The sequence below is a fragment of the Cornus florida genome, unplaced genomic scaffold, assembly GCF_030987335.1.
Source record: "Cornus florida cultivar Cherokee Brave unplaced genomic scaffold, ASM3098733v1 CherokeeBrave_3.0.0_Hap2_Chr05, whole genome shotgun sequence".
NCBI lineage: Eukaryota > Viridiplantae > Streptophyta > Magnoliopsida > Cornales > Cornaceae > Cornus > Cornus florida.
The window spans coordinates 76,117,719-76,189,807 of NW_026775575.1; the positions used below are offsets into that span (position 1 = coordinate 76,117,719).

Here is a 72,089-nt window from a genome sequence, read left to right on the forward strand (position 1 = left end):
TCGATCCAGTTGGACGAGACTGGTGGTTTCTTAACAAAAGCTCGTTATTTTGCTCTGCCACAAGTAAACATGATATCAGCTCTGAATATTTTTCAAATCTACGCTCTCAATATTGTTGTTGAAAGAGTACATTCGAGGCGTGAAATGTGGTGAATGTTTTTTCCAACAAAAGTTCATCAGTGATGGTATCACCACACAATGTCAATGTAGAGTTGATTTTAAATAAGGCAGAGTTATATTTAGCCATAGTTTTAAAATCTTGCAACTGCAGTTGCTGCCAATCAGTCCGAGCCTTTGGGAGGATAACTATTTTTTGATGATCCTATCTTTCTTTCAAAAAAATTCACAAACACGGTGAATCTCTTTCAGTGAAGTATTCAATTTTTAACTCCTTACTAATATAGTGCAGAAGGAAAATCATGGCATTCGATTTATCTTGTAATGATGCATCATTCTCTTCTTTAATTGTGTTTCCGAGGCCCATGGCATCTAGATGGATCTGAGCATCCACGAATTCCAGTTTTGTCAAGTTTGACATTTTCATAATAACTAGATGTGACAACAATATAAAAATACAATTTAGCATAGTATATAAGTAAATAAAATGGCATTAAGTGAAACAATAACATAATATGAATTATTTAAATAACAAAGGTGGTAAAATCAGTCATAAATCATTAAATAATAAAGGTGGTAGAACCGACCATAGTGTAAGCACATATATCATTTAAGTGAACAAATTTATTTTATGAACAATAATCAATAATTAAAATTTTCTTACCCTTTGGAGTTAGAAATACAATTGTTTTCGATAAAGCGAACAAACCCAACAATCTATCAAAACTAATATCACAAAAGAGAAGAGATATATAGTTGAGATAGAAAAAGGAAGAGAGAGCTTCTCCTTCAAATCTGAGATGGATAGAGCTCGTGCTGATAACATGTAATAAATATATGTGTGTGTATATATATATATAGAGGTAAGATTAAGTGAGAGAAAATAAGATAGCTTTCATTATATGAAGAATGTATAACAGAAAGAGAAAGATGCCTTTTTTAATCTTCACACACTCGTTACATACATATGATGCCTATAATAAGATAGCTTTCCTTATATGAAGAAAGTATAACAGAAAGAGAAAGATGCCTTTTTTAATCTTCACACACCCGTTACATACATATGATGCCTATTTATAGGCATACAATTCGTGGGCAGCAAGCAGCCTTCTATACAAGCTTGCTATCATTTCCAATGTGCTTCCTATACAGGCTTGCTGCAATTTCCAATGTGCATTATTTTAATCACATGTGGACCCCACACAAAAACACGCACATACATAACAACATTTATATATTTTCATCCCACTTATATGTATATGATTATCTATTTATTTTTTATTTTCTATTTTTGCTTGTATATTTCGTAATTTCTCTTGGCAATTGGAATATATAGAACCGTCTTTCATCTCTATTACACGAACATTGCATTTGTTCACTGTGATGGCAAAGGAAAGAGTCCTGCACTTCGTCCAAAGGTAAAGATTTCGGTGATGAGAGTGGACCATCACAGATGAATCCCATCGGGTAATTCAATCTCCACCCTTAATAAAGTACATGAATTTCGGGTGATGAGAGTGGACCATCAATCCCGTTGGGTAATCCAATCTCCACCCTTGACAGAGTGCATGACTGTATCCAGCGGCGGAAGGTATCTTTATTCTTTACTGTGCTCCTGCATGTATTTTTCTGATCTTAGATTCATTTCAATGGCTTTTGGTCATTGCTTTTTATGAATGTATTTAATGGGTTTTTTTTTTTTTTTTTTTGAAAATTAAAGCAAATTGTATAAATATAAAGTGAAAAATACAAAGAAGGCCTTTGGCCAAAGACAACCTTTCACAGGAAATACAAGCCCAAAGGCAACCCAGCCCTCAACCAGAGCAACCTAGAGCAGAGGCCCAGCCTAAGAACAAAAAGATCTACAAGTAGCAATGAAATCGATACTTGGAGAACTGAAACCAATTCCGGTAAGCGAAGCCTGCGGTAATGGAGGAGAGACCCTCCACCTCTTAGTCTGGTGGACGGGGAAGAGGTCTACAACAAGAAGGAGAAAGATTCCAGCTGCTCAGAATCGATCTAGAAGCCATGCAATCCTTTAGACAACCCAGGCGAAGCAAGGATGTGATTGAGTTACAGACCTTTGTTAGAACCCTGTTCTGAGTTGATGGATTCCCTTTGAAGATACGGTTATTCCTTTCCTCCCATGTGTGATATACTAAGGCTGACAAGGAGATTTTCCTGAGGATGTTCATTGGAGAATTTGACTTCCATCGGCTACTAATCCACAGAATCATGTCTTCCCATGTGAGAAAATAATTGTAAAATCTGCATCTAGCTTGGATAAACTTCCAAAGAGGGGCTGAGAAGTCGAAAAAGAGATGGGAATGTGATTCAATTTTAATTCCACAAAGGACACAGGTATTACCATGGTGAACCATAGCTCGAGAGTCAAGTGTGGGGAGTCTGCCTTAAACTGCTAGCCACATGTTAAATTTCATTCTTGGGATAGAAGCTATGTGCCACACCAGGTTGTACCATGGAACTAAAGGACCATGATCCATGAGGTAGGAAATTGTGTGCTTCAAGCTAAAAGAACCAGAGGGAGAAACAGTCCAAATCAACTTATCCTTTCTGAGAGGCACTGGTTGTTGGATTGAGTTTAGCTCTGGAATAGCAGAGAGGAGAGTAAGTGGGAAATTCCAGCCATTGTTGACAATGAAGTTTTCCATACTTGTATTCTCATCAATTCCTAAGAGTGATAGAATGGTTAATGGGAATCTTAAACACAAAGGCCCTCTAGCAGACCAATTGTCAAACCAAAAGGAAGTATCAATCCCATTGCCAATAAGGTGCTTGATAAAATGCCTTGCATGGTGTCTCAGCTGTAAAATTTTCCTCCAACTCCAGGAGCATGAGTGAGGAATCTTCAAGGTCCAGAAGTTCCTGCCTTTAATGAGGTGAATTCTACACCAATTAATCCATATTCTATTTGAGGTATCAGTTTGAAGCTCCCAGATGTACTTCAAGATTGCTGCTTGATTAGACAATTCCAAGTTAGGAAGACCTAAGCCTCCCTCAACCTTAGGCTTACAGACTGTTCCCCATGCAATTTTCCCTCCATTAGATTTCATTTCTGGCCCATACCAGAGGAAAGATCTGAAAATTCTATTAAGCTCATTGATGACACTCTTTGGGAGAATGAAAATACCGGACCAATATAATTGAGTAGAAACTAGAACAGATCGAACAAGCTGTAATCTTCCTGCATAAGAGAGAGATTTAGCAGTCCAGTGGGATATTCTGCATGTTATCTTCTCTATGAGTACTCTACAGTCGGTAGCCTTAAGACATGTTGTGATAAGTGGAACCCCCAAATGTCTAATGGGAAGACAACCTTTGTGAATACCCAGCAGATTGATGATGGCTTCTTTAGTATGTGGATTAACACCAGTGATGAAGATTGAACTTTTTGCCAAATTTATGGTAAGACCAGACATGGAGCAAAAGTAATCCAGTGCAGACTTTATAATGGAGATGGATTCAATGTTACCATAGCATAGCAAAAGGAGGTCATCTGCAAAAGAAAGGTGAGTAACACCTTGTTCCTTGCATTTCCAATGGTGTTTGAAAGCTGGAGCTCTTCTTATATAATTGTTTAGGATAGCTGTGAAGGCATCAATTACAATGACAAAAAGGAAAGGGGATAGAGGATCTCCTTGCCTCAACCCTCTCTTCCCTTTAAAATAGCCTTGGAATTCTCCATTCAAAGCTATTGTGAATGATGGGGATGAGATGCAAGCCATGATGAGATTAATGAATTTCTGTGGGAATTTGAGAAGGGTGAGATAGCTTGAAATGAAGTCCCAATTAACTGAATCAAAAGCCTTCTTTAGGTCGATTTTGATAGCACATCTAGGAGGACCAACATCCCTGTGGTAACCCCTAAGTAACTCATGAGCTAAAAGGATGGAGTCTGTGATTTTCCTGCCTTGAACAAAGGCAGTTTGGGTAAGGTCAATGATAAAAGGCAATGCTAGCTGAAGCTTGTTTGCAAGCAATTTTGCTATGCATTTGTAGATGATATTGCAGCATGCAATTGGTCTATAATCATTGAGAGAAGAGGGATTAGGACACTTAGGCACCAGGGATAAGTAGGTAGAATTGATTTCTGAAAGAAGTTTGCCATTTCTGAAAAATTCAGAAATGGCTTTGATGATTGATTTCCCCACAATATGCCAAGCTTTATAGAAGAAATGTCCATTGTATCCATCTGGACCAGGGGCCTTATCCTTGTTGAGTGAAAGGAAGCAAGGCTGAATATCATGGTAAGTGGGAAGAGAAACAATGATGCTAAGGAGATGGGGAGGAACTGATTTAGTGATGAAAGGGGTGAGGTTGCATATGTCAGGGGTTGAAGAAGAGGTACTGCCTAGTAAATTCTGAAAGTAAGAAATGACTTCCAATTTGATTGCAGCAGGATCATCAATCTGTTGACCAGCAGCATTGATAAGGCTGATAATCTTGTTCCTATTATTCCTTGAGATCAATGATTTGTGAAAATAAGAAGAATTACAATCTCCTAATTTCAGCCAAATCATTCTAGATTTCTGCCTTAACATATCCTCCTGTGTGTTCCAAGTCTTAGGTACTCTGATATAAGAGCTTTTTCCATTAACCTTAAAGAGGAGTCATTGGCAGCTTTATCAAGATCATACTGGCAAGAGTCAAGTTCCATTTTAACAGCATTGAGTCTTGAGGCAACCTCTGAATACTCATTCCTACAGTTGGATCTGAGGGAGTGCTTCAGCCTTTTGAGTTTTTGCACAACCTGGAACATGGAGGTGCCTTTGATGTGGGAGTTCCAAACATCAGTAACCGAGGATAAGAAAAGTGGGTGTTTGCTCCAAGCATTAAAAAAATATGAAAGGGATGCATTTCCTTTGGATGTTGAGATTAATGGTGAGAAGGATAGGACTATGGTCGGAGATACCTGGAGTTAGAAATCGACATTCTGAATTTGGATAGGACATGTTCCATTTGTAATTCACAAGGGCTCTATCAAGTTTCCTGGCTACACAGGCATCCCCAAAACTCTGGTTGCACCAAGTATATAAGATACCATTGAATTTAAGGTCTTCAAGTTCTGCCTGTTGCATACAATCTTTGAGATCAGACATAGAGGGACTCCATTTTGCAGTTCCACCAAACCTATCCTCAGTACATGTAACAGCATTGAAATCTCCCATGATGATCCAAGGCAGATGGGAGAATAAGGTTGAATGGGTGATGATGTCATTCCAAATGTGTGATCTTTCAGTAACCAAATTGGAAGCATAGACAAAGGAGCAAGAGAATGATAAATTTTCCCCCAAAATGGAGATGGAACAGTGAATAACTTGTTTGTTGATGCCAATGATGTTGAGGCCTATGGTGGTAGGGTTCCACAAAATCCATATTCTACCTAAGTGAGAGAAGTTGTAGTTATGGATAATGGACCAATTAGGAGCTATCTTATGATGAATAGCTGCCACATTCTCAAGAGACACCTTAGTCTCAACAATGGATATTAGATCCAATCTATTTTCAGAGATAAGTTTCTTTATCTCTGCTTGTTTAGAGGACTGGTTTAGTCCCCTCATATTCCAGGTAATGAATGATATCATTGAAAGAGAGAGGTTAGAGAACCTCTGAGATATCTATGGCCCTTCGCAGGGTCTGAAGATATCAAGCCTGGGCTGTAGCTTTTGGTTGCTCTAGCAGCCTTCCTGAAGCTTCTAGCAGTCATCTTGGTGAGTGATTTCATTGGGGGGGATACCATTGATGCAGGGTCTGTGAGGGAAGAGCAGTGGTAAGGGATACTGTTTGGGCTGTCAGTGACTGGGGAAGAGGTAGTGGGGTGTTGTATCCCAGGTTCACTACTGACCATGTTCTTCCTTTTGTAGTGTGGAGGTGAAGAGGGAGCCAATTGAGTAATGGGAGAGGAGCATACCTGGGATGGAACAGTGGAGGTTGGAGAGTCTGTAAATATAAGTTTCTTACTGCATAAGGGGGATGGAATATGGGATAGAGGGATGATGGGTTGTGTGATTAGTGGTGCCGAGGGAGATCTGGTTGAGTGGGATTGATTTGTAGTGGGTGAGGATGCGGATGAGGGAGAAGTGGTTAGGTTCTGATGAGGTTGGGAGAGAGCTGAGAAGGAATTGCAAGCTATAGGGCAGGTTGAGTGTTGCTTCTTTGTGCCCTCAGAACAGAACTTCCTTCCATTCTTCCTTCGAATTGTTATCCATTCTGTGCTTGGTGGATTCTGGGCTGGGGGGTGGTCAACCATGGTGGGACTTGATGCTATCTTTAGTGGTCCGGTGTTATTCTTCGCATGTGGTGGGACTTCATGGTTGATGTGTTTTAATGGGCAAGAAGATTCAGTGTGATTTAGCTTTTTGCAAAGATTACAAATCTTAGGAACCACTGGTATTCAATACCAATGTCAACAGGACTTCCATCCAACATAACCTGAGTTTCAGTAAAGAGAGGTTTTGACAGATCCATGTTGACACAAATTCTAGCATACCTGAGTTTAAGTCTTCCTTCTGTTGCTTGATCTGCATAAAGAGGGATACCTACAGTGCTAGCAATGTGACTGAGCCCTTTGGCTGTCCAATATTTCTGAGGAACATTGTAGAATTTGACCCATGTGGGTGTGAGAGTGGACTTTGAGGTCTTTGAGAGATTAAATTGGTACCATTTCATAAGAGAAAATGGGTGACCAGCAATAGTCCGGGGGCCCAATGACAGCACTTTGTCAATCTCTTCCGAGGAGTGAAATCTAAAAAGGAAAGAGCCTTCGTCTCCCAAGATGGTTTCAGTGAGTCCATGTGATTTCCAGATCTTTGCTGCTGCAGAGCTAACCACTTTAAATGGTAGTCTTTTGTGAGTAGAGATTCCAACAAGGTGATATGATTCCCAAAATTTCACACCTTCAAGGGCTACTTCAGGTGGAGGGTCAACCAGGGAAGGATTGAGAGACGACGATTCAATGAATTCAAAGTTCATTTTCCTTTGGCAATGCTGGACCACCTCAGTCCATTTCTTTGACTATTGGTCAATTGGTGCCGGTGGTATTGGGCCAGTGGTATTGTTAATGTGGTGGGCTAGGGTGGATAAAGCAATTGGGTTGACTAGAGTAGGGCAGTTTGTTTGGTAGCTTAAAATAGGTTGTATAGGCTGTATAGGAGCATGGTTTATGGGAAAGCCTGCTGAGACATTGCTTGAAGTAGGTGGATTGACTACAGGTAATGGTGGTATGTTCAGGACTTCGATAATTATTTCAATATGCTATTATGAATATCTTTGCATTTCTTCTTATATGATTATTTCAATATGCAATGGAGAAATGGATCAGAGCTCTCCAGAAAAACAAAGGAGAATGGAGCCAATGTTCTATTGCGCACACACTAATCTTCCCTTTCTCACTAACAATGGCACATATACTGGTCCATTTAAATATGTTCAGAAGAATCAGAACATCAAAGTTTACTTCATCTTTATTTTCTTTTCTAACACTCCTAATTTCTTTACATTGATTAGTAACAAATGACACGTGTTGGAGCTTTGAAATTAAAATTGAAAGCTCCAAAACCAATTCCAAACATTCCAAATTAGCAAATTGAATCCCACGATCCAACCAGAAATTTCAAATATCCATCGGTCACTCAACCAACATAATTGATACCTCTCTCTCCATCGTTCACTCAACCGACACGATCGATCTGAATGAAGTTATCAAGACAATAAAATTGAAATTGAAATTGATATTCAATTAAACTTGAATTCCAAAGCTTATCCTGGATTTGGAATTGGATTGGTGGGATAGCAATATATCCCAATCCAATCCCAATTTGGCGCAACCATATAAATCATCCCTATCTGTGTCAATTGATAATGTGCAATGATGAAATTACAATATGCATATCTTGTGTTAACCTTCCAATACAAGGAGGAAACCTTCTCTGAATTGTTTTTGTGACAAGTGCTCTGCATATCTCTTTAAACTCTTTGGCTAAGAAAATTGGACTTTAAATGAAAAAATAAATTAAGCCACTACACTGAATGCTTTAATTTGTTCAAAGACAACCTTTAGCAACTCCTCCTACAGGTCAGAGGAAGCTGGCTGCGCTAATGCAGCCTCTTTCCCCCATGCATACCGTGAGGGTCACAAAACCTAAAGAGAACCGAAAAAGAGAGGCTATCACACCAAAATTTCTTAAGATATAAGTCCCACGAATAATTATCGACTTTAATAGTTAGTAGTAAACTACGGTATCTGCCTGACCTACTAGCATAACATAACTTTCTCCTGCCAAGTTTACCATGCAGTGATAATGTGGTAATGCAAGAAGGCTGAAATATATATCACATAAATGGCTGAAAAAAGAATCCGCTTCATCACAATATATCACAATATATCGTTAAATATTTGTAGACACACTGCTTAAGATAATTTATATTACAAGGATTGAGCTAAACAATCAAATCTATTAAAAGAGGTATATCAAGATTGTTGTATGAGATTCAGCAACCAAGACAATTGTTCCTAATGTACAAGAGGTATATTGCACCATTATTGGGTTGAAAAGGATAGACAATATATGGTGTATTGGTTGACCTCATACGCAAAAAGGTATCTTTATTTGTTCCTGAAAACAGAACTCTTAGTAGCAAGTTTACTTGTACCTCTTTCCCCCTTTCTCTTCATCCATTAGTTAAAATACTCAGTAGAATCATGCAAGATGTTGAACAGGGCCTGACGCATTGCCATGGATGCAAATAGAGATATAATAGCTTACCTCCACTTTGCAGAACGAAACCGTGCTCTTCATTTTGTTTTTGACATGTCATGAGGAACCCTAAAGTTCCTGGTTCCTGGTTCTTCTTTACGATTCTATTTTTGTTTGTTCAGTTAGTTACTGGCCAGTTAAATACGGAGGCTTACCTGTAAAAGAAAAATAATTTCCCCTATTAGTAACCAATTAGCAGCTTTGAAAGAGTCTAATATAGCTAACGCGGAAGATTAAACACCCATATTAGCTTACCACTTCGTCTTTACAGTTCAAAAAAAGTAATAAGTTAATAACCAATAAGAATTGCAAATGTACTTGCACATAACACTGTTTCTAGATTAGCAGAAGCTAAGTAGGATCACCTGGTTGACTGATCACAACTTTGCCCCAATAAGATTTAGATACAATCTAGGTTAAAAAGGACATTATTAATTTTACTATAGCATGTTGGATGAGGATATATACCTTGAAATTTTGGTGGGTTTACAGTTTGCCGGAGATAGCAGATATGGATGCCATTTGGAATATGGTAAAGATAACAAGTCCTAGAAAATCATTGCATATGACAACACACTTTCTTGAAACACATCAAAGTATAATCTCACTACAGGCTTCGAAACCTTATTCAACCCCGTGGTGAAAAGGTGCCCCTCTCTGGTCTAATTTTACATGCCTATGATTGGTTTCCTTCACCAAAATGTTTTATATGACAAATGTGTGCTCAAATTCCCAGATCTTGCATTTGGAATTTACATTTCAAAAGAGTTCCATTGTTACAATGAAAAAATACCTATCAAATCTTCTTCATTTGTTATAATAGGGTTTGGGTTTTGTAGCCTAGAAGCTCTTACAATTTTTCAATTTTTAGCCTCTTAGAATGAGGACAAAATCATCACCCTCTAGAACTCCTCAAGCATATTTGAACGACAAGGTGCTACCAAAATTAAGGTGATTCTTTAAGTTACTCAGAATAAGATCAATGCTTGTAACTTACTAGCTATAAAGGATGAAGATAAAACCTCTCAACTGGAGCATTTACATATGAAGGATCTGAAACACACAATCGTCTTTTCTCCTGTGTCTCGGTGTGCTTGCATAGATTTCAGGCTCCCAAATAAATATTTGATCTTATCTCAAAATTTTCAGGGCCATTTCAGCTTTAGAGGAACAAGTTTTTGAAATTGTACTTTGAAGATTCTGACATCTTACAGGAATTTTTTGGAAGGGGGGTAGAAAACTTTTTCCCTCATGGGGAAGGTGATCCACAAACTAAATATAATTACTACAAAATCATGTATTGTAGCAAGCAAATCTGAAGTCACTTCCATCTCAGATATCATTGGAGATAAGATGGCAGTGCACATTTTTCATCCCTCTTAATCAGTAAATCATCTGCAATGGGATCTTTTTGCACAAGCAGTGCTGAAATCCAAGAAAGAGGACATAGGAAAACAGCAAATGTGATCTGGCTTGATTCCCTTATCCAAGTCAAAATTGCAACTACCATGAAATCAAGGTAAACAATGGAATAGCTAATATGTTAAGTTTGCAACCAATGGAATAACTAATATGTTAAGTACCCTTATAAAGTTAAAGGATGCAAGATAAGTGATACATAATATTTTGTGCATTTTCCCCTCCGTCCCTCACTGAAACATATAAAAGGGAAAATATTTACATTCATGAGTTGTAAGGGAGAAACTAACCAATATATCAATGTTGAATAATTCAAGCACCTTGAACCCAAATTCTCACAGTTCTATCAAGGCCGGCGGAAGCAATCATATTCCTAGTGGGGTGGCAAGATACAGAAAGGACAGTATCAGAATGGCCTTCAAGTTTCTGAACCATATTTTTCCCCTGTAGATCCCATAAGTAAACACACTTATCCTCAGATCCACTGACAATGTATTTCCCACTTGTGACTGAAAACGTGGGCATTATGCAATATACTTTGTTCACATGGCCAGTATAAATTTTTAAGAACTTCCCAGTCGAGTAGTTCCAGAGCTTCTGCAACCAAACAAGAAAGAAGAAAATAAATTAAAAGCTGAATTATCTATCTGGAAAAAAAGAAAAAAAGAAAAATCTTCAATCACCCTTCTTCTTTAAGCTCAATTCCCTACTGAAAAGAAATTCAGATTTGAATCCTTTTAATTTTCAAATTCGCACTTGAATGAATTTAACACAACTATTTGGTGGTAAAATTTTATTTTCCTCAATTTTCTCAGCAAGCAAATGAAGTGTGAATCTCAAATTAAGTTACAGAAACAGTAATTCAAATGCTAATGACATCAGTGTATCTCAAAAAACGGCATATTTAAGCTAAAGAAGGAAAAAAAAGCTAAAAAAACAAGATGATTAAATGCGTTTACAGTCTAATTACCTACACATTTACCAATCCCATGTTGTTGAATTGATGCATTACAACATCAAATCAAAACATGCACGATATAGTTAACAATTCATGTGTAAATCTAATTAAAATTGCAATTGTTAATAAACGATAACACAATTAAAACTTACAAGAAAAAAAGCTAAAAAAACAAGATGATTAAATGTGTTTACAATCTAATTACCTACACAGTTACCAATCCCATGTTGTTGAATTGATGCATTACAACATCAAATCAAAACATTCACGATATAATTAACAATTCATGTGTAAATCTAATTAAAATTGCAATTGTTAATAAACGATAACACCATTAAAACTTACAAGAAAAAAAGCTAAAAAAACAAGATGATTAAATGTGTTTACAATCTAATTACCTACACAGTTACCAATCCCATGTTGTTGAATTGATGCATTACAACATCAAATCAAAACATTCACGATATAATTAACAATTCATGTGTAAATCTAATTAAAATTGCAATTGTTAATAAACGAAAACACAATTAAAACTTACAAGAGTATCGTCCAGAGTTGCAACAAGTATGAACTTTCCATTGGGCGAGAACTTGGCAAAAGACACGGCAGGAACCTTATCGTCTATGAGCGTCTTCAAGATCGCGCCTGTGTCGGCATCCCAAATTTTGCAAGACCCATCGTGACTGCCGGAGACGATAAGCGAGCCGTCGCGATTGAAGTGCACGGACGTGACGGGCATGGAATGGGCGGGAATGACATGGACGGAGCGGCCGGTCTTGACGTCCCAAACCCTAACGGTCTCATCGAAGGATCCGGAGACGATGAGGTTGGACCGGGGGTTGAAGTTGACGCAGAAGACGAAGTTGGTGTGGCCGCGGAGGGTCTTGACGCACTCGGCCGCGTGTGCGTCCCAGATGCGGAGGGTGCGGTCGTCGGAGGCGGAGCAGATGTAGTGGGAGTCGGAGGACCAGGCGAGGTCGGAGACGCCGTCGGAGTGGCCTTCGAGGCGGGAGACGAGGGAGAGGGTTTCGGTGGACCAGACGATTAGGGTTTTGTCGAGGGAAGAGGAGGCGAAGAGGGTGCCATCGTTGGAGAACTTGACGCAGGACACGGCTTGGGTGTGGGCGGTTAGGGTTTTTTGTCCGGCTTGGGTGTGGGCGGTTAGGGTTTTCAGGTGTCTGTAAGGACGGTGTGTCTGGTTGTTGTTGTTGCTTGCCATTACCAGTTCGATATCGATCCTCACCTCAACTCATCTTCATTACTTAAAAGACTTAATTTGGGAAATTTAACTTACTATATCTATTTTTTTTATTTTTTTTTATTTTTAAAGGGTCAAGTTCAAAAAAATAACTTCTTTTCTAAATAATTTTTTTGAACAAAAAATATCCCTTAACTATTAATTTGTTATAATTAAGAACAAATTCATTATAAAAGATTATTTTATCCTTTCTCGTTAAAATTTTCATTTCTTATTAAATTATTCTTTTTCTCTTATGTAAATATTAATTATACTATTTACCTTAATTTTATTTTTAATATCAATTTATCATAAAAATGAAAAACAAATAGATAAATAAATTTGTAACTATCATTTTCTAAATTGATTATCTTATTATTAAAATTTTATTATTTATAATAAAACCTATTATAATCAATTTAAATATTTTTATCATAAAAAAAATATCATTTTTTTCATACAATATATTGATAAAATTTTAATAAAATACTTTTGAAAAAAATACCTTCTTTTCATGTAATATATTCATTAAAAATTAAAAAATTAATTATTTTTTAAAAAAAATTATACTAAAATTTTTTAATTAAAAAATTAAAGGTAAATTTATGCAAATTTAATGAAAAATATCTTATCAAATTAGTATAAATGTTTTCATAATTTATTTAGATAAGAAAAATATATTAAATGTAATTCAATAAGAAAGGGCATTGTGGCCATTTAATGAAATATAATACAGTCCTTGAGAATATAGTCCAAGGGAGTTATTTACAAATTCAAATATACTTCAAGGGGTTTTTTTTGGCACTTAATCCTTTTTAAAATTAACCCACTATGACATTTTCTACCTGTTTATAACTTTAATATATATATATATATATGAGAGCGGGTTGACTAAAATTAGACGTCTATACACACTTAAAAAAAATTGTATAATTTAAATGATATGATTTAAACACTCTAATAAGCTTTTAAATCGGATTGCAAATGGCCAGTAACAATACGGTTGCTATAAGTTCTTTTCATTTTCTTTCATATTCAATAGTGTTCAACTGCTGTATTGCCAAAATAATAGAGACCTCGGGATGTAATTTTACAGTTATCTTCTTTCAAATCACCTGATTTGGGTGCGGTGGGTTTCGTCTATACCCTCGCAAACTGTAACAGACTGGCTTAGGTGAGTTTATGAACTCCGATCCAAAGCTTCAATAGGTTAAAAGATTAAAAAGGAGATGAATCCACCTCGTGAGAAGAAATGAAAAAAAATTTGGCTACTTTTCCAATTCTTAAAACTATGTCATATTAAGATTCTTTAGCGTTACTACATCCTGAAAATGCAGCAAATAGAGAGAAAATCCAATAGAAGCATTAAGATGCATAATTATACTTAGGGCTATATGACTCAGGAGAATGTGAAAAGGTTTTTACGTAGAAACGGCCAAAACGTTTATATTGTCAGTTAATGGGGGTAATATAACTCTGTATGACTTTGTTCGAGTACTGAAGGGAACAACTGCACTGAAATAAACATAACTGTAGAAGGCTAACATGGTGAAAGCGACCATTTGAAATAAAATAAAATAAATTCAGAAATCCACAGAAAGATACTTACACAGTTATACAGCTGCAGTTATAATAAAAAATGAACTGAAAAATATAATGGCCTTCAATGAAACTGAATGGAAACAAGGTAACGGCTGGTGCTAGAAAGGGTGAATAAAAGGACCCCTCCCATTGCTGCTCCATCAGTTGTATCTCTCTCTAGGCAAGCAGTACAATGAAAAACATGCTCTCGACTAAAAAACCAAACTGCGATATCTCTGCACTTGCGAAGTTTTCCGGTCATCTTCTGCTCCAAGGGTATGCATTAGATTGCACGTCAAGGTGAACATAAGCTTAACATACCACAATCTTATTTCAGCGTGACCTCCACAAAAACATCTCGTCCCTGAATTATGAATAAACATAAGATCATACAAACAAGAAATGAAAAGGTCATATAAGATTTTAATTATTACGGATCTAAATCACTACACAATTAGCAAGGAAAAAGAGAAGCTAATTTTGGGGAAAATATACCAGCAACAGAATCTCTAATCAGAGAACTGTACTCAACTCCTTTCAATATAAAAGTTGAAATTTTGGATGACTTGTCCGAAGTTTCATTTGTTATTTCATCAATAAGTAATCATAGAGACAACTTCCTCAATTAATATCACTACACAATGAAGTTTCAGTTGTACTCCTTGCTATTAGATGAACTTAAGACCGGTAACCGAAAAACCCGCCAGCTATGGACTAGATAACCATTTTATATTGTTTGCTAACTTGAATATAAGAAATAAGGCTAGGCTAGGCATCATCTTCCAGAATTTTGTAATCTGATACCACTTTGGTTTTACTTTGAAGTGGACAAACCTTCAGCATAGGCCTGGCTTGACCACAATATCAGAAATTGGCTGACTGCCCCCAAGCATTATAACAGATAAATGAATTCTAATTACAAAGAAAGAGAACATCTCATGCAGCCGAAACCAGTACAATTGAAAACATAACAGCTACATATATTACAAGCTCATTCCTATACTTCGCGTGCATATATGAGCGTGTGTGTGTGTAGAGACTATAGAGAGAAAGAGGGAGAGCAATACCAAATTCGTTTAGTGGCTGCAAATTCTTGTTCTTGCGGTGCTAGGTGTTTCTCTTAACCAGGCATAATATCCACCTCGTCTGAGCTTTCCTCATAAACTACAAAGCTGTGATCTCGGCTATCCTCGTTACCACTACCCTGATCACTACTATAGTTGCTCTCTGATGAAGAAATGAACAATGATCCATCTGACGTGTGGCTACTTAGCGGTGATGGCAAGCTGATATCACTGTTTATATCACTGCCAATCATTTGTTCAATTTCGACGAAACTGCAAAAACAGACAAGGCAGTCCCAAACAAACAGTTAAAGAAAGTAATTTCAAGTTCTGTTGGCATCAATCTTGATGAATAAAGGATAAACCAACCTTCCTTCTGCAGGAAACTCAGCCAGCAAGCAGAAGTCGGGCCTTTCCTCCAACAATTGCTTTACGGGAATATTACTGCACAATACACCAAATTACTATAGTGAACACAAACAAGACACAATCAAAAAACAGTATAAAAGAGAGAACCACTACCTTAAATTGTAACATCTATTGTACCAGTCACCTTCAGACGCTAGACCTTCCCTGTTGGATATGTCCTGTTTTGAAGACACAGAGAAACTTAAAAGGGGAAGTCCAAGATACGGACGAAAAAAAAAAAAGAAAAAAAAAATCTACTCCAATGTTTCTATTTCTATTATATTTTAACCAAAACATATACAAATGCTAGAGAAAGAAAATTCAAAAGAACATGTAATATTATACTCACAAGATGTCTAAGGAGCTTGAAATCTCCTGCAATAACTGCTGTCAAAGAGCGAGCAACTTCCAACTACACATGACGCAACAAAGGTAAGACGGAGAGGGAGACACATACAAATGGAGAGACATTGTAGTACTCACTTTTCAACTGCACATGATTTATCTAGGGTGGGAGGGAGAGGGAGACACATACAGGTGGAGAAAATTTGTGGTACTCACTTCTTTGAGATGCATACAATCCCGCAAAATCAGTACCTCCAGCAGATTCCCACCTGCACTGCCCCCAAGGTTTCTAAAGAGTTGAAAGCGACAAAAGTCACGACAAATAACCGAGGAGAAAATTTCAAATGGAAATACAGGCCGAACAATTTTATAAAGTCCATATATTTCACAGGGATACATCATACACCTACCTTAGAAAGGCACCAGTTATTGAGTAAGATGTTGAAAAGTCCATATATTTCAGTTTACGAAATCCCTGCACAGAATAAAATAACACGGAAATATTTAGCTTCAACGCTGTTTGAAATTTTGAATTAAATTTCTGTATAAAAAATTCACAACCATGATACTTGTCAGTTAAAAATCCACATTTGACAGTATGCTAAATTTTGTGTCTCTAGTGTTTCAGGATAGATCAACATGTCTAGATCTAGTTAAATTCAAATGAACATATTCTGATCAGGCCCTAAAAAATAAAGAACATAAAAAGGAAAGTGATTCTGAGAATAATTCACCAAATAAAGTCCTACCTTACTTAAAACATACCAAACCAATCAACTTTAGAGCTGATAGCCTTGACGAGAACAAAGGGGCCAACGCTTGGTGCAGTGGTAAAAGATCAGGTTTTCAAGTGGGAGAATGTAGGTTTGATTATGAGGACAACCACCTTATGTAAAAAATATCAAAATTTACATCTCTATCCAGTCAATCCCAGGATTGTGTATTATTAGGAACCACAGAGTTATGGCTTACATGGGTTTGATGAAAACAATTTTAAAAATAATTAAATTGAAACGTATGAAACACTTCTTAGAAAGCGCCTTTATACAAGATTCTATTAATGGACCATACAGGTCAAACTTGTGCACATTATAAAGGGTTGTGCAGACCAACTTCTAATTGACAATCCATCAAGATTTTAAATATGCAATTACCCATCTCCCTCTTTCATCATCACCATCATCCTTGGCTTAATCCCATATGAATGGGATCGGCCGCATGAAGTCTCTCCCTCCAATCTTTTCTATTACATGTCATTTCACCTACTATATTTAACTTTTTAAAGCCATTTTTAATAACCTCATCCCATGTTGGTTTTGGTCTCCCTCTCCATCTCCCTCTTTCTTCTTAGTAGAAAATTCTCACACTTTTATGCTTTCTCCTTTTCTTTTTCAATTTTTTTAGTATTATGCATCACACTTCTGATTTATAAATTTTGAAAGAAGAATCAACACTTTTGGCACTTATCTGAGGTGTGTTTGACACGTTTCCTACGTGTGTCAGACACCGCTATGACCCTACATAGAAGTGTGGCCTCCTAGCCCATATTCTACTCAAGCATGTATTAGGGATTATATGAAACAACAATTGAATCGTGACATTCAAATAAAAACTAGGAAAGTTTGGTTTGCCATTTTATAATAAAATTGAATGAAAAAATGGCTCATTAAGAGGGCAAAGAAGGCCCCGAATTGTGAATACTTCTGAAATTGCAAAAAATGTACCTTGACAAGCACACGGGCTTTGTAGTCATGCAACTTAAATCCTCTGAGTGCCAATGAAGTTATATGAGGACAATTGTTCACTAGATCACTACAGGTTGGCAGTTTCAGACTGTCATCTCTACCTGAAATGAGAAATACAAAGTAAGAAAAAATTTCAACAGGCATGAGAAAAGGAAAACCATGTGCAGAAAAGAACACCTGTTTTAGAAGATTCAAAAAACAAGCGCTCTATCAAGTGACAGTGCCTGCTCACTGACTCCAATGTTTGCCTCAATTCAACATGACTGTTAACGAAAAAACAAGTTCCCAGTTGAGGATACTCAGCATACAGTTCAAAAGACAACACAAACTGACAAAGGAAACAAAAAGGAAAAATCAAAATAAACAGAAAGCACATGTATACTAACATAAATTGTCTCCTTTTATTGGTAACTTCACACCTTTCAGAAGTAAAGGAACACTCTGTTCTTATGGTGCAGATAAAAGGAGGAGGACTAACTTAAAAGCAAGTCTTCCCTTCTTCAATCACATGTGCTTGCTAACAGAAGACACACTAAGAGACACACACACACAGCCTTCTTCCCTCCTTCCCTCCTCTTTCATGAACATGGTGACACAGTCATAAGGACTTTCATAGCAAGTCTTCCTCCATCATCCCTTCCTTTCTCTCTTCCTCAGTGATGCATGCTCGTTCACTGAACAGACCAAGATAACTTATAGTCCCCCCCTATTCATCTCCCTCTCCAGTTACAAATATCATTGAAAGTGGTGACTTCGAAAAAGAGACCAAGACTCATTCAAGGTATGCTGTAAGCACCGTTCAATCTGTAATTCTACAAAAACCAATAAATCACAATCTAATTCCATTAACTCTCCAAGATTGCCTCCATTAAGCATACTGATCAAAAAAGGCAAAAAACCGTCCTTTAAGCTTTACTAGCTCCAAAACTTAAGCTTATATCTTCCTAAAACAGGGGTCCTAGATAATCTTTGCTCAACTTTGATAGCTCAATGCTTATTTGTTACAGCTAAAGCACATTGATCCCACCTGTATTCAACGAACTCCTGGAACATTTCAAATTGAATCACCACCTGGCAAAAATCCATCACAAACACCAACAGTGCCCCCAAGGAATTCCAAACTAACAAGTCCCACACCCCAAGACCAAACCGCATGGCAATGCAAAAAATGTGATCCACTGTCTCTGCATCATATACAGATACTACATCAATAAGGGATGACATATTTCTAGCTTACTAAGGCCATACCATATTCAAAATACCGAGTGGGTTTTCATGTGAAGAAGGAAATGTTAAACATAGCCAGCCCAGCTATTGCAGACCAACCTATCTAAAAAACTTAAACATAGCCAGCAATTGTACATCAACCTGTCTAGAAAACTGACTGTTGGAAGCTTTTTCTTTTCCCTCAGACTTTTTTGTTTCATTAAATGCAATAAGATGACGAAAAAGGAAGTGTCACACTATTGGATATAGTGAGCGAAAAATGGAAGTGCCACTCTATTGGACCCCAAAAGAAGAATGCTATCTAAGGAAGAGATAGTGTTGTCAAAGGCATGTCTGGGTGTCTATTATTAGGAACCACAATGAGTTATGGGTTGGGAGAGGAAAAGATCCCAGCCTCTATAACAAAGATTCCAAATGAAAATACACCAATATTTGGGCTATTGCTTGATCAACATAATTACTATTTCACCAACTAAGAAAACTAACCCAAAGCTTTGATTTTATAGTCCAATCAGAACGAGGACGTTGCGAGTTTGGCACCCCGCCCATTCGGGATGGTCTGAGGAGACAGCGCCCACCCGAGGGGTGTCGGGTAGGCAAGGTGGTCCAACCGTAGCGAGGGCATTGCAAGTTCGGCACCACCCATTTGGGAATGGTCTGAGAAGACATTGTTGATTCTTTCATCTACATATTTTAAAGATGTGTATGAAGAAAAAAGGTATGAGGAGACATTGTTGGTTGTTTATGGTCATAAGAGACGTGATTAGGTGCCGAACTTCAAGAGAAAATCATATCTGATCAGATTTGCACTCCACAGCTTGCAAACATTTAGACAGAGTGCTAGCAAGACCATGTTTGAGGATGCATTGTCCAAGTTGGATGTCTCAAATATCCACACACCAACTTGAGGGGGAGTGTTAGCCAAGAATCGTGGGATTTGAGGGCGTAATTAGCACGATTTTACCACATAGTTACTGTCATAATTAGTGGGCATAATTAGTGAGATTTGACCACATAATTATTGTCAATTATTTTTCTGACTAATATAAATGCACGGGTGTAGATATGCCAGATATAAAAGGAATACAAAAGAAGTTGATATTTAGGAAGACTTTTTTAGTTTTGTGAACAATTTCTTTTATTATGGATGAATCAATATTGATGCTTTATTACACTGCCTTACCTTACATATTGGAATCATATATCATTGATATTCTTTCTCTCACCCTTCCATTTTATCCACATCCTTCTTCTATATTTCGCTTCGCAATTTAGAATCCAACGAGTTTGCACAAGTTGAATATAAGTGCACTTTGGTTGTTCCCGGATCAGTTGTTGAAGTATCAGTTGACTAACCCCTGTCAAGTGCCTGCAGATCTAAGGGGGCTTCAATCTTGACTCCTTATCCGCATCTATGGGCTAAGGGTGCCTTATTCCCAATCATGGGATGGAATCGATTAATCCTTCTACTATAGACTTATTATTATTATTATTACTATTATTATTTTGCTTTCAAAAAAGAATTAAGAAATACTTGATAACCATTTGAGATGCGAAATCAGTAATATCCGTGAACGTATCGAGCAATATAATAGAGAAGTAAAGATTGTGAGTACCAATACTGTACTTCAAGTAGGCGATGGCATCGCTCGTATTCATGGTCTTGATAAGGTAATGGCAGGTGAATTAGTAGAATTTGAAGAGGTTACAATAGGCATTGCTTTGAATTTGCAATCAAACAATGTTGGTGTTGTGATAATGGGTGACGGTTTGATGATACAAGGAAGTTCTGTAAAAGCAACCCCCTTGGAAATATAACATGAATAGTATTTCTTTCCCGTATTTCAAATACTCACTACAGTACCCAATAAATTATTGGGTGTTCTTTTAATGGTTTCAGTACCTGCGGGATTATTAACAGTACCTTTTTTAGAGAATATTACTTAATTCCAAAATCCATTTCATCGTCCAATAGCGACAATCATCTTTTTTATTGGTACTTAAACCTGGTCGAATACTTTATGAAATGGGCGGAGTTACAAAAAATACAGCCAGAAAAGCTATTTAAATGGCAAAAAAGATATGTAAAGGTTTGAAGGATATTTCTGACATCTTTACAGCCATGTATTTATATTAGTCAAAAATATAATTTACAATAATTACGTGGTCAAATCCACTAATTACCCACTAATTATGACAATAATTATGTGGTCAAACCCCATTAATTATGATATTAAATCAGTGGAGTCATGTGTGTGGGAGTACCAACTAAGAAATAATAATAATAATAATTACGTGGTCAAATGCCACTAATTAAGCCATTAAATCCCACGATTCTAGGCTAACATATTGCGGCTAACACTCCCCTTCAAGTTGGTGCGTGAATATCTGAGATGCTCAATTTGGACAATGCATCCTCAAACACGGTCTTACTAACACCCTTCGTCAAAATGCCTACAAGTTGCGGAGTGCAAATGGAGATGGATTTCTCTCGAATGAAGTACCATTCAACTAATCAAAGTGTCTCCTAAGACCATAAACAATCAACAATGTTTCCTCAGACCATAAACAAACAACCATGTATCATTTCCTTCATACACATGTTTAAAATATGTAAATGAAAGAATCACCAATGTCCCGCAAACCATAAACCATCAACAATGTCTCCTCAGACCATTCCCGAATGAGTGGTGCCGAACTCACAATGCTCTCGTTACGGTCGGACCGCCCTGCCTACCCGACACCTCTCAGGTGGGCGCTGACTCCTTCAAACCATCCCGAATGGATGGTGTCAAACTCGCAATGTCCTCATTGCGATCAGATCACCCTGCCTACCCAAAACCTCCTAGGCGGGGGCTTGACATGACACCTAATTAAGGATTGAGTATAGCTCTGGTACATTCCCGAGATGATTTGGATGTAACTTACCATGTTAGCAGATATATGCTATGTTACATGGATTCGAGTACGAGTATCGGGTACGGGTATGTATCCATGCGTCGAACGTGTCAAATCTCCAAACAAAATGACACATGGACACTACTAAATATTCATTTTATTTAATTATTTTATTTTAATTTCAAGAATAAAGTAACATTTTTATGTAACAAAGTGTTCAATATAGGCAACAAATCATTTTAAAGTAATAATATGATAAAATTGAATGATTGGATATGTTTTTTAAGTAAATGTCCAACCAAAAGTGTCGAACACATATTTCATACCTATGTCCGAGCAATATGTGTCCGACACGGGTACTTCATTACTTTTGAAGAGTGGATGTCACGAATTATGGGATGTGACTTACCATATTAGCCAATATACGATAACCTTAAATAATGGAGTTTGACTTTATTTACGCATACGTCTAGGCATAGAATCTGCAGTGATTTTATTTAATTCCTTTCTTGTAATATTAACATGTGCTCGTTTTATATATAATTACTAGAGCTATGAATGAGTAATTCATCTCATTCAAGCCTTTACATATTTCTCTTGTATTTCTTCTATTTCCTTCTCTCTAGCATCCCAAAATCAATTCCCAATATAATACTTCTTTTCTCACCACTTTTCACCCTAGAATTAGAGACTAATGTTGACAATCTTTATGTACCGAAGACTTTGAAGTCCATTGTCAATCTCTCCCACTATTTCACCAATTCATCATATGTAAATGTTAAAGAAAGGAGACAATAATGAATGTTTTCCATAATAAGATTTCAGGTATGTATTTATATTCTGTTGTAACCATTGTTTCAAAAATATTAAAATTAAGCATCGACATCCATGCATAGACATACAAATTAATGCCATAAATACAAAATGTCCAGCAACCACCATCTAAAAAAGATGGTAAGAAAACAAAAAATCCAACACAAGATAAAATCAGCTTCATGAAACTTACAGTCCAACAATTTCTAAATCAAGGAGAGACGGGCAGAATGATAATGCTGCACAAAGTGCTGCGTTATCCATTCTTTCGATGTTGTAAAGGTGCAATCTCCTCAAAAGAAACCTAACAATAAAAAATAAATATTAATAACAATAAAAGTCACCAATACATATTGTGAAGTCAAAGTATCAAACCATACCCTGGAGCACCATTATCACCACCCAAAGGATTCAAGCAGGACCTTGTAAGAATAGATGACTCCTTTCCTTGTCTAGATCTCTTATCATTCCATGAAAATCCTGATGCATCTGCAGAGTTCCTTATAGTATAAACTAATGGTTGAGATGATCCAGGTGACGCGGTTGGGCCAGGCACTATACCAAGCTTCAGAGATCTGAATTTAAAAACAAAAATGTGATAATCATTTTTCTTTTTCTTTTTTTCTGTGAAATGAAAAATATATATTATAGAGCATTGTCAGCATGATAGTCCATAGAGAAAACCAGCAAATTACTCATAATGGAAAATCATCTCTAGATAATCAGACTTAGATGGCCAAACTCAATGCTAACTTTTGAATATATATAGCCTTCGTGGACTCTTTAATATGAAGGCTTTCAATGTTGTCCTGATCCCTCAGTACCAAACAACCTGGATAAACGATACAGGAGCATTTAAATAACAAGTTTCCATAATCTGCTTTCTTTTTTTTTCCTCTTTATCAAGGAGATATTGGAGCAGTGGCAGAGATTTGTATGGTGAAAGCTCCAAACAAGAGGGTTTGTACAATAGCTTTTCTTTGTATGGTGCATGTAATTCATAAGTTTTTACAATCAGTTTTTTTTTTCAAGGAGAAATTGGAGCAGTGGCAAAGATTTGCATGCTGCAAGCTCCACACAAGAGGGTTAGTACAATAGCCTTTTATGTCCTTTAGCACATGGTTGGTGCCTAATATTTTATAAATTAGTTCTAGTTTATGTGGGAATTTCCATTGTGACTCAGATTTGGGTGGTTTGGTGCATGCTTTTGTCATAATATTTTCACATAAAAGGTTATGTGAATTGATAACACCCTATTAAATGGGTTTATTGCATGCAGATCTGGCCCAACTCTCAGCAGGAGTTCAGATCAAGTATGATTCAGTCCATAGAGTCGAGCCAATATGAAAATTGATCGAGTTCCTTCATTGTACGCATGCCCACTCAAGCGTGACCAGGAGGCTCTGGTATGGGGGGAGCTAAGCTTTGAGCAAGTGCTTGAAAGGGTGGAGTGCCACAAGGGACACAGGCAATATCCAGATTTAATGAACGAACTACGGGAAAAAGAGAGGGAACGAATGGCTAAGGCAGAACGGGAGGCGGACCAGAAGATTCAACGCGAAGAATCGGTCACTGCTCTCGTAGAGCGATATTCTCCTTGGCCGGGGCCGGGACCCTACTGTTATAGGGATAGTCATAGGGGCGTAAAGGTCTAGCTATGTATGGCAACTATTACTTGTGAAAGCATATTAAGCCAAAGCATCCCACAAGTTTGCTTCAACCAACTGGCAACTAACCAATTATGCATGCAGCTTCTACCAAAAAGGAGGAGAACAAATATGGAGGGAGGGACTATCCATGATGTAGGATAGAATTCCGAACAGTTCAACAAGTAGTTCGACAAGTCCGTTTCGAGAAACCAATAGTGTTTTTTGGGTGAAAACGACGCATTGAGAAAAACCCACTAGCTTTAGCTTGTGGGGCCATGCTGGTTTTCAACTGAAAACCTTCGTTTAGGGCTCTGAAATTGCGTTTTATTGTGTATAGGAAATCTGCGGATTATTTCGAGATTTTTGTTCGAGACCTTAACGAAGTCAAAATGCTCTGAGATTTTATATTTAGTAGTTTTATTTGATTATGTTTCTTTCTCTATTTTTTTCAGAATTTTTAGAGAGAATTTATTTTTAGACTTATTTCTAGAATTTATTTTCACTGCTCTCATAGAGCAATCTTCTCCTTGGCCGGGGCCGGGACCCTACTGTTATAGGGATAGTCATAGGGGCATAAAGGTCTAGCTATGTATGGCAACTATTACTTGTGAAAGCATATTAAGCCAAAGCATCCCACAAGTTTACTTCAACCAACTGGTAACTGACCAATTATGCATGCAGCTTCTACCAAAAAGGAAGAGAACAAATATGGAGGGAGGGACAATCCATGATGTAGGACAGAATTCTGAACAGTTCGACAAGTCCGTTTTCGACAAACCAATAGTGTTTTTTTGGATGGAAACGGCGCATTGAGAAAAACCCACCAGCTTTAGCTTGTGGGCCATGCCGGTTTTCGACTGAAAACCTTCGTTTAGGGCTCCGAAATCGCGTTTTGTTGTGTTTAGGAGATCTGCTGATTATTTCGAGATTTTTGTTCAAGGCCTTAATGAAGGCCTTAATGCTCTGAGATTTTATATTTAGTAGTTTTATTTTATGATGTGTCTTTCTCTATTTTTTTATAAGAATTTTTAGAGATAATTTATTTTTAAGACTTATTTCTAGAATTAGTTTCTTTCTAGTATTAGGTTTTCTTTCATTATAAATATATGTCATGGAGAAAGCAGATTCATTCAACCTTTTATCAATAATATTTCAGAATTTTGTGGATTCAAAACACTTACTTTGTGGATTCAAAGTAAACCATTCATTGTGAACAAATTTATCGCTTCTGCTTACGTCAATACATCTATATATACAAATTGATATGGATTATCAATGCATTAAATCTATGAGTCCTTACTGAACCTTAGTCAGTTAGACATGGAACAACCTCACAGCTACTGTAGGAATAATATCATTTTGCTTCATTAACTTTCATGACAGCTGACTGCTTTCAGTAAATTGCATACTTAAAAAAATGTAAGAGTGATGTTCAGTACAAGTAACTGATGGCTGTACCAAGAAATATGGAAACCAAGAGGGATTTATCAAATCATAGTTAGATGGTTTAGTCAAAAACATTATAGTCTTTGTTCACAAATGGAGATGCAGTTGTACAGTATTAAAGTGAAATGCAGCTTAAGAAAGAGATAATAACAAGGCATCAACTTAATGCTTGAATCAAGAACTCTTACTGAAGAGATTTCCCAGCTCGTTGAACCATGGTAGATACAACCACATTATTGACCTTTGGGACTACTGTTCTCAAGTCTATATCGGCATAACAAGAAGGATCCATGGCACACTTCTGGAAAAGAGAACATGTAGCTGCAGCATAGCATACACTCTGCGTATCAAGCATTGAAAAAACCTGAAAACCAACACATAAATTAAAGCAATCAGACATTACAGTCAGAAACAGTAAAATAACCCATCATCATTATGACTGGTATCTTGCCACTGCAATAACTCACTCAACCAGATTCATGTAAACAAGGCCACATTTCCAAATATCATTCACTATTCATGATTTTCCAATAATTCAAACAAATATCACCATTACATCGTTAAATTTATGAGGTCCATCCCCAGATAAGAATTCGGTTCAAAATCCACAATTTTAAATACACTCCTACTACCTCTCAATTTCCCAAATTCAAATATAGAGTAGATCAAGCAACATACAAGCCTCAATAACTAAAGACATGATAAAGTGAACATTACAAATGCTCACTACTCACTAGACTTGCCGTAGCTTCAGTACTTCTGAAGTCCTATGACAAATCAAGTGCAAATCTTCAAAATCGCATCGAAAGAGTCATAAAAATTGGACATTTCACACATTCATAATATTCTCAAAACATTAAGGAAAAAAAAAAATGAACCTCATAAATTGAACTCCAAATGCAGCATCAAAATTTTGTAAGAAGACCACACAATACTGTTAGAATTCACACAACAAAATCAACGCACTACGGAAGAGAAACATACTTTGATAGTGAGATCAGGAGATAAGGCCCAAACGACGGCGTTATGCATGGAGGCGCGCTTTCTGGCAGATCTTTTGCCTGCTTCGAGAAGGACAGAGCCAAGCCTGAGTGCACGCTCGATCATGTCGTTCTGGTCCGAATCGCAAGCCCTAGATTCGAGAAGGCGATCGAAGGAGAGGTCCAGAGAGAGAGTGGAGGAATCGGAGAGATCCAGAAACGATTCGAGGAGGCGGTCCATGCGGTCGAGTTTGGAAACCCTAGGGTTTGAGGGGGAGGAGCAACAGGGGCGCTTGGTCATGGATGGGCAGTGGAGGAGGAGGGTATCCATATCGAGTGGAGGAGAGATACTCTGTGTGAGAGAGAGAGTAGAGAGAGCGAAAGGGAAGTGGTAAGTGTGAGAGAAGCTTTTTTATAGGTGGAGAGCGTGATGTACGGACATGGGTTGTCGAGTGACACGTGGAAAGGCCATTTGTGCAAATGAAGGGTGAAAATGGTTTTGCCGGCAATTTGTGAAGAAAAAAGAGTTTTGTTTGCGTCACCCGCCGAGCTAAGAAGTGAAAAAGGCGAGTGACGACAACCTCGCCTAATAATGTATGTGTGTGTCATTGTGTGTATTATATACACATATACGTACATTTTTTTACAAATAATACAAGTTCACTTTTTACACAACTTTATTTATTTATTTATTTATTTATTTTAAGGTATGGTATATATATCCTAGAAAAAATATTTAATTATGGCTCATGAGTAGGAATTATGCACACACTTCTACAAAGTAATCTTGTTATAAACACTACTTGATACATGTTTGTATTTATAATTTAAAAGTAATTTTTATTATTCCATATATTTGATTGATACATTTTGAATACTGAGGTGGTATTTAATAATTTAACTTAGTGTCTAATTCTGGATAGATTACGCATTTAAGTAATTAAACGCGTTTGATAAAACAATTTGAATGTTACTAAAAATGGTAAACACCACTTAAAGTGAGGTAAAATTTTAAATGATAGAGACATCACTTATAACTGAATGTTGAACGTTGAAAATTTAAAAAGATATAAATAAATATTTATTTTTTAATTACGACTTAAAATTTTCATTACTTAATTTTTAATTTTATCAAATAACACTTAGTTACACATCTTGGACTCTAGTGACACGTCTCACAAGTCTTCGCCTTATATAAGATAAAGACACGACAAACTTGAAAACAACATTACGAACCAATTCAGCATCTACATCCGAACATCCAGCCCTTCCCAAACAACTTCAACATCATGTTCCGAACCAACATCCATCAACCAAACATGCTACATTCCCAAACAACATACAGTTACCTCACAACTCATATCAATCAAAACCACCCAAGAACCTACAAACTAGGAAATTACCAAGTAACAACCCCATCATACAAAAGATATCAAAACCTCCTTTACACAGTTCAGGAACCATAAACCATGATAAATTACCACCCCATACATACCCCCCAAGAAACTTCAATCCACTGCTTTATAACTCACCTGGCCATCAAATTGCAAGGTTGCAAGAACAACTTGAATGGTCTGAAAAGAATTTGGGGAAATCAATGAACATGCATTATGAAAAGAACAAGATTATCTCAGAACTGAGAGATGAAGTTGCAATGCTCAAATCAAATCAGCCTCAGACACATCCACCCCCTCTCATATTCAACACCAGCACTGGGGATATCATAGCACAGGCAAAGAAACCACCAGCATCATTAACTATCATTACCTCCATGGCCACTATCACTCCCATCTCAGCAGCAGCACCAGAAGTAGCAGTCGAGGCACATCCACCTCCACCACCAATCTCCATCTCCACCGCTACATCAGAGGCTCATCCACCACTGGTGGCCCCAGGTTCGAATTCAAATTTGAAATTCAAAACCACTGCACTGTTCAATCCTCTTTTGCAGGCTTCCTTTACACCCTTTTTCCCAAAGAGGTAACAATAGCACATGTTCTCCACATACCATTACCCCTGCACCTATTATCCAGCATAAAAATAAAGCCCAACCACCACCATCACATGACATACTTATAGTCATACCAGCTACTTCACCAACTGACATAACTCACCCTATTACTCACTTATCTCTACCAACCAAGTCAGCACAACATCCTATCCATCCACCTAACACATTGACTTGGTCCAATGTAGTTCAGCAAGGCACCAATAAAATGAAGTTTGAATATATAGCCCCCACCTTTGAATGCTCAAATGTCATTGAACCTCCAAGAGAGGTGGTTAATGAAGGTCTCAAATTCTGGTCATTTTATCATTTAGTGGGGTTCTCAATTCACAAAAAACTCCCCTACAAGGTAATACAGAATGCTGCAGATAAATTGTGGAAGTCATTTGGTCTAACCAACACCATCATAGGGGAAAACAACACCTTCATCTTCAGATTCAAGACAACTTTACAGACTGAATGTGTGTTGCCACATAGCCCATGGTCAATAGCTGGACACCCTTTCTCATTAATGAAATAGACCAACACCAACCAACCTCAACCCACCAAATTGGGATGCCTTCCTATTTGGACCAAATTTTATAATGTCCCTCATAACTATTGGACAGCAAAAGGTCTAAGCCACATTGCTAGTGCTGTAGGGGAGCCATTGTTTGCAGATGAAGCCACATAAGCAAGGACAAAGCCGAAGTTTGCCAGGATCTGTGTTAACCTCGACCTCAATCAAGCCCTGAAAAATAAAGTTCAGCTTAGAATGGATGACATGTCAGTAGTTGATATTGGAATTGAGTACCAATGGTTACCTAAAATTTGTCCCAAATGTAGAGCCCTCAACCACACAGAGGTAAATTGCCCCCTCACTTACATTCATCCAGCTCATGGTAAGGGTTCACAAATTAACTCATCTCCCAAACACAAGGACCACAGCCCTGTAGTCCAACCTACGTCAGAGTGGGTTACAGTGAGAAAGAAGAAAAACAAAGCCCCTACAAATGTCTCTAAACCACCATCTCCAATCATTGCCAAACCCACAACTACAAATAACTTCTCCCCACTTTAACATTATGATCAAGACATCAATGTTAAAAATTCCACAGATAACTTCGACTCACCAATTGTATCTACACAAATCCCATCATTAAACAATACTATGGTCAACAACTCCATTTCTGAATCACAGTCTTACTCCACATCTACCTCTCCAGCTCACTCCCCCTGTGTAGTAGGAAGCTTGACTTCCACTATCCAAAAACTAATCCAAACACCCCTCAATTGCATACCACATCATCCATGCCATCCCTCCACTGCTCATCTCCAATATCCCATAACACCTACACTGCCACACCAACAACCCTTCCTCAAGATAAGAACCACAAAAAACCCAAGTCCCTCAAAATGAGAGCTCATTCTCCAATGACTACACGTCCTAACAACATTACCCCCAAACACCTCATGGCCACTTCCTCATTAAGTGATCCAGGTTACTGTAATCCATCAACCCAATAAGGGAAATTGACAGCTAGGAGCCTCAAGAGATTTGCAAGAATGAAGTCTATCCACAATCAAAAGTTGATGCTTGAGCGTTATTCAGCTAGCCCAAGGCATGTTGAAGGTCACTTCTCTCCACCCTTCCAATGATGTCACTTCTCACATGGAATATTAGAAGGTTGAATCAACCCTCTAAACAATCAGAAATTAATCAATTTCTAAGAAGAAACTTGATTTAGTCTCCACAGTGGAGACCAAAGTGGCCATCTCGAACATGGCAGCCATCAATAGACTCATTGCCCCACAGTGGTCAATCACAGATAATTATCTATTCTCTGACCTTGGTAGAATTTGGATAATGTGGAACCCAAATACTAGTAACCTCTCTATTATTCAGTGCAGCAGACAAGTAATTCACTGCAACATTTCACTCATTGGTCTTAATATTTCTTTCTTCTCTACATTTATTTATGCTGCTAACTGTACCATTGAGAGACAGACCTTGTGGGATGACATTACCCTCCAAGCAACCCCTTTTGCTCACTCCCCTTGGCTGCTAATAGGGGATTTTAATGTTATTCCAAGCATAGGAGAGAAACATGGGGATCTAGAAAATGGTGTTCTGCAATGATAAATTTCAAGGACTGCCTTCAAAATGCTAAATTGGAGGACCTCAAATTTTGTGACATACTTTACTCTTTGTCAAATAAAAGCATGGGAGAGGCTTGTACTGCTAAGAAGTTTGATAGGGCTTTAGTGAACCAACAATGGACAGCCTCCTTTCCAATCTCAGAATGCAACTTCCTCACACCAGGTATCTCTGATCACAACCCCATTTTGGTTACACTGGATCTCAACAGACCAATTAGGCATATTTCATTCAGATTCTTCAATGCTTGGACATCCCACCAATAATTCTCATCCTCAGTCCAAGGGGTTTGGAATACCTATATCAAGGGAACTGCTATGTTCCAAGTAGTTCAAAAGCTCAAGCTTCTAAAACCTATTCTTATATCCAATTGTGGGAAAAATTTCTCTGACTTGGATTCCAAAATCCATACATTACAAATTGAACTCCAGTCTTGTTAATTGGACCTGGATTTATCTCCTAGTGATCCTACACCCAGACAATTAGAAAAAGGTTCTCACCACAGAGTACTTGAGATTGGGAAGTATTCAAGAGGATGTTCTCAGGCAGAAATCTATAATGGTTTGGTTAAAACTTGTGGATTGTAACTCATCATTCTTCCACAAATCAGTCACCTCAAGGAACAACAAGAAGAAGATTTTTTCTCTAACCCTTGATGATGGCCAGGTTATACATAAAGTGGAATACATTAAACTCCAAGTGGTTACTCATTTTCAGTCCTTACTTGGTCTCTCAGCCCCTTCCACTCACCACACTAATGATTTGGCTCCATTCATCTATAAGGTTGTTCCCACCTCCCGACACCCTTTTCTTGATGAAATGCCAAGCTATTTGAAGATCAAAACTTGCATGATGAAGCTTAATAAGGATAGAGCTCCAGGTCCAGATGGGTTTAATGCACTGTTTTTTCAAAGCACATGGAGCATTGTAGACAGGTCTCTTCCAAAAGCAATTTCTGAATTTTTTAGGAATGGGAAACTTATTGCAGAGGCTAACAACACCTACATTGTCTTGGTCTCTAAATGCCAAAATCCATCCTCACTCCATGATTACAGACCTATATCTCGTGTTAATACAATATACAAGTGTATTTCAAAATTGTTGGCTGCAAGGTTACAAGCTACACTGCCAAATCTAATTGATCAAGCTTAGTCTGTATTTGTTTATGGTAGGAAGATCACTGATCCTATCCTTCTTGCTTATGAACTTCTGAGAGGTTATCACAAACATGGTAGGCCAGCTAGGTGTGCAATCAAAGTGAACCTCAAAAAGGCCTTTGACTCAGTAAAGTGGGGTTTCATCATCAGCTGCCTATCACTGTACAACTACCCCCCAAATTTTATCTCCTTGATTCATTCATGTATATCCACTCCTTCCTTCACTATTGCATTAAATGGTGAATTCCAAGGATTTTTCAAAGGGAAACGAGGCCTTAGGCAAGGGGATCCCATGTCCTCTTTCCTTTTTGTAATTGTAATAGATGCATTTTCTTCAATTGTGGCCAATTATGTGGGGAAGGTACTAGCTTTCAAATACCACTGGAGGTGTAAGGAAAAAAAACTCATACATTTGTCCTATGCAGATGACCTACTGCTTTTTTACCATGGTGATGTATGTTCAGTTTCAGTACTGAAGTCTGCATTAGATCACTTCTATTCAATGTCTGGCTTTGATATCAACCTTTCAAAAAGCTCAGTGTACTACTCTGGAATCCAAGATCACACTCAACATCAGATTTCCTCAATACTTGGTATTCAGCCAGCCACACTTCCAGTGAGATACCTTGGAGTGCCCCTAATCTCTACCAACCTAAAAGCTCAGCACTGCAGCTTACTCGTTAGTAGGATCACACACAGAGTTTCTAATTAGACTGCAAGGCCCCTTTCTTATGCAGGAAGGTTACAATCAATCAAATCAGTGCTTGTCTCCACTCAGAATTATTGGTGCAACATTTTCATCTTGCCTAAGGGAGTGATTGATGAGTTTAACAAGATCTTTAGAAGATTTCTTTGGTCAGGGCCAAAGATGAAATCTTCAGGTTCTAAAGTTGCTTGGGGTAGGATTTGTTCTCCAAAACTTGCAGGTGGCTTGGGGATCCCTAATTTGGAAATCGCTAATAGAGTTGGGATTTTGAGGTTTGGTTGGGACCTACAAACAGATGAATTAAACAGGCTTTGGGTCAAGTAGTGCCACTCTCATCTTCTCAAATCCAGAAACTTGTGGACACTGAATTTTTCATGGCTTTGCTCCTGGAGTTGGTGGAAAATGCTACAGCTAAGACACACTGCTAGACTTCTCATCAAGCACTCAATTGGGAATGGAGCTTTAACCTCATTTTGGTATGATAACTGGGCTCCAGGAGGTCCTCTATGTTCCAGATTCTCAGCTAACATTTTAATTGAGGGTGGATTCACTGAAGACACAACAGTTGGCAACTTCATTGAAGATAATAATTAGGTTTTTCCCCTATACCTCTCCACTGATATCCCTGAATTGCTACACCTGCCTACTCCATGCTCCTCTAGAGGTGACACTAAGAGATGGTTACCTTCTCCTAATGGCAAATACTCGTTTTCTCACACAGTCTCTCACCTATTAGGTGAACTGCCAATTGTACCATGGCATAACCTAGTTTGGCATTCCCCTATCATTCCAATAATGAAATTCATCCTATGGCTGGCTGCCCAATCCAAACTGCCAATACTTGATAGCAAAGCCATGGCTAAGTACCACAATATTTGCTCTCTGTGCAACAGTTCAACTGTGATACCCCTCGGATCCAGAACGCGGGTTGATCAGGCCCAGGCCCAACTCGAGGGATATCAGACAATTTAAGTATTTTAAAACGAACACGGATTACAAAATAATGAAGAAAATAAATAATAACGCTGAAAGAATTCTAAATTAAAAATCCTCAAACTATAATTATTAAAATCTGATAATCTAAAACTCCATAAGTTTAACAACTCGGGAATCCATCCTTGTGGACCCCTAATAAAATCCCAAACTGAAATTGAAAAACTGAAATGAAACATAAAGCCAAACATAGAGAGTAGTCCTACGCAAACGGATGAGTGAGTGTCTGTATCTGCTCTGCACGTCCAAGCTCTAACCCTGAAACTGACGAACACCTGGAAAATAAAGAGTGGGTCAGGCCCACATGCAAGTCCTATTCTACTACGATCCAAACAGTAATCCGATACGCAGATACATCATAGATAACTCAACAATATCTATCTAGTCCATACATATATATATCCACACTAAGGGACATTCACTGGACTACAGTAAGGGCCTCAACCTGAATAGAAGGCAACATGCGAAAACGCACCCAAAGGTGGGCATGAGTACCTAGACCTAACAGGGTACACCTCAACCTACTTTAACCAGCTACACATCCACTGCATATACGCACCCTAACCAACGAGTCTGAGACTCAAGCTCATTGTGATACCCGTGAATTTCCGAATGCGGGTTGGCCAGGCCCACGCCCGAATACCCGAGGATATCCAAAATAAATCGGCAATAAACGAACACAGAGTACAAAAGAATAAAGAAGAATAAATAAAATGCTGACAATAAAGTAAAATGATAATCTAATAATAAACCTCATAATATATTTCCATTAATTAATAAACTCTTCTGATACAATTGATCCTCCAAAATACGACTCGGGAATCCATATTGTGTGGACCCCTAGAAAATCCAAACTAAACAAATGACAGCAATAACTGTCTAAATCAGGAAACTGAATCATAAAGGAACTCTTATGTAACACCGGAAGAATGAAGTAGATTGATCCCCGCTCAGCACGAACAACCTCTACTCCTGACGAACACCTGAAAAATAATGGTGGGTCAGGCCCACAAACAAGTTCTACTCTACTACAGTCCAAATAGAGATCCGATACACGTATACATCCTAGTCAATCCAACAGTAACTAATAGTCCGTATATATATATATATACACACTAAAGGAACCTCACTAGATTATAGGGTTGTCTCAACCTGAATAGTAGGCAACATGCAAAACGCACATATAGTGAGCATGAGTACCTAGACCTACTAGGGTACACAACTACACTATATCTAGCTACACATCCCTGACGATATACGCACCCTAACCACTGATCTTGAGACTCAAGCTCATACCATGGCACCATACTTATATATATAAAATCTAGTAACCATCCTATTCAGTATAAATTAATCATCCATAAGTCATTCAACTTGTTCAGCTGACCTGATTTGAATATAAGTAGGACTTAACATTTTAGTTAATCCATTCCCTTATATAATAAATTAATCCTCCATAAGTCATTCAACTTGTTCAGCTGACCTGACTTGAATATAAGTAGGACTTAACATTTTAGTTAATCCATTCCCTTATATGAAATAGGTAGGACTTAACTGATAAGTTAATCCGTCCCTAGAATGCCACCGTCCCATACCGGTGCATTAAACCACACAATCCAACAATTAATGTAACGATTAAGGAAATACATCAAACAATCCAGAAATAACTATGATAATATGATATCAAGTTATCACAAAATAGGAATGACTTATTATTTATTTAAGCTTCCTATATCATATGTCCTACATGAACTGATTCTTATACATACGATGATATTTTATTATACCGTCAAATAAGCATTCTCCGTATCCAATTCATCCTACACATTTAATCTCAATTGCTAAAACATATCAAAAGATTAAATTCATTCGTTTATTTAAAACATTCAAATAGCAAGCATCATTATGATTGAGTCTATTTAAATTTATTTAAACCCAAACCTAGTTCCTATTTAATGTTCAGGAATCCTAGGCATGTTTCTACGTTCCATCATTCCACAGATATAAAAAATACATAATTTAAACATGTAAAAATTCACACCGAAAATCAAATCAAAATCATGCATTTATCAATTCATAACACAAGAACAGATATGAACAAAATTCATAAAACCTATGTTCTAATCCAATTAAACATGCATAATTATTTAATTTTATGTGTTTAATAAATCCTGAAATTTCCTAGGTATGTACAGAAACACGAATCAAAGGGAAAGAGATAGAATAAGAACTTGCCTTAAACTTTTGGATCGAAAGTTACACTTCTTCTTCCATGATCTTCTCTCTACAAGGTTTTTCTCCTCATTTCTTCCTTTTCCTCCTTCCCTCTCTAACTCTTTCTCTCTCTAGAATTAATCACGTGAATAATTCTAACCCCCTTTTACAACCTATATCTATATATTTATAGGCTAAATAAAATAACCCTAACCCTTTTCCCAATCCAAGTTAACTTAAGAAAAATAAATATTAAAATATTAAAAAGGTAAGTAAAATATGTTACGTATATAATTTATGTATATCTTTATTAAATAAATAAATTATACACATTCCATTATTTATTAATAGATTATCCAATAATACTTAAGTTACCATAATATTATAAAGTAACTTTAAAACATAACACGTATCAAATCTATGTATTTTTATTATTTAAATATAAAACATATACATCAGATTGAATATTACTACCTAAGTTACCATAAAAGTAATTAATAAATTACTTTCCCTTTTATATATATTAAAAATGTAAGTAAAATATGTTACGTATATGATTTATGTATATGTTTATTAAATAAATAAATTATACACATTCTATTATTTATTAATGGATTATCCAATAATACTTAAGTTACCATAATATTATAAAGTAACTTAAAATATAATACGTATCAAATCTATGTATTTTTATTATTTAAATATAAAACATATACATCAGATTAAATATTACTATCCAAGTTACCATAAAAGTAATTAATAAATTACTTTCCTTTTTATATATGTATATAATATATATCTATAAATATACATACACAACTATTCATGGGTAATAATCTATACACATCCAACCTCCTATCCAAGTAGTTCATGGGACCCAATTGGTTGGCCCATTACTACTAACCATAATCATAAAAGAAAAAATAAAATAAAATAATAAAAGAAAAGAAAACATTTAATTTACAATTAATCAAAACACCATTTAAGCACATAATCTAATTAAATAATTAACACATAGACAAATACAAATAATACATAGACACATAATCAAATAATCAAGTAATACCTAATTCAATTAAGCACATAAATAATTAATTAAATAATCAATTAAATAATTAAAAATACAATTAAAACAAATAAATAAATACCGAGACTATCCTTTTAAAATTAGGGGTATTACACTAATTTCGTGGTACCACAAACATATATATAAAGTCCGTCCAAAACTAGGGTATGTCATTCAAATACTTATTAAGATGACATACAATATACAAACTAGTTAGTCACTCAACTTATTCAGTTGATATGACTTAACTACCATCCATTAATCCAGGAAGCCATTCAACTTAGTCGCAATTGATCTGACTTAGTCACAATTAGGATTCAATATTTTTCAATCCATTCCTTTAATTCGATAGGTTAGGTTTAAGCGTTTTGAGCTAAACCATCCCTAGTATGTCACCGTCCCATACCGGTGCATACAATCCTCTATATCCTTATAAATTACAACACATGCACAATAAGCTAGTAATTTACAATCCAAACCATTATCCATATCATTGCAGAAAAGTATTTAAAATTTCAGCAATATAAATCCCAGCATTAATTCATGTAATTGCACTAGAGAATTTGATATTCCAATAATTAACATCCAGAGCATGCATAGTTCAAACTTTAAACATAAAATGATCTATCATGCATCCAATATAAGATTTATAATCTTATTACAATTCATTATGTTGCCCAAAATTTAACTAAGTAATTTAGTTCTTTCCATCCATTATCAGTATGCTGAGTTGTATGTTTTTATACTGATTCATCCTTTAAATAAGTTATAGAAATTATTTTCAAATCCATTTTGTCCAATTCCTTAGGCCTAAAAGATGTATTATACACTTTAGAACCTTCCCCAGTCCATTTAACCCATTAGATTTAATTAAAATAGGTTTTAAAACAAATCTGGGCATTAAAAACCAAAACCCCAACTGAGTAAGCTAAATTACAATTGAGCAGCCTCAGTTGTTAACTGAGGGGGCTGAATTGCTAACTGAGGGGGCTGAATTGCTAACTGAGGGGACTCAGTTGCTAACCAAGGGGGCTGAATTGCTAACTGAGGGGACTCAGTTGCTAACCGAGGGGGCTCAGTTGCAAACTAAGGCGCCTCAGTTACTGCTGGGGTCTTCTTCTTCGTCCGTTCAGCCTCTGTAAATCCTAAAACTTCATTGTTAAGGCCCCTAAGCTTCAACCTAAGTCCCATACGTCCATACTAAATTATTTTAAGTGTGTTAGTAGGCAAAGATTCAAGTTAAACTACAAATCATACATAAAGATCCAAGAAAATAATGAAATCACACACAAGTATATATAACCATAAAACTCTCAGTTTCAGTCCGTTAAGCATGCATGGTTACTTCGTTTTATCATTAGTTAAGCCCCTAGAGTCTAGCTAGGTATGCAAAGAACACAGATTAAAGGGAAAGAGAAGAACAGAAACTTGCCTTCAAGACTTTGGTTTAAAATCTCTTACTATCGTCTCTGAAATTTTCTGACGAAAATCGTAACTGATGTTCCACCTCTGTTGCTCTTGGTATCACCTACGAACAACCTCTCTTTCCTCCTTCTTGGTCCAACCTTAGTCTAGACCAAAACCCTAGCCTTCCTTCCTATCCCTCTCTGTTTTTCTCTATATCTCAAGTTACTGTAATCGTTTTACAGAAAACGTTTAACTTCTTTTAAAACCCTAAACCACAGTAATATTATATATTTATAGACCTAACATTAAACCCTAATCCATATACAACTCGGCCCATTGATCAACCTAGGTTTAAAACAGTGTCAGCTATAAGAACTTTCGTAAGTTTATAAGTACCAGAAATATAATAACAATGAATTAAATAAATAAATAAATAACAACCATTAACAAATAATTAATAATTAACAATTAATCAAATAATTAAAACAAATAAATAATTAACAATTAAGCAAAAATTAACAAATAAATAATTAAACAAAATGCATACCATTTAATCAATATAATAAACAAGTAAACAATTAATCAAATAAAAAAAAAAATTAAATCCAAAAATGTAAATACCAGAAATATCCTTTTAAAATTACGAGTGTTACATCAATTGAGTCCCATGACCACTTACTCTTCAACTGCTCTTACATTTCCCCTTTATGGTGTTTCATCAAATACAAATGCAACATTCAGACTGCCATCAACAATTGGGAGAATCTAATATATTGGGCAAGCATCAAATGGAAAACAAACAATCCTACTAATTTGCACAGGAAATTGGGTCTTTCAGCTCTACTGTATCATACCTGGGAAGAGAGGAATGCAAGAATCTTCAAAGGTAAAAAAGCCCCGCAGAGGGTGGTCTGTGCTAAGGTATGCTCCACCATTGTCGCCATCTTGAAGTTGCGTTGTCTTCAAGATTGCCCCTCTTCTCGATCTATTCTCATGGATTGGAACATCTCTCCATTCGCTTATAGACCTCCTCCTCGCCCTCCGGATTGATTCGTGGGCGGCAGGGCCGCCGACTAAAGCCACCGAACTAGAATCTGGCATCCATTAATGGCTCCATGCCGTTACTGGTAGTTACTACCTTCGCTTTAGGGGTTGGATTGTTGGATTTGTTTCCTGGGTTGGGCTATTGTTTTAGCCTTGTTGTCAGCTTTGGGCTTGACTGTTTATATTCTACTTGGTTTTATGGCCCAATTGTATATATCTTTTAATTAATGAAAATTGTTTTAATTTTTGAAAAAAAAAACATTACGAATATATACCACATATCATTAATAGTTCTAATGAATTTCATCTCTTTTTTCCCTTACAATAAACACGTGTCCTAATGTGTAGTGAATAAAAACACAAAGTAGAAGAATAATATCATATATATAATATATATTTTCATTGCTCATTTAGTTCTTATCATTTCTTAGTTCATAACATTTATTTATGTATGAAAGATTAAATTTTTAAAAATTGAAAGAACTTGCTTAGAATAACCATTTGGACGTAATGGTAATCAAATTATTCTTTTTTTTTTAACAAATATGAACTGTCTCATTTGATGTGATATTTTTATCATTGGAATTTTTTAATATAAATTAAATGATGAAATGACAGCTGCATTGTCTTATTATGTAAAATAATTATAAAACTCGCATACAACAATGAAATTTAGGTCATGATAGATTCACTACTGTGACGAGGCGACTTGTGAAGAACTAGGCGTCAACGTTGTCCTATCAAAAACGAACGTCGAATTGCTGCGTCCTTGGTTTTATCAGTGAATTCTAGATTTGAATTCATATATTGACTTCAACATGAGTGAATTATATTGGCTCATTGTTAAACATATCTTTTAATAGTTATTTTTTTAATAGTTTTTTGTTCTGGCAAATCGAATATTTAATTAAATTATAATCTCATATAGATTTGGCCAGGTTGGCATTCGTCCTCTGTTCAGTTGGATTTTCCTTCGTAATCTTCAGTTTCTCCAATGTTAGAAAATCTTAATCAATTAAATATTAAATGGTCACACTATTTCTATGTTTTCCTAAGTTTTCTAAGTTATTAACCTCCTAGTTCTTGTCAATAAAGCTTTGATTTTGTCTTTCAGCAGCATCCACAACCATTTCATGAGAGTTCACCTGAAATACGTATCTATATATATCTACATCGATTAATTAATTGAAGATAAAAAGTATTTGAATAAGCATTAAAATTTACAGACAAAAATTAAGTTGATCATATTTAAAAATAATAATAATAAATTAAGTTGATCTTGGGGTTTTTAAGCATTTTGCATGTTTTGTCAATCTTTTTTACATTTCATTGATGCGAAAGTGAACCAAATGGAACAGTGTGTACAAATGCATGAAATGAGCCATATACAAAGGAGGGATGACAATTTGCCCGCGGGAGGCTCGTTAAAACTAATTTTGGGAAATCGTTTAGGACATGTTCATCAACATGAATGATTCCTGATTTCTATTGTCAATTACTAAAGTTGAGAATAAAAGTAAAAATCATGTTTAATAAAATATTTTTTCTTTTTTGTTTTAAGAAAGTATTTTATAATTTTGAGAAATCTTCACTTTCTCTTTATATTTCAACTTCAGAAATGAAAATCTTGATTTTACTTTTGGTGAAAACAAAAATAGGAAAGTGAAGGCGTTAGTAAACTAGCCCTAAAAAAATTGGCGGAGACAAGTTTTATAAAGAAAAAAGCATGTGTGGGTTTGGTGAGGGCGGAGGATCACCCTGATCCGCCCAATTTAGGTTTAATTTTACTAACTACCCTCATGTGCGGGTTTGGTGCGGGCGGAGGATCACCCTGATCCGCCCCCATTTAGGTTTAATTTTACTAAACTACCCTCATGTAGAGGGTATATAAAATAGTAAAAACCATTATGAAATATTTGTAATTTAAATTTTATGTTAAACTACTATTGATAATGCTTTTTGTGTGGAAAGGAAAAACATTTGGGAGTAAACGGAACGGGCAGGGCGTGGGAGGTTACACAGCCCAGAACAACTCCCTTTGCCATCCCAGGAAGGATGATAAAGAAAAATGTAAAAAAAAAAAATAAATAAATAAAACGCTCGAAAAAATAATGTGCATCAGAGTCCGGTAAATATCACAACAGAACTTTGGCATCAATGAAATATCCCATTTCTATGTCTGTTATGCAAAGGGAACATTGTGAACTTACAGTTACATAATTGAGTATTATACAGAAGATTGCACAAAGCACATCCAACTATAATCTAATTCCACCAGAGATCACCATATAGAATGCAGCTAGCTGCTATCCTTTGGTGGGGCAGGCATAAGCATAAGCCTTTCTTCCGAGGCTTGATTTCCCCCGGCCAACCGCCTCTCTTCCGCTAACAATGAATGTAAGTCGCTACCATTTGCTAAGCTGTTGAACTCGACTGCTTTGGATGGCATTGTTGGGTAGCGCCGTTGGCAGAATGTCATCAGTCTCTTAATAGATTGCAGGTACTTACGTGTTGTCTCATCATTCATAATGTGTGCCACACTATTGGTGTAAATCTTCTCACGGGCTGAACGTTCGTGGATACCAACCATAGTAACTCCAATAGGCCAGGGTGCATTTCCAATGGCCAGCTTGATATAGTGATCCATTGCAGCCAGGTAGTCTCGCTTCATGCAGAAATCAACCATCACCATCAATGCTTGCCGAATATCATCAGGAAGAACCTACAAGTAGTATATGCAATAAGTTTGATACACTTGCATAGTACATAAGCCAAGGTCCAGAAGGAGTAAGAACTAGGGATGCCGGAAACTAACTGCATCTAAGTTTAGAGACGGTATAAAAAAAAATAAAAAAGGCTTATTGATTCTGTTGCATATGCTTCCATTCATTGGCTGACAAGTAGTATCAGGTTAAAAAACATAGTGCAATAAGAATGATATTCTACCATTTTTCAAAGGGACAACCATAGGTTTAAACTTTGAACTCCATGCCCACCCCACCATTCCTCCAACAAACGCCGTGTCGGAGGGGGTCTAGAGGCGGCAATTGCTCCTCGAGTATCAAATTAAAACACCAGCTTTTCCTTGCTATATAGGTTTGATCTTAAGAGTCATTGATTCCAAAAAGTAATGGTTTGTGCCTTTAGGTGGGCAGGCCGGTCTTCAAGGGTTAGCCACATGTACGACCATTAGCAGTTTGCACTTGCATTGGGCTGGACCAAGCCAGTTATTGCACTTCAGCTTCTTGGACATCCATATTCCAGGTACGTGAGGCAAATGGTGACTGTCAGGGTTCCATACAGTTGGCTGTTGTTGCCAAACTCAAGGAAGAATCATCTAGGCTTGGGGGCAGGGTTATCTACAAGACTACATCAGCACACAATTACCAAATAAGGACCAATAGGCAAAAAACTTTCTCAAATATCTTTAGGGTGTCTGTCTGTTTACTATTTTAATTCTCAAAGTCATTGACATGAGATTTCAAATTTGGATTGAGAGTGATTCTGAAGAACTAAGAATTTATTTATTTTTATATATTTGAATACTTGGACATACAAAAAACCACTTACTCTTATGTGGTATTTTTTATTTTTTTAATTATGAACCATTATTGTGCAAATGATCAAAATTTGGATGAAATTAGGGATGCCATAAACAGAGTCCATCTATGTGTAGATATTAGAAAAGGAAAGAAAAAGGCTTGATTCTGTTGCATGTGCTTCAATTCACAGGTGACAGACAGTGTCCTGTATAAAAACATAGTACATTCAAAGGGTATTCTATCATTTTCAAAGGGATACCCATGGGATTGAACTTTAAACTCCATGCCCAACCCACCGTCCCTCCAAGAAATGTAGAGTCAGAGGGGGTCTAGAGGCTGCAAATGCACCTCGAGAATCAAATTAAAACACCAGCTTTCCTTGCTATACAGGTTAAAATAAATCTGAGTCTCATATTGATTCCCAGAAGTAGTGGTTCTTCCAACCCTTTAGGTGGTCCTGGCAGGGCTGCAAGGCTTAGCCACATGTACACCCAATAGCATTTTGCACTTGGATAGGGCTGGACCAGGGGCCAACTATTGCATTTTGGCTTCTATTTTAGGTGTGTGAGGCAAATGGTGACTGTCAGGGTTCCATACAGTTGGCTGTCCTTGCCCAACTCACGGAAGAGTCATCTTGGATTGGGGGCAGGGTTATCTACAAGACTACAACAGCACACAAATACCAATTAAAGGACCAATAGGTACAAAAAGCTTTTTCAAAATTTTCTAGGGTGTCTACACTTATCAAAAAAAAAAAAAAAATTCTAGGGTGTCTACACTATTTTGATTCTCAGTCATCAACATGAGAGTTCAAATTCGGATTGAGAGTGATCATAAAGAACCATGACATCCAATCTATTTCCAATGGTTCAAGACAAACCACTGAGTGAAATTTTGGACATTACTTCTAAGATTTTATTTTCCTCCTTTCTTCAAGTGAGTGTTTATTCAAAAGGAAAACCCTGTATGAGTAGAAGAGAACCAAGGCCATAACTCAAGGAAAAAAAGAGTAGGGGCAATTTGAGGTTTCACCCAAACAAAAAACACATGCACCTCTAAGAAAGCAAATTCTAACTAGAAAGAAACCGGACCAGGCTGTCAGGATGGAAGATCCATCAAATGGGCCATAGGGGGGCTTGAGGCGTGTCTAGGCCCAAAAATGGCACTTAATCAGCTAGGTCATGTTGAGAGAATCTGCACAACTTTTTCTAAAGTAAATTAGAGAAGTTGAGATAGCTTAATCCTCCTTTGAGTTGATCTGAATTTCCATGCAAAATCACTAATAATGCAGCTGATTTACCTTTATAACGGAGCATATAATCCAGATATTTTGATCATGATATTTCTCTGGTGGATGGATACCTAATAGAATCTCCTAATTTTCTGTATGAAAATCTGACATCCTGGTCTTCTTTATCAAATTTGATTTTAAAGAGGGGTAGCTCTTAGCTCTAAACTTGGCAATGAACTGACAGTTTTTCTATGTACTTCAATAGAGTTCCAAGAATGACAATACATTGTTTTCATGTTCGAGTTGTGTTGGTGTGCCATGTCAAGTATTGCCACCCCTACTCGTTGCCACACTCAAGGACAGTTTTTTATTTTTTGATAAGCATAATGTACTAGAAAGCGTTCAAAAGGGGAACGCATCCCAAGAGAAAAATAAGGAACCAAACCAAAATAAAACCCTATGGACCCAAAGAACCCAAAAAGTCCACAATCTCATCTAAAGATATACAATTTCTCCCCTTCACCCTCAAGGACATCTGTGACTATGTAATTTCCTTTCCTGAAGAAGTTTTCCATGTAAATTTGGCCTCGTGTTTAGTTACATGTGTAGCCTCTAGTGTTTGTGGTTCTTTGTGATTATATGATCAAAAGTTCACTTGTAATAGGGAAGGAAAGGCTTTTATGTTCCAACACTACTTATGTATGATACTAGCAGAACTTGCATTAAACTGAAAATTTAGGCAATTAGACTCTTCCTCATGGAATACATTGTTGATTCCTAATGGAATACATTGTTGATTCCTCATGGAACCATTGTTGAAAAGCGCAAAAACTTTGTTGTGAAACAAATAACAACAACAAAACTATCTCTATTCAGGGAAAATGCACATACCACAACTAGGACAATAACATTTAAGTAAGTATTAGCTAAACAAATCACTGCAGCACCGCAACAGCGAAATAAAACCGAATTAAAGAAGAAGAAAACAAAAATAAAGTAAACACTTACCTTCTTCCTGCAGAATTTGAATAGCGGATTCAAATACCTAGCACATTGCTTAAAGGTAGCAACCATAGACTTCCCTTTGGCCGTCCTCTTCTCCGTCTCAGTCATCTCATGGAGCTCCTGATTCCACTCATTCAACAGCCTCTTAAAAAACACAAGAATCTTATCCTCATCACACAACTCCTCGAATTTCGTCTTCATTCGCTTCAAATCCTTATCGTGCTCCATATCAGACGAACCCCCATCTCCACTCATGTCGTCATCGCCACCTCCTCCATCCTTGTCCTCCCCGGCATCCTCCGCCGCCTTCCGCTTCCGATCGCTCGAAATCCCCGTCTTCTGCCGCTTCTTCAACTCCACAATATCGCGCAAAAAGTCATTCGTCTGCCCCTCCGTCATATCACTGTCATCAAGTTCAAACAACCCCGCCTTCAACACATACTTCAACCGATCGAGCCTCGCCTCGTCGTCTTCGCCGAACAGCGTCACCGGTTGTTTGAGGAATCGGAGGCGGCGAATCACTTCTTGCTTCGGGAGGTTGAGATCGTCGATCTTCTGCTCGTCGGTTAGGGCTTTGGAAGACGAAGAATTGGCTGATTCGTTCTTGGATTTGGAGATTTCGTTGTTGGAGCTAGGGTTTGATGAGGAATCGAGAGATGAGTTTTGATTTTGGTTCTGTTGCTTCTCGCGGAGGGATTTTGCCTCTGATTCGCGTTTCTCTTCTTCGCGGAGTCTTTGGAGTCGCTTCTGTTCGATTTCGGAGCGCTTGAAGTATTTTCTGCCGCCGACGTCTTGGGCTAGGCTTTGTCGCTTCTTCTGCAATTCTTGTTTCAGGATATCCATTTTTCGATGTTCTAGGGTTTCACTAGGTCCACTATCTTTCTTCTTCTTCTTCTTCTTTCTCCGCGTTGAAGCCGTCGATTCGTTTCGACGTAGGCTGTTTAACATCCTTTTTATTTATTTATTATTACTGTATATGTTTTTACTTTTTAGCCTATGTCAAAACGGATCCGGTTCAATCCGTGATCTAATCCGAACCTTTATTTGTTTTTGTTTTTAGGGTAAATTACAGTCACACCCCTGAGGTTTGACAAAATAACACTCATATAAAATTTACTTATTTTTTAGACAAAGACACCCCTAAAAGTTCAAAAATGGACAAAGACACCCCTTTACATGAAAAATTGACCAAATTACCCTTTGATCATTTATGAGACTTTTTTAACTTCATAATTTAATAAATTGGACTAACCTACCCTTATGAACAATTTATGCATAAAAAAAAGTAACAAAAAAAAAAAAAAATTGTTATTTACTTTATAAATGTCCCAACTTCTTAAAAATGTAAACGATTTTTTGATCTAATACATATATTTCAAATAAATTATATTTTGTTATTACTTCTTTTCTTTTTCTTTTTTATTTTTAAATTAAGATACTTAATTCTTTCATATAAAAAAATTAAACCAATTTCTTTCCCTTAAAAATAAGAAATATGGTACCAATATAACTTTATGCATCTTAAATTATATATCAAATATTATGCATTTCCCAACATAAAATGGAAAAAAAAAAAAAAAAGATAAAACAAAGGGAAAATAATAATAATAAAACAAAGGGAGAAAAAAAAAAAAAGGCATGCATAAAGTTAAAATGCATAAAGTTATAATAGTACCTATTTTCTTTTATGTTGAGAAATGCGTGATATTTGATATATTATTTAAGATGCATAAAGTTATACTGGTACTATATTTTTTATTTTTAAGGAAAAGAGATTGGTTTAATTTTTTTAGATGAAATAATTAAGCAATTTAATTTAAAAATAAAAAAGAAAAAGAAAATAAGTAATAACAAAATATACTTTATTTGAAATATATGTATTGAATTAAAAAATTATTTTAAACGTCTAAATTTTTAAGAAGTTGAGACATTTATGAAGTAAAAAAAAAAAGTGAACAATATAAAGTTTTTTTTTACTTTTTTTTTATGCATAAATTATTCATGAGGGTAGATTGGTCCAATTTATTAAATTGTAAAGTTAAAAAAGTCTCTTAAATGGTCAAAGGGTAATTTGATTAATTTTTCATGTAAAGGCGTGTCTTTGTCCATTTTTGAATCTTCAGGAGGTGTCTTTGTTCAAAAAACAGATAAGTTTCATCTGAGTGTTCTTTTGCCAAACCTCAAGGGGTGTGACTGTACTTTACCCTTGTTTTTATATAGGGGTTGCTAATTTTTTGCTAGATTTTTTTTATTTTTTTACTTTTGCTAGTGGTAACAAAGCAAAATGCACGAAGCATGTTGGGTAATGTTTACTGTCATTTAAATAGTATTTGAGTGTTTTCGAAAAATAGGCCAAAATCGGAAGAATATTCTTAACTAGTCATTTAATTTTTCAAACTTGAAACATTTTTTACCAAACATGCTTTCACATTTTTATTTTTAAAAAAATGACTTTTTTAACTATTCATTTAATTTTTCAAACTTGAAACACTTTTTACCAAACATGCTTTCATATTTTTATTTTAAAAAATCTTTCAACAAAAAGGTTTCGAAATTAGTGTTGAACACACTCTATAACAAAAAACACTACTTTTGATTCGGGTTAAAGCAAAAATACTAAGTAAAAACGGTTGCCAAACGGGTCCATAATATTCAGTTTCATGATTAAAATTTAGGGTTATTAATCAAATAAGTTCAATTCACGGATTATTAATAAAAATTTAAAATTATGCATATAATTTGAGTTTACTTGCAAATTGAGTTTAAGTTGTTGATGGTTGTAATTGATATGTTGTTGTTTGTAAATGTCCTATTGGAGTACTTCACTTTAAAAATCCAATTATTGGAATTAATTTAAAATTAGATTAATTGGATTGGTTGACTTCAAAAACCTCATCAATTCGGTTTTAGTTTTTATATTGTTGTTGAAATAATGAAATCAAATAAAATTTGATTATGTGTAAGTCTAACTAATTCAATTCGTGTGCACTCCGCATTGTTGAGCGATTTTTTTTTATATTATCAATCTAAATAAATCACAATAATGAATCATATAATTTTAAGGGCTAAATGCTCTCACACCTCCTAAGGTTTCAGTTTATTGCTCCTATATTAAACCTGAGCAAAGGTTGCTAATATACCCCCTATGAGGTTTGGTTTTATTTTTTCTCACGCCCCCTCTTTTTAAAATAATAAAACAATATACATATATTACCCTCAATTATTTCAAATACATTTTTATTCTTAAATAGTTAGAAATAACCCTCAACTCGTTTCCTACCTAAATAACCCTCAACCCGTGTCCTCTTTGGTAATGGATCCAAGAAACACTCTGTAGATTCACCAAGAAACATTCCAATTCGCGCCTTCCTCTGTTTTTCTCTCATGACTCTACAGAATAAGATCCGAGATATACTTGGACTTTGTTATTCCTCCATTTTCAATGGATCCTTCGAAATACTTACAAAACTGACTCAATATTCAGATCAACTTGAACAGAAAGTTGGAAATTGATGCCTCTTTGTCTTCAAATGAAGAACTTAACACGTAATTGAGAGAATTTTGTTCAGGACGAAAAGATATTTTTTTGAGGTCCTTATACTCATTATGCCTAGCATTGAATAGACTGGGTATTCACCTTATCAATATCTCAAATCAATGATGGGTTCTGTTTGCCAACTAAATGGACACCCGAATCGGACCGAACCATTTGTCAAGCTATTATTCTCTTGTTCCCTCAAAGTTATGGAGTAAGACATCGATTTCTCAATAAGATCAATTCTTTTGATTGCATAATGGACTCCCCTGAAAAACATTGGCGCGCGTGTAAACGAGGTGCTCTACCTAATTGAGCTATAGCCCTTAGTGTTTGTAATACCTATTTTATTGTATAGATAATTTCTTGTCAAGATGAATATTCCATGATTCAGCATCAGAGCTATTTGATCTGTTTGATTGGTATTGCTTATAAGTAATATGAAATGTGTTGATTATTGAATTCGGTTGGGACAATACTTTTCACTATTTGTTTACAACACCAAAACCACCACCACCTAAGACATGATTGTGACTTCCTCTTCTTTTTTTTCTCGGGAAAACTCTTTAAAGGTCTTCATTTTAGACTTTGGTTAACAGCTTTTTAAAATTTGACATCTAGCCGTTGAGAGAAGTTACTATTAAATGATAGGATATTCCAGCCCATATAATGCCATGATTGCAGGATTGTATTAAACAATAAATCCTTAACTTTAGGCGTCAATGCTTAATTTTAGGATCAAGTAAATTAATTTTCTTTGTACAGCTTTCATAATTTAGTATAAAAGTCATGATACCATTGTACAAAGATAAATAGAAAAAGAGAAGTTTTCTCTACAATTTCATCTTTCCCATCTCATATTTTTACATGGCATCAGAGCACCGTTCTTGGTGACTCTAGAATTTTTTTATTTTTCTCTTTCTTCTTCGTACCCTCCGCTGAAATATATCCAAGAGATGGGGGACGAACCCAAAACCAATGAAAAGATAACCTCAACCGAGGCATCTCTAAATGTTACGGATCCTCTCTCCTTACACCACTCGGATCATCCGGGCATCATTCTAGTCTCCAAAGTTCTCGAAGGAGATAATTATGGGACTTGGAGTCATGCTATGCGTATCAGCCTTAGCGCAAAGAACAAAATCGGTTTCGTCAATGGATCGATTAAGGCTCCATCAACAACTGAAGCAAAGTTCCCTTTTTGGCAAAGATGCAACGATATGGTTCTGTCATAGATCCTTAATTCAGTTCATCCAAAGATAGCCAATAGCGTTATATACGCTGAAACTGCAGCAGAAGTTTGGTCAGACCTGAAGGAACGTTTTTCACAAGGCAATGCTTTGCTCATTTATCAAATCCAAAGAGACATCGTGGAGCACAGACAAGGGCAACAACCGATTGCTCTTTACTACACCAAATTGAAGGCGCTTTGGGATGAATTGCGTCATACAATGACCCTCCAACCTGCATTTGTGGAGGACTGAAAAAGCTCAACGAGCGTGAAGAAAAAGAAAAGGTAATGCAATTTCTCATGGGATTAAATGATTCCTATTCCGCTATTCGTGGACAAATTTTGTTGATGCAGCCCTTACCCGATGTTCGGAAAGCCTACTCTCTTGTACTCCAACAAGATAAACAAACGGAGGTCGCCCTGAATCGTGACACCACTGCCTACCACGCGATGAATGTTGGGAATACTAGACAGCCCACTGCCCAAAATTCCCAAGGAAACAAAAGGAAAGCTACTTAAATGCACATATTGTGGGAAATACACCCATACTGTTGATCGTTGTTGGTTCCATATTGGGTTCCCACTTGGGCACAAGCTTCATGACAAGACAGTCAAACAGTCAAACCACTAAAGGATAAGAAACCTGCAGTCAATAACTCTCAAGTAGAATTCGAAGACCCTGTTATAATTGCCAGGGTTCAGACTGCACCACCAAATGATGCCCCCAAGTTCACAACCGAGGAATACAATCAACTCATGGCTCTTCTCCGTAATGGTAATGCTCAGTCCTTTGCAAATGTCACAGGTATATTCACACCCTCATGTCACTCATCTAATCTTAACTCACACACCTCAAAATATTAGATCATAGATAGTGGCGCCACACACCACACATTTTCTTCACCCAATCTTTTGCATCAGTCATCACCTCCACAACATGCTTTTGTTCAACTACCTAATGGTGCACGAGCCAATATTAATTCCATTGGTTCCACAAAAATTACTTCGGATATGTCTCTTGATAATGTGTTTTGTGTACCCAATTTTCGTGTCAATTTATTATCTGTCAGTAAACTTACTCGTGCACTGCAGTGTTCTGTTCTTTTTCATCCTAACTTTTGTGTCATACAGGACGTGGCTACGAGGAGGATGATTGGCCTGGGCAAGCAATATAATGGGTTGTACTACTTAACGCCTGCTCAAAATCCTCACCTTATCCATAGCATCACCCACCGTTCTAGTCTTTGGCATCAACGTCACGGCCATCCCTCTACTGCACCTTTGCAAGCCTTGTCAAAAATAGTCCTATAAATTCTTGTTAATCCAACACATTTTTGTGATGTTTGCCCTTTGGCAAAACAAACTCGTTTACCTTTTTCATTAAGTTCTATTTCTTCTATTGCATCTTTTGATTTAATTCATTGTGATATTTGGGGACCTCATAGAATTAATTCTCATTCCGGTGCACGTTATTCCTTGACTATTGTGGATGATTTTTCACGCTATACATGGATTCATCTTATGCATTTTAAATCTGAAACACAAGCTTTGTTAAAATCTTTTTTTTCTTTTGTCAAGACACAATTTAATCGCTAAATAAAAGCATTCCGTACTGACAATGGTGCTGAATTTATTTCTATGCATCCATTTTTTGATACACACGGCATTTTTTTCCAGCATTCTTGCCCATCAACGCCTCAACAAAATGGCGTTGTTGAGCAGAAGCATCATCATCTTTTAAATGTTGGTCGTGCATTAAGATTTCAAGCTCATCTTCCCTTAAATTTTTGGGGTGAAAGCTTACAAACAGCTAGCTATTTGATTAATAGATTGCCTACTCCCATTCTTTCTACAAAATCACCTTATGAGATGCTACACAATGTTGCACCCACATATGATCATCTTAGAATTTTTGGTTGCTTATGCTATGCCACCAATCTCAAGCCATCCAACAATTTGATCAACGTGTACGCAAATGCATTTTTGTTGGTTATCCACTAGGCCAACAGGGTTACCGGGTTTATGATGTCACCACTAAATTTTTTTTCTCTAGCCGTGATGTGATCTTTCATGAACACATTTATCCCTTCTCCCATCTTCCACCTGATGATCATCCAGACACACTTGTCTTACCTCTTCTTCAGATAGATGACGCTCTTATCCTACCTATACCTGATACTGAAGCCCCCCATGAACATGGTGAACCAACCCCACTTAGCCCACCTAGTCCATCTAGTCTACCATATCCACAACCATCAGTTCCCTTAGCACCACTAAATCCCACGGCTTCATCACTACCACCGCGGTAATCTGGTCGAACTCGGCAACCGTCTGTCCTCCTACGAGATTTTCATGTTTACCAGGCCCCATTAATTGCTCCTGGTGCTCCATCCTCCTCCAAGTCAGGTACTCGTTATCCTTTATCCCATTTTATTTCTTATTCTAATATGTCGTCTTCTCACCGTTCCTTTATGAACAACATTTCGAGTATTGTGGAACCTGTAACTTTTGAACAGGCTGATAGTGATCCCAAATGGAGGGAGGCCATGGACTCAGAAATTCGTGCTCTTGAACGGAATCACACATGGACATTCACTACACTACCTCCGGGTAAGAAAGCTATCGGTTGTAAGTGGGTGTACAAGCTCAAATACAATTCTGACAGTACCCTTGAGCGTTACAAAGCTCGCTTAGTTACCAAGGGTTTTACACAGAGAGAAGGCATTCATTACAAAGAAACTTTCGCTTCGGTTGCAAAACTTATCTCAGTTCGCTGTTTATTGGCTGTTGCCGCTATTCGGAATTGGTCCTTGCACCAACTTGACGTCCAAAATGCTTTTCTCCATGGCGATCTCCATGAAGAAGTTTATATGCATCCACCACCAGGCCTTCGTCGACAGGGGGATAAGGTTGTGTGTCAACTCAATAAATCCTTGTATGGCCTGAAACAGGCCTCTCGCAGTTGGTTTTTTAAATTCTCTACCGCTATTCAGTAAGCGGGTTACCAGCAGTCCAAAGCCGATTACTCTTTATTCACTCTGGTATGTGGAGGTTCTTTTACAGCTATATTGATATATGTGGATGACATGATTATTACAGGCAACGATGATTCAGCTATCCTTGCTCTCAAAAAGTTTCTCCACACCTGTTTTCAAATTAAGGACCTTGGACCCTTAAAGTATTTTCTTGGGGTAGAAGTCGCTCATTCCAAAAAGGGCATCTCTATATCTCAACGAAAATATACACTTGACATCTTAGATGAAGCAGGTTTACTTGGTGCACGACTGACAAAATTTCCTATGGAGCAGAATTTAAAGTTAACCCCAACAGATGGTGAACTCCTCAAGAACCCGTCACATTATCGAAGACTAGTTGGCCGCTTATATACCTCACAATCACAAGACTAGACATCACTTGTTCAGTTCATGTCCTTAGTCAATTTATGCAACAACCGCGAAAGCCACACCTTGATGTGGTTGATCGGCTTTTGCGTTATTTAAAGGGAGCCCCAGGTCAAGGTCTGTTATTTCCATCTAAAGGCACATTGACTGGTTTCTGTGGTGCAGACTGAGGTGGCTGCCCCACCACAAGGAGGTTAGTTACAGGATTGTAACTAGACATTGACTGGTTTCTGTGGTGCAGACTGAGGTGGCTGCCCCACCACAAGGAGGTCAGTTACAGGATTGTAACTAGAAGTTTTCTCTACAATTTCATCTTTCTCATCTCATATTTTTACAGTTACAAATGTTGCCTTTTTGTGTTGTTGCAACTGGATTGTTTCTTCAAATCATGTTCTGCCAATACAATGGGTAACATAGAAATGATAGTCCTTTTTAGAGCAGAAAGCATTTTACAAGGACTGTCGGCAGTGATGTAACGTCAAGGAAACGAATGGCGAGCTCCTTACTCGGCGAGGACACACAAAATGATGGTGAGTACCAGATGGGACTAGGACGTCGCCTCCTTTGGTAGCTTATTCTCCGACGCTGTCTTCTTCTTGGCCTTGGGAGCCATTTTAGAGAGAGAGAGAGAGTGAAATTCTAGAGAGAGAAAGTAAGTGCTGGGAAAATTAAAGGAATTTCAGAATAGTGGTAATATTGTCATTTCACAGTTTGCTTACACATCTCATGAATATATAATTTTAATGGTTAAATAAAGACAAGGGTATAATAGTAAACTCATTTTTCATATTTTAGAAAGGGGATGTGAGAGCAAAATTAACTGAGGTTTAATATGAGAGCAATAAATTGAAACATCAGGGGTGTCAGAGCATTTAGCCCTAATTTTAAAGGATTTAATTAATACAAGATAGAAACTTGTTACATTTAAAATATAACTCAGTAAATTACCAATATTTCAACTCTAATCAAGATTGACAAATTTAAACTATTATTATGAATATTTTAATCAATCTAGCTTGTTATTCTTAAATTCTAATTAAAAGAATGATTTAGAGAATTATATTTTATAATTTTTCCAAAGTTTTTGAAACAATTTTCAAAGAAACTAATTAAATAAAGTATTAGAGATTGTCTGGTTTAATTCCTAAAAGTAATGTTATGTTCTTAAAGAAATAATATAAAAAATAATACGTAAACTCTTTTCGCTATAGGTTTTGAGGATGTAATTTTTATTTTTTTTAAGAACAAATTCTAAATTATTATTTTATTATTAGGGATCTCCATATATATTTTTTAATTACATGCTCTTGTAGCTTCTCTCCTTTTCGGGCAAAGCGTTATATAACCGGGTCGGGTAGACCGACCGTTGGGTCCAATCTTTTAAAAACGGAGAGGGAAGTTTTTTTTTTCCCGCATTGGAGCATTCTATCACACATTTCACACACACATTGCAACAGAAAACTAGAGAGAGAGAGAGAGATGACGACAATTCGAAGATTCTGCTGCAACGATTTTCTCCGATCCGCGTCTGTAATTCTTGATCGTGTCAGTGGAACAGTAAGTGTTATCTCTGTTATTGTTTTCTTGATTGAGTGAATGGATCCATAAAAGGGGAGGGTTTGAAGTATACATACATATATATATATATATATATATATATATATATATTGTGCGTGTGATGAATGCAGTTCTGTATGAAAGAGTACATGACCTACCTGGGAATTGAGCCTCAGTACTTGCTTGTTGCCTATGCTCCCGGAAATCGAATGATGGGATACAGTACTTTTCTCTCCTTATCTGCCATTTCCTTTGTCTTAATCTGTTCAATTTCTCATTCCAATGTTTCTGCATTATATTCATTCAATCTTGCATTCTACTGTTCAAATGATCACAATTCTTGTATTATCCTTTAAAATTTTTCTTTGCATTCTACTGTTCAAATGATCTGGGACTCTGTCTTGAATTATACCACGTGAAATAAAAATTTCTCCCTTTCAAGAACTTTAAATTAAGGGCTCGACTAGTGCAAGAAACACGATACATTTGCAGAAAGTGGAATCAATTCTAATCTGATATTACCATGAAATTAATTTGATTAGCACTATTTATCAGAGATATGATCTGATACTCGACAGGAATGAGAAATTATATTTAAAAATAACCTAATCTTTTTTCTTGGAAATTCAGGCAAGTGTTGAAAATAAGTTGGAAATAGCTTAGAGTAGTGTAAGAAACACCGAGAGATCTTCACGCCTTTTGCACAGCTTTCTTCACTTGGCATGAGTTTCCTTTGGATGAAATGTTTATAAAGCAGCAATTATATATTTTTATGCTATAGATGTTTGCTCCGTACTTTGACATTTTCCTTTTTCATTGTAAAATGGCTGGTGACGTTTGCTCCCTTAATTTGGTGTCATTTTGGGTCAGTCCAGTGTTACTCAGGATGTTGCGCGATGTTTAACAGGCGGATAGGGCCCATTAGGATTAGAATGAAGAAGAAGGCAGAGCTGAACAACGGATTAAAAAAGAAGATTTTTGGTGTTTCACATAGCTGTTAACTGATTTTGGACTTTTATAAATTGCGGATTCTTTGTATAGGGTGATATATCTTTTGCAATTTGTATAAGTTTACGGGTTGTGCTCCTTTTGAACCTATTATTGAACTACTTTACCTCCAAAAAGGAAAAAGAAGTAGGGGTAAGAGATAGAGAGAGAGCTCCATTAGACTTGGTCAGAAGGACAGTGCTAGTGATTGTCCACCTACTTGGCATTAGATCTACACCTCACAGCGATTAGGTAGGGCTTATAGAATAAGAAGTTCATGCTTGCTAGATTACTTATCAAAGCAGCTTTAGATAGAGCATTTCTTCAGGGGCACAAGAATGATTTACAAAATTGTGATGATAGGTTAAAGATGAAGTCGGTATAGAATTTACAAAAACATGAATCCATGTCTATACTTTGCATTGCCTTTGCCTGTACTTCTGCTTATGTCCATCCGCTAATGTTGTTATTAATTGATGAGAGGATATGTGGACCTAATGCTTTTTTATCTGTTAATTATAGTTAGGGGAAAATTTCAAAAACATGATTATTGGCATGGCCATCTGAGTGCAATGTATTTTGCTCCTGAGTATGGCACGTTGAGATTCTCCAAGATCCTGATGAACCAGCTGGAAGTTATCTTTGACCATATGTAAGAGGGAAACACACTATTCTGATTTATGTCTCTTGATTTTTGAAACATAAAATAGCCAGAGAATGCGGTTTTGTGAATTGAGCTATTCTTCATTTGTCTATCATATTGAAAAAACTTTCTCATGTGTGTTATTGCTAAATGCTAATTTTAATATAAACATTAATTGATTCTGATATCCTAATTTATCAGAAAGATCATTTAAATTTCATACTCCGTATATCCTAGAGGTTCATTAATTTTTTTTAGCCTGTATACTCTCTCTACTTATATAGAGCTCATGACGGGGCTTATGTTGATTAGCAAAAGGTAAGGGTTAGTCTTTGATGTGACCAACCGTTCTTGAAAAGCCTCTTTGGCTTTATCCTTTGTTTTCCCCTTATATTCGACTAATCTTATATTGTGGTTGTTCAACCTCTTCTGCTTCAAACTCGAAGAATTTGAGTTGTGAAGCCACTATTGTAACAGGCAGTCAGATTTAGTCGGTTATCTATGTAGCACAAATAGATAATGCATGTATATATCTTCTTCTTCTTTTTCATTGGTAAGAAACACACTCACACACCCACTTCCCACTTTGCTCCTATGGGGACTTGAACTCTCGACCTTCTATTTTGGAAGGAGAGGAAGTACCACTAGGCTATTTGTGTGGATATTTAGATAGTGCAGGTGTGCTGCACTGTGTAGTATATATTCTTAGAGTCTCATGTTAAGGAAATTTTTGTGCATATTATAATAGACCAAGGCAATTTAAGGTGCTTTTTGTTTGTTAGGAGAAGGGCTATTCCTAGTCTCCTAGACCTGTTTTTGCTCCTTCAACAGCTATTCATACTGCTCAGTCTAAATTTTTGATGGAAAATTTGGTGAAATTGCCCACTAAATCTAACCTTGTCATTTTATATTGTCATTGTTTTTTTCTATATAGGTTGAGAGAGTTGGAAAAGATAAAATAACATGTCTTAAATGAAGTTATGGCCTTAGATTGAGTGGAATGAAGAAAAATATTCATTTAAGCGGCCCCAAATTGTGGGAAAAGGCGGAGTTGAGTTGAGTTACTTGTTTGTCCTTTTTTTCTTTTGACGGTTCAGTGGTGTCAGTGACGTTCACCAATCAGCCTGTATTATGGCTTTGGTCGAGTGCGAAAATTGGATACTTTGAATACCCAACTTTTGTCCCAACTTAAAGACGGTGCTGCTTGAATCCTATTTTCCATGTTTCTCATTTTGGCATAAACTAATATGCCCTTCTACTCTCCCTCAACCAGTGGCCTTTCTCTCATCCTTGCACCACCTTCGTAAATTATATTCATGTTTAAACCATATTCACCGATTTTGTTTTTATGTTTACATTTTTATTCCTTAGCACTTATAGATTTGAAGCTTTTGATATTAGTCATACCACCAGCTTGAAGCCTTAGTAGTATCTCTTGCCACCCCCAAGGATGAGGTAAGGCCAGGTTGGAACACATGTTTCTGTACCAGTCCAAGAAAAAAGATCATTTTGGAGCACATGAATCCTATTATACTAACTTCCAACTCATTAAGAAAAACTCCAAAAGAATGTGTAAATTTTGTTAAATTGATTCTAATCTAAAGAAGAAGGCTGTGCGTTCTCTTCATTCAAAGTGTGAAATCAGGTTGGAGATCATTTTGGCTCAAAGTCAACATTATTTAACTGTTACTTCAAAAAATTTAAACAAGAGTCCATAGCTTGTAAACATTTTATTGTGGGTTCTTTGCTTATGACTCTCTCTCTTTCAAGTTGCAGTTTGTTCATTTTGTCCATGTTTTCAGCAATTTGAAAATGGCGAGTATTTAGGAGTGCTCTACCAGATTAATGATATTTCCTCTTCTATTTTTTTCTTAAGAAAAAATTAGTTGTTGGGTTTTCACTTCGCTTATAAAAGAAATGCATGTTTCTGATGGAAATGAATAGAAAATCTCTGTATACTATTATGATAACTACTTTTATTTCCTTCATCTTATTATGAAGCAGTAATTAGCATTGCGAGTTAGGGTCCTACCTTAATGAATCTTATCACTTAGGTGGGTTGTTCTCTCAGCTTCAGTCCTAAAAGTACCTTTCTTTTTGCAGTGAAACTGCATACTACGTGGACCTCAATGTGAGAGCATCGAGCTCAGCAGAAATAAAGATGTTTGAGAAGGTAGTCGTTCTTCTTCTATTTCCTTTTGACAAATTTTCATATGAGCTGCGAAGTTTGGGGACCATTTAAAATACTTGTGATGAAAATTTGTGTATATATATATATGTTCTTTTTAAGGCTCTTCTATCCACTTCAGTAACTGTACCACCAATTGGTCTGACAACCTCCTTACTGAACATCAATTTATTGCAACAGAACTCCAGAAACTTTTGGATTTAATTTTATATGTGTGCACACGCGCACACACACATATGCGCGCACACATAATAAAATACTATCAAGAGGTCTCTCTTAGGACAAGTTTCATGAGTGCTCTTTATTAGCTGTTGAACTGAAAATTTTATTTCAAGATTCTTTTGATTCAGTCTCCTTTATTCACAGACCTCAAAACCTTTTCCAATCCAGCGGTTAAATACCTATTATGTGATGGATTGTATCTTTTGTTGACCTTTCCTAGATTGTTTTGCGCTCAATATATAATAATCTTCAAATGTTGCATGACCGAAGATAAATTATCTTACAGGTGGTTTCTAAATGAAACTGCTTGGTAAATCTTGAATGCATGAAATTTTTAGTATTCCTATCTGTAATATATATCCTCCTTTTTTCCAGTTTGGTTATGTAATCCATAAACGGTTGAAGAGCTTGTATGAGGACAAGGAAGATGGGCTAAGTGAGTGTCTATTTCAGTAATGAAATTCCTATTCTATTTTGTAACTTGTACTGCCTATCATCTCTGATTTATGATTTATTTACAGATATGAGGAAACCATTTTCTCGGGATATACATAAGAAGTGTCTCATCCCCCCTAGAGATAAAAATTCACGTCCTCCTCCTGGTGAACTGTACACAGCAATTGACGACGATGACGAATTTTGCCCCAGAATGTACAGGAGGTGAGTGATGATGATGAGGATGAAGACTGATACAGGTGACACTTTATCTAGAGAATTTGATTGAAATACATTGACGTGAAGATCCGCGAATTAGGCAACATATATATACTGGTGGTAGATTTTCTAGTTAGGAACTTGTGACAAATGTGGTGTATGAATGTAAATGTATGCTATCTGATGACAAGTTATGCATTACAGCAGGAACAACTGAGATATTTTTGTAAATGGTCTGCTGAAATTTTTTGTTGTTGTTAGATGGTTAATTAATTGGTGCTTGATTTTACATTTTCGACTTCATAAGGTTCCAGTTGGATTGAATGATTTGAAATTAATGGATTTTTGTGCGATTATTTTTAGTATAAGTAAGTAATTTTGGTCTAAGTTTCACTAAAAATGGTATAGTGATTTGAGAGATTTATATGCCTGTATTTTTGAAAGGAACTATTTGAAATTCATGTCAGCAGAGATTCTAATTGCACAGAGATTGTGAGAAAAAGGTCTTTCCTACCTTTAATTTTAGAATAATAATTTAGAGGCCGAATTCGGCCTCTAAAACATAATTCTTAATCTAATATTTCCTGGAACTTGAGCGAACTAACCCAACTCAACCCAACCCAAAAATTTTAAAATTTGAGTTTTTAAATTCACAAATTGACCTCAAATTGGGTTGAGTTTTCTCAAAACTCAAGCATGTTTGGGTTGGGCTTGAGCTCAACTTGAACCCAATCCCCCAAAAAAAAAAAAAAACTTAAGAAAAAAAATTTTATTTTAAAAATAAAATTTTATTAAAAATTTTAATGTTTACAAAGACGAAAAAGGAAAATGTAATTTGCATATTTGTAAAAAAAAAAAAAAATTTGACCCATGAAACCTGCTTGACCTGCCCCAAATATTGATGTTTAAAAAATAAATTTTCTTAAAATTATTTATATTTACAAACATGGAAAAAAAATGTAATTTGCATATTTGTTAAAAAAAAAAAAAAAATTGACCCGTGAAACCCGACCGACCCTCCAAAAATACTGATGTTTAAAAAATAAAATTTTCTTAAAAATTTTGATATTTATAAACATGGAAAAGGAAAATGTAATTTGCATATTTGTAAAACAAAAAAATTATTGATATGTGAAACCCGCCTATAATATATAATGTCATTTTTCCCCTTCCTTTGAAGAGTGACACACAGATGCTTGGTCACTTTGGCATGTATAAAAAAAATATTGTGACATTTCATTTCTTACAGCCTTTTCAAAATGTTGGTTTTTTATATATCGCAATGGTCGATTCCATCGGTTATAGTCGAAAAGAAAGAGTATTTCTGATTTTATCTTATCTATCGGGAGTCCAGTTCAGCGTCACAAACTTAAAATAAAATTTTGTTAAAATTTTTGGTGTTTACAAATATGGAAAAGGAAAATGTAATTTGCATATTTGTAAAAATAAAAAAATAACTCGTGAAACCTGCCCGACCGCCCAAAATATCGATGTTTCAAAAATAAAATTTTTTTAAAATTTTTTATATTTACAAAAATAGAAAAGGAAAATGTAATTTGCATATTTGAAAAAAAAAAAAAAAAAAAAAAGAAGAAAAAAATTGACCCATGAAACCCAACAGACCCACCCAAAATATTGATGTTTAAAAAATAATTTTTTAAAAAAAATCTTGATGTTTACAAACAAGGAAAAGGAAAATGTAATTTGCATATTTGTAAAAAATAAAATAAAAAAATTTTTGACCGGTGAAACCCGCCCAACCCGCCAAAATATTGATATTTTAAAAATAATTTTTTTTTTAAATTTTGATGTTTACAATCATGGAAAAGGAAAATGTAATTTGCATATTTGTAATAAAAAAAAAAAAAAATGACCTGTGAAACTCGACCGACCTGCCCCAAAATATTGATGTTTAAAAAATAAAATTTTCTAATTATACTTTTACCTATAAAAATGACCCATGAAACCCGACCTATAAATTTTTTTATAATTATACTTTTACCTATATTTTTTTATAATTCTACTTTTTACCTACAAGATTTTGAATAATTATACTTTTACCAATAAAATTTTGAATGATTATACATTTACCTATAAAATTTGGATAGTTATACTTTTACCTATAAAATAATGAATAATTATACTTTTAGCTATAAAATTTATGAATAATTATACTTTTACCTATATAATTTGAAATAATTATACTTTTTACCCATAAAATTTTGACTAATTATATTTGTACCTATAAAATTTTGAGTAATTATACTTTTAACTATAAAATTGAGTAATTATAATTTTTACTTTAAATTTTTATTAATTATACTTTAACCTATAAAATTTTGAGTAATTATACTTTTTATTTATAAAATTTTGAGTAATTATACTTTTACTTTTAAAATTTTGAGTAACTATACTTTTACCTATAAAATTAAGTAATTATACTTTTACTTTAAAATTTTGAGTAACTATACTTTTACCTATAAAATTTGATTAATTGTACTTTTACCTATAAAATTTTGAATTGTTATACTTTTACCTATAAAATTTTGAATGATTCTACTTTTAGCTATAAAATTTTGAGTAATTATACTTTTACCTATAATTTTTTTTTTTTTATAATTCTACTTTTACCTTTAAAATTTTGAATAATTGTACTTTTACTTATAAAATTTTGAATATTTATTCTTCTACCTATAAATTTTTGAATTATTCTACTTTTACATATAAAATTTTGAATAATTAAACTTTTACCTATAAATTTTTTAATAATTCTACTTCTACCTAGGGGTGCAACTTGGGCTTCCCAACCCAGCCTAGTCCCAACCCAACCTCAACCTGATGGACCAGCCCGAATTCTACCCAACATACCCATGTCCATAATCCAGCCCAAATATTTTGGGTGGGTTGAGCCGGTTTCGCTGGTCAAAATTTTTTTTTTTTTATTTTATATTTTTTTTGCAAATATGCAAATTACATTTTCCTTTTCCATATTTTAAACATCAAAATTTTTAAGAAAATTTTATTTTTTAAACATCAATATTTTGGGCGGGTGGACTGGTTTCACAGGTCATTTGGAAAATGTAATTTGCATATTTGTAAAAAAAAAAAAAAAAAAAAAAAAAGACCCGTGAAACCCGACTGACTCGCAGAAAATATTGATGTTTAAAAAATAAAATTTCATTAAAATTTTTTGTATTTACAAACATGAAAAAGGAAAATGTAATTTGCAAATTTGTAATAAAAAAAAGACCCGTGAAACCCGACCGATCCGCCCAAAATATTGATGTTTAAAAAAAAAATTCTTAAAAATTTTGATGTTTACAAACATGGGAAAGGAAAATATAATTGGCATATTTGTCAAAAAAAAAAAAAAAAAAAAAAGACCTGTGAAACCGACCAACCCGCCCAAAATATTGATGTTTAAAAAATAAAAATTTCTTAAAAATTATAATGTTTACAAACATAGAAAAGGAAAATGTAATTTGCATTTAAAAAAAAAAAAAAATTGTGAAACCTGCCTACCCACCCAAAATATTGATGTTTAAAAAATAAATTTTTCGTCAATTTTTTTATATTTACAAACATGGAAAAGAAAAATGTAATTTGCATATTTGTAAAAAAAAAAAAAAAAAACCAATGAAACCCGATCGACCTGCCCAAAATATTGATGTTTACAAAATAAAATTTTCTTAAAAATTTTGATGTTTACAAACTTTGAAAAGGAAAATGTAATTTGTATATTTGTGAAAAAAAAAAAAAAAAAAATTGACACGTGAAACCCAACCTACCAGCCCAAAATATTGACGTTTAAAAAATAAAAATTTCTTAAAAATTTTGATGTTTACAAACATGGAAAAGAAAAATGTAATTTGCATATTTGAAAAAAAAAAAAAAAAAAAAAAAAAAAAAACTCGTGAAACCTGACCGATCCGCCTAAAATATTGATGTTTTAAAAATAAAAATTTCTTAAAAATTTTGATGTTTACAAACATGGAAAGAGAATATGTAATTTTCATATTTGTTAAAAAAAAAAAAAAAAAAAAAACCATGAAACCCGTCCACCCGCGCCTAAATGTTGATGTTTAAAAGTTAAATTTTTCTAAAAATTTTGATGTTTACAAATATGGAAAAGGAAAATGTAACTTGCATATTTACAATTAAAAAAAAAAAAAAAATGACCCGTGAAATCAACTCAACTTGTCAAAATATTCGGATTGAGTTATGAACATAACACATTTTGAATAAAATTTGGGCTGACTCGACCCAACTCAAAATCGAGTTGAGGTTGTGCTGGGACTGGACTGGGTTGGGACTTCCCAAGTTGCCCCCCTACACTTAGTGTCCAGGAGTCCAATTTGATTAATTAGTCTGTGTTTAAACTCAAATTTCTTCATTTTAAAAAAAATAGTCATTTATCCAAAATGAAGTCCAATAGCCTTCCAATAAGGTATATTGCAAAGAAAATCATATTATATCTCAAAGTGTTTGTCACAAAGTATTAATTAGTACAAGACATTACTTATTGACTAAGAGTACTCCACGTTTTCGACTCTAATCGAGACTGAAACATTAAAATTCTAGAAATACAGTAGTGGAAAAAATTATAAATATTTTGATCAATTAAGCTTATTTATTTATTTATTAAATAATAATTTAAAGATATATTTAATAAAAAATGTATAATTTTTTCTAAAGTTTTTGAAACTTTTTCAAAGAACCTAATTAAACAGAGTATTAGAAATTGTTTGGTTTAAATTCTAAAAATATGTTATGTTCAAATAATTTTAATAAAAATATAACACAAAATATTTCACTGCAGTTTTTGAGAAAGAGTTCTTAAAACAAGTTAAAAAAAAAAAAAAATAGATTTTGTAAATATATATATATTTTTCGAACATAACTCTCACAATGTTATTGGATATATGCAAATCCTCTTCTTTTCTTTAACTTGAAAGGAAATAAAATGTGGTATCACTTAGATCACTAGTCTAAGTAAATTTTGTAATTATTCTAAAAATTATTTTTGTATGAGAATTTTAAAAAGAAAAAAATAATAATAATAAAACAAACATGCTCTTGTAGGCTTGTAGCTTATTGTAACCAGAGTTATTTGGATCCAGATGGGAAAGTGATTGAGTATAAATGAATGAGTATGTAATACTATCCAATAGCTTGAACTTTTGAATAAATGGGTAAGTGTCCACCCGTTATAATTGGTATCAGAACTAGACCAATTCTTGATCTGATGTCTCGCCAAGCGTCCGGGTAAGCAGAGTGCCCCGTTATTAGTTTGGGTAGGAGAGAATGTAACAACGAAAAAATGATTGGGTATAAATACAACCTCACAACTTGAATTTTTAGGTAAGAGTGGTAAGTCATCTGCTTTCACGGGGCGAAGCGGTTTAAAGCCGGGTAAGGTAGACCGGCCGTTTGGGCCCAATCTTTAAAAAACGCAGAGGGAAGTTTTTATTTGTTTCCCGCATTGGCGCATTCTATCACACATTTCACACAGTGCAAGAGAAAGCTAGAGAGAGAGAGAGAGAGAGAGAGAGAGAGAGAGAGATGACGACCATTCGAAGATTATGCTGCAACGATCTTCTCCAATTCGCGTCTATACATCTTAATCATTTCGTTACAACAGTAAGTGCTATCTTATTACATCCATTTCTATTATTGTTTTCTTGATTGAGTTAATGGATCGATAAAAAAAAAGGGGGAGGGTTTGAAACAAACATATATATATCTATATATATATTGTGCGATAAGTGCAGTTCGATACGGGATTCTACATGTTCAGATTGGCAGTGTGGACTAAGTACTGCCTTGTTGCCGAAGACCCCCGAAAGCAAATCACGGGTTACAGTACTTTTCTCTCCTTCTCCGCCATTTCATTCAGATGTTTCTGTTTTCTATTCAATCAATCTTGGTTCCTTATGTAACAATTCTTGCATTGTCCTTTAACTTTTCCCTTTTATGTGAGAAATAAAGCAAGAAACATTGAGACATTTGCAGAAAGTGGAACAGTTCTAATCTGATTTTGCCGTGCAAATAATTTGATTAGTATTATTTGCAGAAAGTGGAATTAGTTCTAATCCGATTTTACCGTGCAAATAATTTGATTAGTATTATTTGTCAGAGACATGAGTTCATGTTCATTCAATCTTGGTTCCTTATGCAACACTTTTTCTTTTCAAAATCATGTTATATTGTTTATTTTCACATTTAGCTATGACCACAATTGTTGTATTGTTCTTGAAATTTTTTCTTTCTGAACAGAGGAGTCAAAATTTTGAATTATTTTATGTGAAATAAAGCAAGTCAAACAGTCATGTCTTCTTGGATGTTTTTCCTTTGATAAACAGTTGAGAACTTTAAATTATGGGTCTGAAACAAAAAACAAATAATGGGATTGACTAGTGCAATAAACATTGAGATTTGAGACATTTGCAGAAAGTGGAATTAGTTCTAATCCGATTTTACCATGCAAATAGTTTGATTAGTATTAATTTTCGGATACATGATTTTATACTTGACAGGAATGAAAAAAATTATTTGGAAATGAGTTGGAAATAGATTAGACTAGTGCAAGAAACATTAGTTCACATGAATATCCTCTTCTGCATATATGATTATTTCTATATCTTTCGCTGTAGTAAGTAATGGAATCCTAATATATAGGAAAAATGTGTTGCAATAAGGGCTATTCTTTTGTGAATGTCTAGCATTTTGTAGTTTTTATTTTATCATTACTAGAAAAACAATTGCCAATTTTTAGTTCTCATAGTTCTCTTTAAATATATAAACTCACATCTGCACCTATACCAACACACATAGATAAAATTTCTTCTCTTTACTAAATTAAGTTTTGCATCACTCGAGAAGGCTTCCTTCACACAGAAGAAATCATATTGGGAACTCTTAGTAAGATGAAAAATACATTGGAGCATTTTCTTATTCATTGTTAAATATGGCCTGAGACGTTTGCTCCCGTGTCTTGGTGTCATTTTGGGTCACTCAAGTATTACTCGGGATGGTGATGTTTAACAGGCGGAGAGGGTGCATTAGGATTAGAATGAAGAAAAAGAATTGATGGCAAATTCCCCACATTGGGGAACAGAATGGGAACCATTTTGATGGGCGGAAGAGTTGAACGACGGATTAAAAAAGCAAATTTTTGGTGTTTCACATAGCAGTTAAGAGGAAGAGTAAATCCCTCTAGTCAACAAATTTTGGACATGTATTAATTACAGATTCTTTGTATAAGGTGGACTGGGTATATCTTTTGTATAAGTTTATGGGTTGTGCCCCTTCAGAACCTATTATTGAGCTACATTAACTCCAAAAAAGAAAAAAGAAATAGGAGAGAGAGAGAGAGAGAGAGAGAGAGAGAGAGAGAGAGAACTCTTTAGACATGGTCATCAATACAGGGCTAGTGATTGTCCACCTACTTGGCATGAGATCTAGAAATCAAAAGATTAGGTAGGGCTTACAGAATAAGAAATTCATGCTCACTAGATAAATTATCAAAGTAGCTTTACTGTTATAGATAGAGCATTTCGTTTTGGACACAAGAATGGTTTACAAAAATGTGCAGATAGGTTAAAGATAGTCGGTTAGAAGTAGATTTTTTTTTTTTCTTTTCCAGTTTGGGTATTAATAACATAATTAGATAAGTAAGGAATTAAAAATATAATTTTCTGTAACAAGGATATCTATTATTAGTGAACTCATGTGTTTTCTTTAATATATATACACATATATATAATTACAACTAGTCTAGTAAAATATAAACTTGTTCACTTTGAATGGTGATTGTGTAATGGAAACTGCTATATGCAATGGTAATTTTTTTTGCTTCCTAGCAGAAAAAAGTGCAGGTATGGTCTAATGGCATTCATGTCACAGTAAAGTTAGATGCTGGGTTTGGACCTTCTCCTTCTACCCAGCTCGTCAAATTTATCAAGACAAACATGGGTAGTGTTTTCTTGTTTACACGTGTATGTGCTGTGCAACAATGCAATTGCATTGCACCCAAAATGATTTGTGTGAGTTCTCTTATAATTAAAAAGTCATTTAGAATAAATTATGCGCAGAATTAATAGTTTCAAGATTTTAGACAATCAAAATTTTTGAAAATTTTAAATTGTGTTTGTCTGTTGAAATTTTGATCGAAAATAGTGATACAGGAGCTTATTGTTTATTGCTCCAGTTGGAATGGAAGTGTTACTGGTAGAGAGGAGTACAATGCAAACAGACCCACATGCATTATCATGAATCTATGTCTATACTTTGCATTGTCCTTGCCTGTACTTTTGCTTACGTCCATTCTCTAATGGTGCTAATACTTGATTAAAGGATACATGGACCTAATGCCTTTTAATCTGTTCATTATAGTTATGGGAAAACCGGACAAAAATGATGAGTATTGGTATGGCATTATAAAAGCAGTGACTTTTTCTTCTGAGACGCTGCAAATCACCAAGAACCTGATGAAGCCGCTGGAAGATATCTTTGACCAGATGTAAGAGCTAAACACGCTAAAGTTTTCTGATTTATAAACACACTAAAGTACTGTGAATATAGTTATTCTTCATTTGTCTATCATATTGTAAAATATTTCTCATGTGTTTTATTGCTAATTTTAATATAACATTAATTGACTCTGATCATCCTAATTTATCAGAATGATCAGTTAGATTTCATATATCCTTCAGGTTTGTTATTTTTTTAGCATGTATACATTCACTCTACTTATATGGAGCTCATAATGGGGTTATGTTGCTTAGCAAAAGGTAAGGCTTTTGTCTTTGATGTGACCAACTGTTCTTGAATAGTCTCTTTGGCTATATCCTTTTCCATCCCGTTATATTCATTCTAGTCTTAAATTATGGTTGTTTAACCTCTTCTGCTTCAAACTTGAAGAACTTAAGTTGTGAAGCCACTATTGTAACTGGCAGTCGGACTTGCGAGGTTATTTATGTAGCACATATGGATAATGCATGTATATATCTATATGTATATATCATTTTGACTCAAAGTCAACACTCTTTAACTGTTACCTCAAAAAAACTAAACAAGAGTCCATAGCATGCAAACATTTAATTGTGGTTTCTTCACTTATGACTCTCTCTTGCAAGTTACAGTTTATTCATTTTTGTGCATGTTAAGTGCTCTACAATATTTAGGATTGTTATACGAGATTTATGATTTTTCCATTTTTTTTTCCTAATAGGAAAAAATTGAGTGTTGAGGTTTTCGCTTCGCTTATGAAAGAAATGTGTGTTTCCGATGGAATGCGAGTATTTAGGAGTGCTCTACATGATTCATGATTTCCCCTTCTTTTTTTTTTTTTCTTTTTTTTTGTCTTTTCTCTTTCTTATAGAATAAATATTGAGTATTGAGATTTTCACCTTGCTTATGAAAGAAATGTATGTTTTTGATGGAAATGAATGGAAAATCTCATTTTCAGTTGTATGCCATTACGATAACTAGTATTTTCTTCATCTTTTTATGTGGCAGCTATTAGCATTATGAGTTATGTTCTTACCTTAATGAATCTTATAATTTAAGTGGGTTGTTCTCTCAGCTTTAGTCCTGAAAGTACCTTTCTTTTGGCAGTGCAGCTGCATACTTTGTGGAGATCAATGTGAAAGCATCATTCTCATCGGCAGTAAAGATGGTCGAGAAGGTAGCAGTTATCTAAGTTTTTCTATTTTTCTTTTGACAAATTGTAGAGCTAATCTTATTTTCATATGAGCTGCGAACTTTGGGGGACCATTTAAAATATTTGTGATGAAAATTGTGTATATATGTTCTTTTTAAGGCTCTTCTATCCACTGCAGTAAACTGTACCACCAATTGGTTTGTAACTGAACATCATTTTTTTTGCAACAGAACTCCAGAAACTTTTGGATTTAGTTTTTATATGTGCGCACACACACAAACGCGCACACACATGATAAAATACCATCAAGAGGTCTCTCTTAGAACAAGAGTCATGAGCGCTCTTTATTTTTTGTTGTACTGAATTTCAAGATTCTTTTGGCCAGTAATTGAACTTTCTGGGCAAACACCTACTATGTGAAGGATAGTTTCTATTGTTGACCTTTCCTAGATTGTTTTGTGCTAAGAAGACAACTGGTTCAATAATTAATAATAATCTTCAAATGTTGCATTACTGAAAATTATCTTACAGGTGGTTTATAAATGGAAGTGCATGGTAAATCAAGAATAGATGAAATTTCCAGTATTGCTATCTATAACATTTATCCCTTCTTTTTTCCAGTCTGGTTGAAGGGCTATTATATCAGCAAGGAAGACGCGTTAAGTGAGTCTCTATTTCAATATTGAAATTCCTGGTCTGCTTTATAACTTGTACTGCCAATCACCTCTGATTTGTGATTTTTTTACAGATTACAGGAAAGCATTATCTCGGGATGTAGAAAAGAAATCTCTTATCCCCCCTAGAGATAAATCTTCGTATGCTCCTGATGAACTGTACACAGTAAATGATGAACATGAAGACAACTGGTGAAACCCTTGGCAAGAGAGTTTGATCGAAATGCATTGATATGAAGAACCGGGAATTAGGCATATAGGGCCTGGTGGTAGATACATTGATGTGGTATATGATTTTTTTTTTTTCCTTTTTCCGAACTGTAAATGAGGATTGCTGATGGTGTAGATGAAGACTGATACTTTGTGAAACTTTAGCAAGAGAATTTGATCGAAATGCATGGATGTGCATATACTGGTTGTAGATTTTTTAGTAATGAACTTATGAGAAATGTGATAAATGAATATGAATGTACACTGTCTGATGACAAGTTATGCACTGCAACAGGAAGAATTGAGATGATGTTGTGATGTTCTTGAATTTAGTATTTTTATGTTGAACCTTTTTGTGCAATTATTTATAGTATTAGAAAGTAATTTTTGTCTATGTTTTTAATAAAAATGCATATAGTGACTCCAGAGATTTATATGTATGGATTTCAAATCAGTCATAAAGCATTTGAGATGTATGTTCTTCTCAATATGATTAAAATCTATCGCGGATTAAAAAATGCTAAGGTTTCAACTCTCAATATGTTTAAAATATATAAGCACGGACTAAGAAAATTCCAAGGTTTCAACTCTAATAAGTACTGAAACATTAAAATTTTTGAAATGAAATGTTCAAAATAATTACGAATATTTTGATAAATTTAGCTTGTTATTTTTAAAAGTTTAATAAAAATAATGATTTAGAATTTGTTTTAAATAAAATTTTTATTTTTTTCCAAACTTTTTGAAACTATTTTCAAATAACAGAAGGTTTAATTTCTAAAAATAAGGTTCTGTTCTCACAGAATTAAAACTAAAACTAAAAAATATTACGTAAAATCTTTTCACTATAGTCTTTGAAAAAGAGTCTATTAAAACAGTTTTTTTTTTAATTAATTTTTTGTTGTAATTATATATATATATATGGGGTAAAGAACTCTCACAATGTCATTGGAGAGACTTGAATCCTCCACATTTAGGCTTTTTTTTGGAAAAAGTTTTTTTATTTTTTTGGTAAAATATAAATTTTTTATTTTTACTTTTTTCTATATTTAGCAAATGTATAAGTTGAGGCTAGGCGTATAAAATAACTTGCTGAAAAAATGATAAGTTATTTTTGTTAGATTTTAATTTTTTTTTCCTTATAAATATTTTACAACAACCAAACACTAAATATATATATATATATATATATATATATATTATACAAAATATTTTACACCCAGCCTTAAGGTTGAAAGAAGTGGTGATACACTGATACCACAAATTTGTGCAAATTTTATAATTATTTTAGAAATTATTTTATTATTAGAGTTGAAAAAAAAAAAAAAAAATTAAACCTAACATGCCCTTGTAGTTTGTCTGTGGCTGGGTCAGGTAGGCCGTCGTTGGGCCCAATGTTTAAAAACGCAGAGGGAAGTGTTTTCTCCCGCACTGGCGCATTCTATTACGACTCTCACACACAGAGTGTGTGTGAGAGAGAACGAGAAACAGAGAGAGAGAGAGAGAGAGAGAGAGATGACGACAATTCGAAAATTCTGCTGCAACGATTTTCTCCGATTGTCGACTGTAAATCTTGAGCGTTTCACTATAACAGTAAGTGATATCTTATTATTGCTTTATTGATTGAGTTAATGGATCGATATAAAGGTAGGGTTTGAAACATATACATACATACATATATATATATATTGTGATGAGTGCAGCACGGTGTGGAAGGCTACAGGCACTTCTTGGCGTGGTGGCCTCAGTACTTCCTTGTTGCCGAAGCTCCCGGAAATCGAATTATGGGATTCGGTACTTTTCTCCCCTTCTCTGCCATTTCATTTTTAGTCTTAGTCTGTTCAATTTCTCATTCCGATGTTTCTGTATTCTATTCAATCAATCTCGATTCCTTATGTTTTTAATTTTCACATCTAGCTATGACCACAATTCTTGTGTTGTCCTTTGAA

General features: G+C 35.3%; 4 protein-coding genes across 4 annotated transcripts in view; 1 reads left to right on the top strand and 3 right to left on the bottom strand.

Moving 5' to 3' along the window:
* Positions 1-8,441: 8,441 nt before the first annotated feature.
* Positions 8,442-12,544, bottom strand: LOC132306913 (COMPASS-like H3K4 histone methylase component WDR5B). Its single transcript, XM_059804513.1, has 3 exons — positions 11,810-12,544; positions 10,604-10,910; positions 8,442-9,049 (listed from the first exon to the last, which is right to left on the bottom strand). Exons 1-2 carry the CDS (start codon positions 12,488-12,490, stop codon positions 10,626-10,628), a joined length of 966 nt encoding a protein of 321 aa, XP_059660496.1. The 5' UTR covers positions 12,491-12,544; the 3' UTR covers positions 8,442-9,049; positions 10,604-10,625.
* Positions 12,545-14,054: 1,510 nt separating this feature from the next.
* On the bottom strand, positions 14,055-27,056 carry LOC132306914 (F-box protein SKIP17-like). The gene is made up of 13 exons (XM_059804514.1): positions 26,669-27,056; positions 25,873-26,048; positions 22,970-23,164; positions 22,783-22,893; positions 17,829-17,914; positions 17,631-17,752; positions 16,317-16,381; positions 16,123-16,195; positions 15,911-15,973; positions 15,676-15,740; positions 15,523-15,597; positions 15,157-15,426; positions 14,055-14,453 (listed from the first exon to the last, which is right to left on the bottom strand). Exons 1-12 carry the CDS (start codon positions 26,993-26,995, stop codon positions 15,210-15,212), a joined length of 1,575 nt encoding a protein of 524 aa, XP_059660497.1. The 5' UTR covers positions 26,996-27,056; the 3' UTR covers positions 14,055-14,453; positions 15,157-15,209.
* Positions 27,057-41,525: 14,469 nt separating this feature from the next.
* LOC132306915 (uncharacterized) lies at positions 41,526-46,137 on the bottom strand. Its single transcript, XM_059804515.1, has 2 exons — positions 45,178-46,137; positions 41,526-42,118 (listed from the first exon to the last, which is right to left on the bottom strand). Exons 1-2 carry the CDS (start codon positions 46,120-46,122, stop codon positions 41,696-41,698), a joined length of 1,368 nt encoding a protein of 455 aa, XP_059660498.1. The 5' UTR covers positions 46,123-46,137; the 3' UTR covers positions 41,526-41,695.
* Positions 46,138-71,335: 25,198 nt separating this feature from the next.
* Positions 71,336-72,089, top strand: part of LOC132306916 (N-terminal acetyltransferase B complex catalytic subunit NAA20-like) — a 6,468-nt gene continuing 5,714 nt past the window's right edge. Inside the window, exons 1-2 of the mRNA XM_059804516.1 lie at positions 71,336-71,733; positions 71,844-71,934. Coding sequence (XP_059660499.1) covers positions 71,656-71,733; positions 71,844-71,934 — 169 coding nt within the window. The 5' untranslated portion in view covers positions 71,336-71,655. The remainder of the gene's footprint in view (positions 71,734-71,843; positions 71,935-72,089) is intronic.

Coding starts and splice junctions, on each gene's coding strand:
- LOC132306913 (XM_059804513.1), bottom strand. CDS start 12,490: ATGGCAAGCAACAACAACAACCAGACACACCGTCCTTACAGACACCTG. Junction 10,911..11,809: donor CAACTCTGGACGATACTCTT/GTAAGTTTTAAT, acceptor GTTTGGTTGCAG/AAGCTCTGGAACTACTCGAC.
- LOC132306914 (XM_059804514.1), bottom strand. CDS start 26,995: ATGGATACCCTCCTCCTCCACTGCCCATCCATGACCAAGCGCCCCTGT. Junction 17,915..22,782: donor GATTTAGAAATTGTTGGACT/GTAAGTTTCATG, acceptor TTTCGTTAACAG/TCATGTTGAATTGAGGCAAA. Junction 16,382..17,630: donor AAGCCCGTGTGCTTGTCAAG/GTACATTTTTTG, acceptor TATTCTGTGCAG/GGATTTCGTAAACTGAAATA.
- LOC132306915 (XM_059804515.1), bottom strand. CDS start 46,122: ATGTTAAACAGCCTACGTCGAAACGAATCGACGGCTTCAACGCGGAGA. Junction 42,119..45,177: donor TCAAATTCTGCAGGAAGAAG/GTAAGTGTTTAC, acceptor TACTACTTGTAG/GTTCTTCCTGATGATATTCG.